This window comes from Nycticebus coucang, chromosome 14, assembly GCF_027406575.1.
Source record: "Nycticebus coucang isolate mNycCou1 chromosome 14, mNycCou1.pri, whole genome shotgun sequence".
NCBI lineage: Eukaryota > Metazoa > Chordata > Mammalia > Primates > Lorisidae > Nycticebus > Nycticebus coucang.
In genome coordinates, this window is record NC_069793.1 from 96,110,786 (window position 1) to 96,182,874 (window position 72,089).

At 38.5% G+C, this 72,089-nt stretch overlaps 1 protein-coding gene across 2 annotated transcripts; it reads left to right on the plus strand.

Annotated features, from left to right (window-relative positions):
- Window positions 1–5,587: 5,587 nt before the first annotated feature.
- SLC36A4 (solute carrier family 36 member 4) lies at window positions 5,588–57,988 on the plus strand. Of its 2 annotated transcripts, XM_053561301.1 has the most exons (12): window positions 5,672–5,779; window positions 12,620–12,743; window positions 19,166–19,289; window positions 20,740–20,830; window positions 22,015–22,103; window positions 23,137–23,232; window positions 25,369–25,453; window positions 31,413–31,640; window positions 33,502–33,600; window positions 36,397–36,566; window positions 48,059–48,228; window positions 57,452–57,988. In XM_053561301.1, the coding sequence occupies exons 3-12, from the start codon at window positions 19,168–19,170 to the stop codon at window positions 57,757–57,759; spliced, it is 1,458 nt and encodes a 485-aa protein (XP_053417276.1). In that variant the 5' UTR covers window positions 5,672–5,779; window positions 12,620–12,743; window positions 19,166–19,167; the 3' UTR covers window positions 57,760–57,988. The 2 variants fall into 2 exon arrangements, with proteins under 2 accessions (XP_053417275.1, XP_053417276.1); XM_053561300.1 differs by lacking the exon at window positions 12,620–12,743 and having other exon boundaries at window positions 5,588–5,779.
- Window positions 57,989–72,089: the final 14,101 nt, after the last annotated feature.

Genomic DNA, 72,089 nt, shown 5'->3' on the forward strand with positions numbered 1-72,089 from the left:
TGTAAACTCTCTAAACATTTCAGAAATGTGGTTCAGTCTGCTTGACATCAAGACAATTTTTCTAATAACATTGTCTTATATGCTTAATTGTACATGTTGAAATTGTTTAACAATATCACTCCAAAATTGAATGAAAAGACATAAAGTATTGTAGATCTTGAGGGTACATGTAAATTCTACTGTTGACTAGTTTTTCACCTTGGCCTTCCTTTTTCTTTTCTTTTTTTTTGGCCGGGGCTGGGTTTGAACCCACCACCTCTGGCATATGGGTGCTGACGCCCTACTCTGTTGAGCCACAGGCGCCGCCCAGCCTTCCTTTTTCTTCAGAGTGCCATAAGTAACCCTCATTAGATCAGTTAGTGAAACAGCTGATGTTTAAATTCAATACCTTCAAAAAATTCCACATCATGTGGAAAATTTACCTTTTCTCAATCCAAATGAAAAAAGACTTGTAGTTTATGATTGGTAACATAATTTTACATATAAACATCTTCTAAAGGGGATGTAGTAGTAATTGGATATGTTAGTGTTATTTTAAACTTATTTCATGTGGGCCAACAGTCCTTAAATGGAAGGTTCCCTCTCATTTTGAATGAAAAATTTCAAAGGCCTTTTCAGAAAATAATACTTTCTCAATAGTCTTGCCTGGTCACTAAAAATTTAGAATCTAAAGCTTCTATGTCTTCAATTATAGAGATGATTGGCAATTAAAAACCAAGAATTTGAAAACAACTACTTTAAAAATGATAAGCTTCAAATTATAGATGAATTTTTTTGACACGTCTTAATAAAAATTAGTAATTGGCAGAGGTCGCAATTTTTTCTTTCTGTAAATTTAGTGTTTACTTGTACCATGAATAAGAATCAAATACGATACACAACAAAAAATAAGTTATTGCCCTGAATCTATGATTCCCTTTTTCAAGAGGCAACCACTCTGAATTCTTTTGGTAGTTCCTTTTGGTATTTACTTCCTTATTTCTAAATAACACGCTTATAACACTATTAATTTTTAGTTTTAGATTCTATTTTCTCACAAGCATGAAATATTGAGCTGTTTCATATTTGTACAGAATATTTCTCCCCACTTGACACACGCTTCACAGAGAGTTGTAATACATTCTTTTATATTCATATTTTGTTTTACTATTAGGACTGCTTTTATTATCCACTGACAAGATAAAAATGCTGTACTATATGTAACATTTCTTTTATCGCTATTAGCGAATTGGAATTACTTGCCCTCCCCCCCCCCCATCACCTTGGTTTTCTTCACATCTGTGGCTTAAGTTTTCTCATACACCCTAAAGACTTTAACAACTGTCTTTGTCTAATCTTACACACTTTTCAGATTATCCATCAGTTTTGCCCTCTCTTTTGCTTCTGGAGAGATCCCTTTCTCATCCTTTTGTCCTCCTGCCCCAATTTGGACTGGTCAATCTCTAGGCCTGCTGCACAACGGACGTCCCTCCTCTTAGACTTTCCTCTTTGTTATGTTGAATTCCTAGTTTCCTGAATCCTGCATCTCTCTACTTCTAAGATTACTCCTTAATTTTGATGAAGCATTCCTCCAGGGCTTTCTAAGAAAGGGTACATGGGAAGTACACGCTAAACTTTCGTATGTATTAAAATGTGCTCATTTTTCTCTTTCATTTGATTGACATTTGGTTGGGTATGGAATTCAAAGTCGGGCTTGTTTTCCTTCAGAAGTTGGAATACAATGTTCCATTGTTCTCCAGCTTCTGATTTTACCACGGAGTAGTCAGATGTAAGTCAAATTGAATGTAACCTGCTCCCACATCTTTTATTTTCTTCATCTGAGGAAGCTTTCAGGATCTTGTTATTTTAAGTCTTCTAAAATTTTTACAAGGATGTATCTTGGCTTAGGTATATTTTCATTTGTTATATTTGGCATTCAGGGGCTTCTGTAAATCTGGAACCAAATTATTACTTTGATTTTTTTTCCTCCTCTCTCTTTTATCTCTTAACTTTCCGAATAAGGATATTAGAACTTCTGGATAGATGCTTTAATTTTCTTATTTTTACATTTTCTTTTTGCTTAAAATATTTTTTTCTACTTCTTGTTTCCTAATTATTCCCTTTTCATAGTAGTCTATTCCTTAAAAAATCTATTTGCGTATGTTATAGAGGCTTTTTTTAAAGGTTAAACTTCTGCTATCTGTTTCATTTTTCTTTCCTCCAGGCACTTAATTTTCGGGTTTTTTCAATCTATTAATCCAGACACATAAATAGTTAAATAAAATAAAATTATTAGAAATAAAAGGCTGTCAGTAACACCCCAACAAAGACCCTCTTATAAGAACAGTGCTGGTTAGAATATTTCCTAGCTTTATTAACAGAATATAGAAGTCATTACGATAGATATTAATTAAAGGTGGTGAGAAGCTTATTTCTATTTTCATCGAAACCATAAGTGGGTAAAATGGCCTCAGCATACAAAATGAGTAATATTTTACAGAAAGGGAAATCAAAGTAGAGTGAACACCGAGGATTTGGTCTGCTCAGCCTCTCCTGTTGAGAACTGTTCCCTTCTCCACCCTGTTATCCACATGGTTCCATCAGGGACCATCCCAGTGTACGACTTTGTCCACCGTTCACTTGACTAGTGCAGGGTTGGGAATCTGATCCAAGGTGATTCAGTCACAGTTCTGCCCTGGGAAATTTTACAATTGGGATTTAGAAAAAGAGGCCAGGATGTTTCTGGACACCTAATGTGTAAGATACAGAAATTGAGAGCTTTTAGTTAAAATATTTGCTGCCAGGTGAACTAAAGAAACAGAATTCTGCAACAAAAACTCACACAGTTGTACAAGCAGATGCAGAGAAAAGCAATCATCAGAGACAGAGACGGTCTCTGGGCAGCATAAGGATCCATTAGGATCCACTGTACTAAGTCCAGTCTCATCTCTGTCCAAGGAAATCTCAATATACTCATTAAATTCCTTTTTTTGGCTCAAGCTATTTTTGAGTCGGCCTTTGTACTACAATAACAAAAATCAGTACTTAAAATGCCTGGTTTATTTACTGCTTTATATGAACTAGGCAATATGCTAACGCTTTATGTATTTTATCTCACTAAATCTTCCCAACAATCTATAAGGTTGGTAATGTTGTTTTGCATATGAGGAAACTTTAGAGAGCCAACTAATGTATAATAGACAACTCTACCTAAGTGCTCTCCAGGTGTCTAAACCAGAACCAGTTCTCCATCTATATAATGGGAAAGGCTCTTCTCATTGCTGGAGATGCTCTTTTCCCTAAACACATCTGGTCAACTCCACTCCTTCTCACCATGATATGTCAGCTTAAATGTCCTCAGAGATCAGACTGTCCTGCCTCCCCAGTCTAAAGTAGGTTCCCTGGTAGTATCCTATGATTTTCCTCACCAGCGGCTATAGTTACATATTTAGTGCCTTTCACTCTTTTCTCTCATAGGCTCCTGCCTTAGACTATGAACTTCATGATAGTGAGGACCTTATCAATGTCTGCCATTAAAGTTCCTGCACCTAGCAAAGGGCACTGGGATAGGTCCCGTGAAGACAAACGCGGATAAGACACAGCCTCTCTCTCTAGTAGGGGCTCACAGTAAAGCATAAGGCCCAGACACAGGAATAAGGCTAATATGGGGAAAAGTCTGGTAGTAGAGAGATGAACAAAGTGCTGCAGTTGCAAAGAAGGCAGGATTTAAGATAGGATCCTGGAAGTTGAAATTAGGAAAAGACAGAAAAATGGTCAGGATTCAAAGTGTCAAGTTGTTTATAACATCTCTATTCTGATACAGCTTGTTGCCCTTTCTAATTTCTAAGACGTAGAGCAGAAGTTATAGTAAATATGTTCTCAAGTAGTGATGCATGAAAAACATAATTCTCTAGAATTTATGGTCACCCCACTTGGCTCATTTCTCTATCACTCTGTTAAGACACTGAGCCTGGCTGCCTGACTCAGCCAAGCCTCTCCAAAACAGTCCAGGCCTATACTACAAGTCAGACATTTTTTCCCCCTTCTGCATGTCATATCTGCTTTCCCTGAAGCTGAGACGAAGGGGACAACTTCTGATCCCTTTTAACACTCAATGGATAACAGTCCTCTTTCACACTCCCCCCGATGTTCTCATTCCCTTGAGTGGGTACGGGCAACTAACCTGAGTCTACGCTTCTGTCTCCTGCTTGTTTCCTCACCTGCTGATCTTCAACTTGGTGACCCACAGCAACACAGGTTGGGGATCATTGCTCTAGTTACCTTCCAGGATAAATCTCTTCTTCCTTCTCCTTCTTTAAAATCTTCCCTACATCTTTGCCATCTGTCAGGTATACTTCAAATAAAACCTCCCTTTGGGATTTTCACGTGTATGTGCATGAATGATTAAGGTTGATTTAAAGGAAAAAAAGGGTTTGGGGTAAAGCATCACTATCAATAAATACCAGTGAAAACCTACAAAGGATGAAATAGGAGGAAAGACGTAGATATTATGTAACTGTGTACCTTTTTAATCTCAGAATTTAAATATTTAACACTACCATGATGTAGTTACAATAGTGTCTCTGTAAATCAGAACACCTGCCCGCCCCCTCTTGAAAAAACCCAACTCTCCTAAAATGACCCCAGTGAAGTGAAAGAGACAAAAATAAAAAATGTTGTCTGGTGTCCTGACTTTAAAGAACTATGAAATTAAAAAAAAAAAAAAAGGAAACAATTTCAAAATGTATGTATTTTCCTTTCAACCCCAAAGCTTGTTTCATCAAATATTCATCAGTACTCACCTGAGAGGCCAGCTTTGCATACTCACTTAGAGCTCCAGCTTTGGCGGCAGATAGTCCATCTGTGCCATTTTCTAGCTTAACTGTCCTGGGGCAAGTTACCTCTGTGAGGCTTAGTTTCTTCTTCTTCTTCTTCTTTTTTTTTTTTTCAGGGTTCTAATCGAGGTGTTTCACCCAGGCCTCTGGCTTTGAGACTGTGCCTGCAGTTTCTTAATCTTTAAAATGGATACAAACGTTAGAAGTATCTCCTAGGCTGTCATCAGAATTAAAGATACCGTATGTACGGGGCTTAACAACATTTGACGCTACCTCAGTATAGTTACTGTTAATTTCCTTCCAGCATCGCAGTTAATGTCAAACAGCTTGAAGGACAGTGACATATCAAAGTGAAACTGTATGTGACAAAATTAAACTCTCCTCGAGTGTATCCTGTATTTTTCAAAGGGGAACAGGGAGACGGATAACCAAAGAGTCAGAACGCCCAACACGGAAAGGGGTAAATCCCATCCCACTGCTAACACGGAAAGGAAACGCCCAACGCCCAACATAACACCGCTTCGCATCCTGCAAGGAGACTTACTAAACGCTAAAGCCTCGTAAGTAGACGGACGCCGCCAATTTAAGGTCTCGGTCAATTTTAAAGACCGCCAGGGAGCTACGTGCCAGCTCGAAGCCCCCCACCCCAGTTTCCTCCCCATCGCCCCTCCTCCAGGGCCACCCGGCCTTGTGCAGCTCCAGCCGCGCGTCGCCGCAGCAGAAGGTCCTCCGGCCCCCGGCAGCGCCCGCCGAGCCGGCGCCCACTGCGCATGCTCCGTGTCGCGGCAGGGCCGGGAGGCGAGCGCTGGGCTCGGGTGCCCGGGGCCCGCGGAGGCCTCGGCCTGGGCGCGTCGCCAGCCACGCCGAGGAGGGAGCGCGAGCACCGGCGCGGCGGCGTCCTGGAGACCCCTGAGAGATGGAAGCGGCGGCGCCGGCGGCCGAGGCGGCGGGGCGCGAGGAGCTAGGTGGGTGCGGCGCGCGGCGGGGCGCGGGGCCGGCGTGGGTGCGGAGCTCCGCGGGCGGACGGGGGGCGCCCGGCTCCACTGCCGCGGGCGGACCGGGGGCGCCAGACCCCGGGCCCGGCTCCACTGCCGCGGGCGGACGGGGGGCGCCCAGACCCCGGGCCCGGCTCCACTGCCGCGGGCGGACGGGGGGCGCCCAGACCCCGGGCCCGGCTCCACTGCCGCGGGCGGACGGGGGGCGCCCAGACCCCGGGCCCGACTCCACTGTCGCGGGCGGACGGGGGGCGCCAGACCCCGGGCCCGGCTCCACTGTCGCGGGCGGACGGGGGGCGCCCAGACCCCGGGCCCGGCTCCACTGTCGCGGGCGGACGGGGGGCGCCAGACCCCGGGCCCGGCTCCACTGTCGCGGGCGGACGGGGGGGCGCCAGACCCCGGGCCCGCCCCGCCCCGCCCCGCCCCGCCGGCGCCGCCCCCGGGTTCCAGCTGCTGCTTGCTGGACAGGGAGAGACGGGGCCGGTCCGGGCGCCATTCGTGTGTGTTTGTGCGAAGGCTCTCGGGGCGGTGGGTCCGTACGGCTCTGGATTCGCCCGGGCATGAGGGAGGAGCCGCGCCTCGGGTGCTAGCTGACCAGGGGGCAGCACCCTCAGAGGGACTGGTCGTCTGACCCGACAGCCGGGGGCCTGCAGAGGGCGTCCGAGTAGACGTCTGCGGTGTGTGTGTTGGGGAGGGAGCTGAGCGTACACGTCTAGGCCAAGCCAGGGCCTGCGCTGCGGAGACTCTTCGCGGTTTTTTTTACAGTGATGCTTTAAAGAAGTTGTCCTTCTGCTTTTCAAAGGCAGCAGCCAGGTGTGGAGTCTCCAGACGAATCCTTATTTGACTCCCCCGCTGCTACGCCTGCAGTGATGACCAGCGGGTGCTGACCGGAATGCACAGGAGATAGCTGTGGCTAGTTCACTTGGAAAAGTTTGTTTTCCTGCCTTCCTCTGGTCTGGGCTGGTCTTAGCAACAGGGAATGTTTGTTTATAGTTTCTCGCTGTCCAAAAGAAAACAGAAGTCAGGATCAGGGTCGGTAAAGTGGTTGTGCTCCCTGGTGTACGCTCTGTACTTGGAAGATTTTCAATTCAATGCCGAACTATTACATATAATCTTCAAGAAAGAGACTGAGATTAAAAGAAAAAAAACTTTGTTGTAAGTAATTAGTGTCCCTGTAGTAACGTGCAGGGTACTTTGCAATTGACTTGTTCCAAGTCACAGTAACGGTAGGAACAATAAGCCTAATATTTTATCTTGTGTTGAGTGTGCGCAAACCCTGCGCTCAAAGCTTTGCATATACCGCGTCCCCTTTAATACTCACAACATCTCAGTGAGGTGGGTGCTGTTACTATTTCCATTTTATAGCTAGAGCAGTTTTAAGCTTATTAATGGGAGAATCCAGATGTGAAACCCAGGTTTGACTCTTAAATTCATTAATAACTTGTCTTAGTGAAGATGTGGGGGAATGGGTATTCCACGCATCGCTGGTAGGAGCAGGATAATGTATTGATTCTTAAAAATGTACAGAGCCTTCACCCAGCAATTCTACAACACTTCATAAGGAAATATTTATATCGAGAGATTTTCATTACAGTATTTATGATAGAAAATATACAATTAAAGGAAACTAGTTAAGTAAATTGTGGTATAGCCATAGGGTATGGTAGGGTATACTCCATTGCGTGGCAATATGTGACTACCTGTTAAAAGTGATATAAAAGGATGTTCACCATATACATTTGTGTTCACTGAAAAAAGATTTCGAATTATTTCTTTTCATTCATTAATTCAGTCAATACCCACTGAGCTTCTGGGTACTTGAGATATAGTATAAACAAAACAGATCAAGATTCATGCTCGCCTGGAACTTGTATTTAGCAAGGTAGGGCAGAGGATAAACAGTAAAGAAAGCAATCACTTCATTATATAGTGTGTTAGGTAAAAAGTAGAAAACAAGAGCAGGGTAAGGGAAGTCAGAAATGAGAATGAGGACTGGGTTGTTTATAGTGCTTTATAAAGTGGTCAGGACGGCCCTTATTGAAAAAGTGCAGTTTGAGCCAAGGCTTGGAAGAGATGAGGGAATTAGTCAAGTGGATAGCTAAGGAAAGCTCATTACAGGAAGAAAGAACAGCTAAAGTAAAGATGTAAACAGCAAGGAGGCTACGGTGGCTCCAGCAGAGTAAGCAAGGCAGTCACGAGGCCAGATTGAATGAGGGTCTTGTAGGTCACGTAGAGACTTATACTGTTGCTCTGAGAGAGTGGGAAACTAGTGCAGGGTTTGAGTAGAGGCGTTAAATGATCTGACTTAAGTTTTAAAAGGATTACGCTGGCTGCTGTGTGAACAGTAGACTGTTACCAGTCTGGTAACAGCCGTGGTAGTAGGTAGAAGGGGTTAGTCTCTAGGTCTGTTTTGAAAATAGAGCAAGCATGATTTGCTGACACACTGGATGAGGTGTGAGGGTGAAACACAGGGGCCGAGGATGACTCCAGGGGCCTGAGAGCCCAGAAGAAGGAAATTAGTATCAACTGGGATGTTGTGGTGCTTTTATAATATGCTCACAAATTCTTTCATGTTTTTGTCTTCAAGAGAAGAAACTTAATTTCCTTCGAGTGTGGGCTGGATTTAGTAATTTACTTCGAATGAATAGATTATGGTAGAAGTGCTGTCTGACTTCCGCACTAGGTCATAAAAGGCTGTGTGTCTTTTTTCTTTGCTTTCTCTGTTTGGATCACTCACTTGGAGGGAAGCAGCTGCTATGTTGCGAGCAGATTCAAGCAGGCCTAAGGAAAGGCCTGTGTTGCATGAAACTGAGGTCTCCTAACAGCTGTGAAGTGTCAAATAGCCACATACAACTAGTGCAGAAAAGAGTCAGAGTCACAGAAAGAGCACATTGGTGGTGAAGATTAGTTCAGTTCGGGACATGTTATGTTTTGGATGTCTTTTAGATACCACAGTGCAGATGTCCAGTAGGTAATTAGATTTATGTCTAGAATTAGTGAAGGGTCTGGTCTACCGATACAAACTTGAAAGTCATCAGCATATTATAGATCACATTTAAAGCCACGAGACTGAATAAGAGCATAGGGGACTGTGAGAGAGAGACAGACAGAACTCTAAAATGTTCAGGCAATTTTCAGGGAAATTTCTGAGTGATCAGGTAAATGATCTTTAATTTCAAAAATGTTTTTCTGATTTTCCACAATGATCAATATTATTTAATTTTAAAAAGAATAAAAAAATAAGTAGTTAAGATGTTAAAATACAGATTCTTCTCAGGTAGATAAGTAGCTTGAAGCCCACTCTTTTTTTTTTTTTTTTTTGCAGTTTTTGGCTGGGGCTGGGTTTGAACCCACTACCTCCAGCATATGGAGCCAGCATCCCACCCCTTTGAGCCACAGGCACTACCTGAAGCCCACTCTTTATTTTACAGGCCATGGAGCCTCTTGAAGTTTTCTTACTGGGCATGTTCTCTCTACTTTATAAATGAACAAGATAGTTACTATCACCATTTTATATCTAGGTGATAGTTTAGAGAGTCAGGTGGCAACATTTTATGTTATTACTTTCTTTCAGTTTGTCCACTGCCAAAATATAAGTGATTTATTTCACTGTTATTAAAGAAATATACATTTATTATGTTCTTCTCATTTTTTCCATTTTATAGGGAAAAAAAAGACACCGTGATCTCATCCACCGATGTCCTTGTCGACTTATTCACATTTTTGTATATTTACTATCCTATATTTCTATTTAATATTTAAAAACATTGCAATCAAACTGAATAGTTAGCTTTTTTCACTCAGTATATATTTTTCCCTGTTTCAGTCAGATTTCATAAACATAATCGAATGTCAGTGCAGTATTTTATAAAGTGGTTGTGCTGTAGTTAATTTAGTAATTTCCTGATTACTGCACAATTGTTTCCGGAGTTTCAACATTTATAATGTTTCGGTTAACATCCTTGTGTCCAAATCCTTTTCTCCTTATACTAGCTTGCCAGAGTTAGAATTGCTAGGTGAAAGGAATAAACATTTTCAAGACTTTAATATATAAGGTATTGCTAAATTAATGTGATTTAAAAAAATCCTGTGTACCACTTGAAATGTAGGTTAATTTTAGGTTAGGAAATTAAAATTGAACAAGTGTCTATGCAAAATAAGAGAGCATCCAAGTATTGCCTAATTTAAGAATATTTCATTTTGAAATATTTCATTTCATATTTCATTTCAAAATGGTACATGCCATTAGTGTATCTGTATGATGTGTGCTGTATTAAATGTTGTGTAATGTTGAATCAAGCTAGTGTTTCTTATTTATAATTTCTCCATTTGTAAATAGAATAGAAATCATTATGTTTAAGCTGCTTGATATCTATTACTTAACAGTGATTGATTTTATAAGGCATTATTAATTCTTACTTACAGTAATCACAGCATTTTTCAGACCTGCCTAATGTAGTCGTTGGGCAAAAATTACAGCAAAATGCTGGAATTAATGGATATTATTACGTGTGATGTGAATTGGATCATGTTATTTACTTTTTAATTACTTTGGGGCGAGTGTTCAGATTTTATGTGTTACTGACTTTTAAAGCTTTTATTTTTGGGGGTTTTTAAGTATTTTTCTCCTCCATTAGTCTTTATTTCCTTCTGGCTAGTATAACATGCTTTGTCCATCTTTTTATACTCAGTTTTTTTTTTTTGTTTGTTTTGTTTTTGGCCGGGGCTGGGTTTGAACCCGCCACCTCCGGCATATGGGACCGGCGCCCTACTCCTTGAGCCACAGGCGCCGCCCTCATACTCAGTTTTATAGTACAGTTTGTATCTCATAAATGCTCAGAATTATTATTATTAAATTATAATTTCTTGTCAAAGATTAGAATTTTAAAATCCTATAATTTGTTTCTAATATCCTTATGTAGGAAGGGGAAGAAAACTAGAATTCATCGATTACTTATGGTGTGCCAGGATCTGAGCTCCATGCTTCATATACAGTATTTTATTCTTTATATTATATATAATAATAATATATACAATCACTTAATATACGTTATCATTTGTGATGATGACATCGCAAAAGTTATTAGTCTCACTGTACACATGAAAAAAATAGGCTCAAAGGAATCTGGTTAAAATGTCAACTAGACGATGTCACTCCTCTGCTCAGAACAGTCCCGTGGTGCTGGGCTGTCCAGCATGAAAGCCATTTGTTAAATACGGTCATCAAACACTTGAAATGCGATTTGTCTGAACTGAAATACGCCATGAAGTAAAATATATGCTGGATTTCAAACACTTAGTATAAAAATTGGAATATGAAATGCTTCAATTCTTTTATGTTGATTATAAATTGAAATGATATTTTAAATCTATCAGGTTAAATAAAATATTAAAATTAATTCACCTGTTTCTTCCCCCCTTTTTTTTGAAGGAAGGTTACTAGACAATTTTACATTGTATTTTTGGCTTACATTATATTTCCGGTGGACCAGACTGCTCTGATGCCTTCTCATGACACTTAGAATCATCTGCCAGGCGGAGTGTACTCTGCTGTCACCTGCTTTCCTTTGCTGCACGCCTCTCTGTCACCTAACACTGTCTAGCTCATCTCTGTTTTACTTATTATCTTACTATTTTTTACCCCAGTAGAATTTGAGCTCCATGAGGGCAGTAAGTTTTTTTCCCTAGAATTTGAGCTCCCTGAGGGCAGGGAGTTTTTTTAGTAATTGTTCTCAGCATGTGATAGTGTTTACCACCTGTGGAGACCCCATTAATATTTGTGAAATCAAGTGCAGAATAGTTGCAATCTTTTTATTGCATACATTCACTCATGAGGCACAGACCTTTTGGGCTGGGTGGCTGTTGTCAGTAGATGTTGGTGAGAAGATGATGGCAGTCTCTTAATATAATTCCCTTTCTTTTTTTTTCTGGCCAGGGCTGGGTTTGAACCCGCAACCTCCGGCATGTGGGGCTGGCACCCTACCCTTTGACCACAGGCACCGCCCAATATAATTCCCTTTCTAACCTGATTTTCCGACACTCACAAACTCCTCAGCTCTTACTTATTTTGGGCAGTTCATTTTCCTATATGCACAACCACATGAATACGACGCACGATCACCTGTTCACATCAAAACACGTGGGCTGCCAAGAAACAGAAAGAGTACGCCCTGTGCTGTCTGTTGGCGAGAGTCCATACGACCTGAGGAAGCACGTCAGACAGGCTCGGACGGCAGAACACACACAACAAAAAAATGTGGGACATCTTCGGACATCAGAGCAGAATAGGAGAGTCATTCTGTCAGATGAGGTCTGACTAGGGATGGGAAAGGGTTGATAGGTTCTTAAGAAGGGCCAAACCCAGGAAGATGTGTGAGGAAGCTTGTACCTTTGTGCATCAGCTCCTGTAGTGTGCTCTGCCTGCAATGCTGAAGTGCATAAAAGCCATCTTAGTTTTTGCCAGCCTTTTTACTAGCGAATCAAAGGTGAGCCTTGGAAATCTTCTGAGCCAGGAAAAACAACTCCCATTACCACTGTCACATCTTGTTGGGACTTGCGTAGGAGGTTCCCCGAGAGACTATGGAACACTGGTTCTTTACCCCCCACCCGACCTCACTGCTTTTCATCTGATGTGACAGTGTGAAACAGTCAAGGGAAGGAGACAGTGGTGGTCTGGGTGCTGTCTTTCTTGAACCAGAATCAGAAACTTTTCCTAGGAAGGAGATTACGTTTCTGGACAATCCTGATGTGAAAGCTTGTCAGGCTTTGCAGTTTAATCTTTAGCCGTAAACATGAACCTTCTGTTTTCAGGCACATTGAACCAACTTGAGGTTTCCCAAGCAAACATTGAATTCAAGCCTGGAATGCCCCATTCAGTCATGGGACCAGTGCTGACGCTAGTACCTCTGCTAAAAAATTAAAGAGTGAAATCTGTGTAAGAAAACGATATTACCGCATTTTTTCTATACCGTGTACCTGAGTTGGGAACAAAAATATAATTTAGCATTTTATGTTTAGTATTACCTGGAGCTTCTAGTAAATGACTAGTTGACTCTATTAATAGACCTAATGTTCAGAGATCTAGGTTATTAAAAGGGTTATTACCATTTAAAGATACAACTTCTTGGGTGGTATTTCCCAGATGTTTGTAGTTAGGTATCTTTGAATTTCTTTAGATTCAGGAACTGTTTTGTATCATTCAGGCTAATATGTTCAGTCCTAAAACCTGATTGCTTCACTTATTCTTAGTTTACTTAGTTTAATAAATAACATATTTCTTAGTATGTAATATTAGCTCAGTTAATACAGCCTTCAACTGACAGGAAAGGCCCGGAAATTTCTTTTCAAGTGTAGTTTTAAAAAATACATCTAAGCACACAGAATTTAGCTAATAATTTCTAACATTGCGTACTTCTGCTTTAAAGGTAGAGTAAAAAACAATGTACAAATATGTACTTCTTAAATTTACACTGTTAAGTATTTTTCTTTTACATTACTTCAACTTCTACAAATTTACTTTTTAATCTCATGACAGGATTAGTTACATTTAAAAAGATTTTCATGGGTGTATAATGGGGTTTATATATTTATGGGACACATGGGCTATTTTGATATAAACATGCATCATACAGTGATCAAATCAGAGTAATGACCATCACCTCAAATATTTATTAATTCTTTGTGTTGAGAACATTCCAAATATGCTCCTTTAAGTTCAAATATAAATTATTGTTAACTATTGTCACCCTATTGTGCTACTGAACATTACAGCTTATTTCTACTATCTAACTACATTTTTATACCCAAATATAATTAATTTTTTATTAAGCTTTAAATGTGAGAGATGAGACAGATGGATTTAAAGCGAAGAAATAATGTGTATGAAAAGCCAGTTTCCACAGTAAGTTGTGTTTGATGTTTCCCAGTCCACATAACATTGAGAAATAGTGAATTTAGGAAGCAGAAAACAGGAGATTACACTGTGGAACAAAATAAGACAATTGCCAAACAATTTGATCATTAAGAGTAACTCAAAGCCCAACTAACTTCAAATTTAGGAGTCTGAGTGAATGTTAAAAACCCGATTCTGTAAATTATAAAGCTATATTTGTAGATCATTTTAACACTTTCAGAGTTTTAGGCTTATTTTAAAAAGCATTAAACATGAATTCTCCAATGATGCAATTAAAAATAAACTTATCCTTTAGAATTCGTAATTTTTTAAAGTTAGGAGAAAACTTACCTTCTGCTGCTTGGCTCTCTCAGGCAGTACACTTGTTTCAAGTCACAGGTTGTTCAGTTTTTGAAGAACTGGTACTGATAGGTATCTTTATTGAGAACAGTGTACTTAATATAGCACAGAACATACTGCGCAGCCCCTGGCAGAAAGGAATTAGAAAGTTCAGATAATAAAAATAAGTAAGAGAATGAAAGTTCAGATAACTGACAATTTAGATAAACTGCATGAATAAAAGCAAATGTACTCAAGGGTTAGTAAGGGCAATGGAATACATTTGGGAATGAAAATATTAACATTTCTGTTTGAAGCTGAAATTAATTCAGCTAATGATGATGATGATTATGGGTAAACAGTCCCACCCCCACCATTCATCTGTCAAAGTTCTAACCCCCAGTACTTCCAAGATGTGACCTATTTGGAAATAGGATCATTGTAGAAGTAATTAGTTACGAGGCTATGTAAGATGGGGCCCTAATACAGTATGATTGGCGTCTTTATAAAGAGGGGATATTTGGACACAGATAACATTGACATCAAGAATGGCATGTGGCATGTGCCCTTGAAGAGGCCATTTGTACACTACGGAGAAGGATCTGGAATATAGTCTTCCCTGTCAGTCCTCAGAAGGAGTCAACGCTTCCAACACTTTTTAGACTTCTAGTTCATAGAACTTTGAGACAATACACTTCTATTTTATAAGCCACCTATTTCGTATTACATTGTTACGACAGTCCTAGCAAACTAATGTGATAGTTTTACAAGATAAGGTGTCTATTTTGTATAGAGTATAACAGAAAATGTTATAGGGTCTGTTCAAAAAGAAGATGAACATAATTTATGGTAAGTAATCTTGAGAGCAAATGTGAAATAATGACCATCCCAATAGACCTAATGCTGGGAAAACACTTAATTTTCACTGTGCACGGGCCTAGGCTGTGCCAGCTTTGAGACTAGAGAACAAGAAACAAAGAAATTCTACAAAATCACTGTGAATGAGAATCACTCATTCTACAAAATCTACAAAAGATTCTACAAAATCACTGTGAATGAGAATCACTGAGAATGTGCTGAAGATTAAAGTACTAGAAAGCCACACGAGACAAAGGACAATTTGGATTATAGAGAATCCTCATTAATTTGGACTCTAGGAATTTGGAACTTATGATAATTTAGTGAATTTTACTCTACACATATTTTATTAGAGGAAGAAGAGTTAAATGATGTTATATTTTCAAGGATGTTCAATATCTTCACGTATCACTTTCCTGTTATAAAAACTGATAGGCTGAATTGGAGTTGGCACTGAGCTAATGGTGGCTGCCTAAAACCTAATCTCTTAAGACATTCTTCCCCAGACTTGCCTATTACACTACAAGCACAAGTAAACCATTTATGAAATTACTCTGTTAGCATTACCCAGCCTTCACATTATCTGTAAGTAGATTGAGAACAGAGTTGCTGTTGCTGCTGCTGCGTGGAGTGTGGGGAAGAGGGATCTTAGAATCTCTTTGGAAAAGAGGAGAGGAGAGTAAGAAACCAGATGAAGCACAGTAAAAATCTCCCTCAGAAAAAGGAAGGCTAAATTAAAGTGTCCAAAGTCCAAACAGAGGTCAGGTTTGGAAGTGAGTAATTCACAGCACTGACTACAGGAAAGGAATGTCAATGTGAGCAGGACTGGAGGGGGCCGCCTTGGCAGAACGTTGCTTCTGGAGGAGGGAGATGAATGGAGCAGGAAATTGGACGCCCCTCAGATGCCTGGCAGAGAAAGGGAAGGAGGAGGCAATGGTAGAAAATCAACGGCAGAAATGAAGGAGAGTGAGAAGACGTTCAAGTGACTCCTCACGAACTGAATTTCACTAAAGTGACAGGAGAAAATGCTGTCGAACTACCCTGTTTCCCCGAAAATAAGACCTACTTACAGGAAAGATAAGACGTCCCCTGAAAATAAGACCTAGCGCATCTTTGGGAGCACACCTTAAAATAAGACACTGTCTTATTTTTGGGGAAACAGGGTAGGATTTCTGGGCACGAAGTGCTTAAATAGGAAAAATCATGAATAGAGAATAAATTGCAAGATATCCAAGGGAGGATGTATTGAAATGAAAATTTAATGCCATCGAAGAAGGACAAGAAGATGAGGTAAAGATGTTAAAAAGGTCAGAGAGAAAGTGGTTGAAATGGAAGATAAAGAAGATCCAACATGCATATAAATGGAATTCCTAAAAAAGGAAAAAAAGCATTTGAGCCTAACAAATGTTTAGAGCTGTAATCCAAGGAACAAGTTCCAAAAGTAAGGGGAAGCCTAGATGAATATACCAACAGGGTCCAGGAAAATTGTGTCCCCTGGGGAAAATTAACTCAGACCAGTGGACCCCAACATGTATTATAACAAAGCCGTTAGACTTTAAAGATGATGAGAAAATTCTCAGGAACTGCAGGAAAAAGGGAAAGCTACTTAATGGCCAGGAAAATTACTTTGACATCAGCCTTCTTAAAAGTAAAAACAAGGCAACATTTTTAACAAACTAAAGCATATAAAGTAAGATACAAGGATTTTGTATCCAGTTCTTCAAGTATTTGAGGCTATAGGAAATTTGAGATATGCAAAAAACTCAGGGAGTACTATGCCCATGACACCTTCCTAAGACGTCTACAAAGCAGTGGTTCTCAAAGTGTGGACCCCAGACCAGCAACATCAGTGTGACCTGGGGATATGTTCAAAATGCATATTCTCAGGCCCACCCCAAACCTAGTCAGAAACTTTGGTGTGGAGTCCATTAATTTGTGTTTTAGCAAGCCATACTGGTCATTCAGATGCATACAAAAGTATGAGCGTCTTCCAGCCCAGGAAGATTAAGGAAACATTGACCACGAACTACCCTGTTTTCCCCAAAATAAGACAGTGTCTTATTTTAAGGTGTGCTCCCAAAGATGCGCTAGGCCTTATTTTCAGGGGACATCTTATTGTTCCTGTAAGTAGGTCTTATTTTCGGAGGATGTCTTATTTTCTGGGAAACAGGGTAATAGTAAATATTGATATTCATTGTGGATGTAAGTCCAAGAAATGGTTAAGGACATAATAGGAAGAACAATATGTAAAATGCCATATGTATCATCCAAGGGAGAATAAGGGACAAAGATAGGAGAGAGAAAGATTAGTAATTGATGAATAGGTGAGGTAGAAGTCAGAGAATACCATTTAAAACTGTCAAAAAATTGGGTGGCCCCCATGGCTCAAGGAGTAGGGTGCTGCCCCCATATACCGGGGGTGGTGGGTTCAAACCTGACCATGGCCAAAAACTGCAAAAAAAAAAAAATTGTCAAAAAATTAAAATGGCCTTTGTCAAAAAGATAGGCAATATCAGATGCTGGTGAGGAGGTGGAGAAAGGAAAATCCTCCTACACTGTTGGTGCAAGTATAAATTAGTTCAGCCTCTATGAAGAACAGTATGGAGATTCCTCAAAAAACTAAAAATAGAACTACCATATGATCCAGTAGTTCACTGCTGTGTATATATCCAAAAGAAAGAAAGTCAGTATATGGAAAATATTTCTACCCTCCCACGTTTATGTAGCACTATTCATAGTAGCGGAGTTACGGAATCCCCGTAAGTGTTCATCAGTGCATGAACGAGTGAAGAAAATGTGATTCACATGCACCATGGAATATTATTCAGCCACAGCAGAATGAAATCTTGTCATTAGCAGCAATAGGGATGGGACTAGAGGACACTGTGGTAAGTGAAATAAGTCAGGCACAGAGGGACAAACGTCACGGGTCCTCACCGCTGTGTGAGAGCTAAAAAACATGATCTCACGGAAAGTAGAATGATGATACTGATGGGGAGTCAGAAGGTGGAGATGGAAAGGGGTGGGTTACGGGCAGAAAATTACAGTTGGATACAAGGAACAAGATCTGGTGTTCGGTAGCACAATAGGGTAACTATAGTTAATAATGTATTGTATGGGCGGCGCCTGTGGCTCAGTGAGTAGGGCGCCGGCCCCATATACCGAGGGTGGCGGGTTCGGACCCAGCCCCGGCCAAACTGCAACAGAAAAATAGCCGGGCGTTGTGGCGGGCGCCTGTAGTCCCAGCTGCTCGGGAGGCTGAGACAGGAGAATCGCATAAGCCCAAGAGTTAGAGGTTGCTGTGAGCCGTGTGACGCCACGGCACTCTACCCAAGGGCGGTACAGTGAGACTCTGTCTCCACAAAAAAAAAAAAAAAAAAAAAAAAATAATGTATTGTATATTTTGAAATAACTAGCAGAGTAGAATTAGAATGTTCCTAACACAGACCAATGATAAATGCTTGAGGTAATGGATATCCTGAGTTATCCTGATTTGATCATCAAATATTGTATGCTTCTATCAAAACATCACATGTACTCCATAAATATGTACAACTATTATGTAGCCATATCAATTAAAATTTAATAAAAGATTAAGGGCATCATGAAATATGTAATGGCAGAGAAACCAGTAGAACAACTCAGTTAGATACAGTATGTGATCCTGGAGCGAAACAAGTAATAAAGAGGAATTATTGGTACAGTTGATGAAAGTGGAATATGGAACATAAATTACTGCATCAATGTTAACCTGAACTTCAGAGCAGTAATGTGAATATTCAAGAGCATATTCTCATTATAAGGAAATCCCCTATGCTAATGATTGGGTGAAGTGCTAAAGGGCAAATTTTGACATTAACATTTTAAATATGGGAACAGCTTTATAATTAAAGTATTTAAAAGCATGATTACTATTTATATAGTATGATTTTAAGCTGACCAGAGATGAAAATGTATTATTGATTATTTCTTCACAGATTTAGTGATCACTTACTATAAATCTCATATAAATTTGGAAAACACCAAAAACTTTTTGCCTCGAGTACTCAAGCTTTTCACTTTGCACTGCTCAATCCAAACAGAATATCCAGCAAATAAATTTAGTTGTTTCTTTCTAAATATACTTAGGATGTTAATCTGAACTAAGTTACTCAGGGTGAAAATAGTAAAGATGAGTACACGTGCTTTTTCCTAATATTTTGAGATAATTTATAGCAGCTTTATTCCATTTTTTAAAACAATAGTAAAGTATGTTTTTCTTTTTAAAGATATGGATGTGATGAGGCCCTTGATAAATGAACAGAGTTTTGATGGGACATCAGATGAAGAACACGAGCAAGAGCTTCTCCCCGTTCAGAAGCATTACCAGCTTGATGGCCAAGAGGGTATTTCGTAAGTATTGAGGTTTATAAGTCTCCTTTTCATTCAGCATATATTTTGTGATCTTCTTCCACAGGGAAGGCATTTTACTAGATACTACCAGAGGCACAAAGATGAAGTTGTAATTTCCATCTTCAAGGAATTTACAATCTATTTCTATTTGGGAAAGAAAAAACGCATTTAGGGCGGCGCCTGCGGCTCAGCGAGTAGGGCGCCGGCCCCATATGCCGAGGGTGGTGGGTTCAAACCCAGCCCCGGCCAAACTGCAACAACAACAACAAAAAAATAGCCGGGCGTTGTGGTGGGCGCCTGTAGTCCCAGCTACTCGGGAGGCTGAGGCAAGAGAATCTCGGAAGCCCAGGAGTTGGAGGTTGCTGTGAGCCACGTGACGCCACGGCCCTCTACCGAGGGCAGTACAGTGAGACTCTGTCTCTACCAAAAAAAAAAAAAAAAGAAAAAACACATTTAAACCACAGAGAAGTGTACAGTAATTACTGTGATGATACGTGTCCGTATCAGATGCTGTGGGTCTGGAAGGAAAGGGGATCTGATTGCGAGGCAGTGCAGTGACTTCCGACATGGTTAGAAGTTAAACATGGGAGGTAGTGAACACTTCTTTATGCCGAGTGCATGCTACGAAACAAATTAGAGGTAGGAGGAAAGCATCAGAATGTTCCATTAAACGTTTTCTGACATTTGTGTCATCATTAATTGATTTGAGTAAGTTCTTATTCTAATAATAATTTAATGACTAAGCAAAGTAACCTGAAGGTTAATTGATCAGAAAAGATGAGTATAAACTGAAAAAAATTTTAGGCAAGCATTTTTGTTATATAAGTTTAATTTTTTTCCCCAGTTTTGCTTATTTTTTCTTGATCAAGTGATCAAACTTTAAATGCCTCCTGGAAACTATTCTTAGGTCAGATCCGTTAGAGAATTCATAATCTCTAAAAGTTAATTCGTTATTTATCTTCCCTAATGATCTATGTAGTTTTAAAACTTTTTTTCTTTTAATTAACGTCTTGATTTGATAATCACATAGATCAAATGTTTAGTATCACGATTACATAGGCAGTGGCAAAAATTGCAGTCTTACCAGCCTAACCTTTAACGCTGTTCTGAAAATCATAGCAGCAGAGTACCTTATGAGAAGATTACCTTTTCTGGGTGGCACCTGTGGCTCAAAGAGAAAATTACCTTTTCTTTAATTATTATTTTGCTGTTTGCAAAACCATTTTCACTTAAATATGTAATTTAATCTCCACGGTAACTCTTGGTCTTTCACTTTTAAATAACAAATAGGACTTGACTAAACATGACTTCCGGCCCAGTGGAGGGGTGCGGATGTTACTTGGCGCCTTACCTAGATTTTCAGTCCCCTTCTAATACTAAAACCATGATCATGTGATTTTAGTAGCTTTTGTTCTAAAATGTTTAAATCTTACAACTTTTACTTTTTCAGGTTTGTACAAACTCTTATGCATCTTCTTAAAGGAAACATTGGAACAGGCCTTTTAGGACTTCCGTTGGCAATAAAAAATGCAGGCATAGTGGTAAGGCTTGCCTTTGTCATCTCCAGTTAAGAAACAGTTATCAGTCTAATTTACAGCAAAAATCACCACACTTTAACATCTAGCCTCATCCTGTGTAACCTGGTCAGGTAGTATCTAGATGGTCATTTAGCTGTTATATTGATACAATTATGTGAATTATGTAAATGTTTATTTGTAACAAAAGTACTCCAAACCTAAAACAGTATTTGATGTTTCCAGATATGATTATATCTTACTATTCTTTTAGATTTTCAGGGACTTAAGCAATCTACTCATAGCAACAAATATATTTATAGAGCAGATTATTTGTATTGTGAAATTATATAGTTTTGTAGACTCAATAAAAGATACAGATTTAAAGAACAATGGTTAGGAAAAAGAATAATAATATCTTTTAAAAACAAATATTTGAAGCATTATTAGAGACAATTATTATAATAACAGAGAACCTTGGTAGAGGAGAATTTATTTATGAAGTAATGGAATTATATTTATTTATTTTTTTTAATGGGGGCTGGTTTCTAAAAAATAGTTTTAACTACCACTTCTCCCTTCATTTAGCTGTTTTATCCACCCCAGTTTATAGTAACTTAAACATTTATGATCATAAAAATAAATTTTTGCAGTATTTTAGTTTTATCTGAATAATTATGGTGTCATTTTAATTCTAGTAGATAAATACTAGAAAACTTTTAGGTACCACTTTTTAAATAATTATTTTCTGATCACAGTTTCTGCCACATAAGAAGTACTCAATAAGCCGTCTGTGGAAGAAATTGATTGCCCCCCATCCCAGTTTGATCCTGTGTTTTTCAGTCATTGATTATAGATAACAATCCACAGTAACATGTAATTACACTGTAGGACACGGATAGTTGTGGACTTCCCATCTGATATTAAATATAATGCTGTATTTTATTTTATGTTGCATACCTATACTTTCTATTTATAGGTTTGTGTAGCCAAGTTGGTAAGATGGAATCATACATGTTGTCTTAAATATTGCTTGAAATTCTTTCTTTGTCAAGTTTATTAGTTTTCCTGTATGCAAATGACTAATCATTTTGCCCAATAAGTATTTATTCATTGCAAAAGAGTAATCCATCGAGTCATTGCTTATAAAATTAATACTCAATTTTTGTTAAACTTAAATATTTAAACCTTGTATGTTTTCTTCTCTGCAGCTTGGACCGATCAGCCTTGTGTTTATAGGAATAATTTCTATTCACTGTATGCACATATTGGTACGTTGCAGTCACTTTCTGTGTCAGAGGTAAATGAGGATTTGTTAAGCCTGTTTAATTTATTTTAAAGCTGTTGCTTTATTTAGAGCATCAGATTTTATTCTACTGTGCTTTGTATTTCCTTCAATCTGTCATATAGACAAGTCTAAGAGAATGAATGTGAAAAAGAGTGGCATTTCATGTGATTTAAATCTGGTTAGAATCTCTTTTTAAGAGGTAGCATTATTAGTGAAATAGAATGATTTCTCCTTTTTAGTATGCGTGGAAAAAAGGCATGTGATACAGCTTTGGAGGCAGTGGTACAACTTTTAGTTATGGCATAATGGTCTCCAATTTATTCGTAATTCAGTTTGGGGTACAGTGCTTTCAGCATTCCTTACGGACATGGTTTAGTAGATAGTCATTAAAATAATACTCTTTTTCTTTATTTTTGTGTCAGAAAATACTTCTTTTGGACAATATACCAATTTTTTAAAAAAAATAAATATTGTCTATTCCGATAGACCAATATCTAGCCTTAAATCATTTATGATCTTAAATAACAATGCATACTTTAAAGAAAAGAGCGGAGAAAAAAATGGCAAAGTAACACCTACCTCTCGGGGCTGTTTTGAAGATTAAATGAGTAGTTTATGTGAGTATGTATTATAGAGCCCTTTCTAAATATTGCTATTCTCAGAATGGAATAATTTAGACACGAGCAATGTAGTTGCTGTTTTTAGGTATTAAAATATTTGAATCTATAAAGTACAAATACTAGGTTTTATGAATTCTACAGTTATATAAACGTTAGGTAAAGATTAATATTCTGGTAGACAGGACAGATATTAAAAGTTAATGAGGTATGCTTTAGAAGTATGCAGATTTTTTTTTTAAATTTCAGGCTAATATGAGGGTACATACAATTAAGTTGCATTGTTTGCGTCTGTGAGGTCAAGTCCGAGCTTTTGAGATTTGGAAAGCTCACAATTCCCATTAATTTGTTGTTCTTTTCAAGGGATGGCTTTGGGATCCAATTAAAAATTTTTCTTTTTCCTTTGTATGTATACCATTAAATTACAGGTTTAAAAAGTCAACCTTAGGTTACAGTGACACTGTGAGTTTTGCTCTGGAAGTAAGTCCTTGGAGTTGTCTTCAGAAGCAAGCAGCTTGGGGACGGTAAGTACTTGCTGTGTTACTGATGTCTGATTGTTGAAATTATGTTAATTTTTAAGTATTTCACTCTGGCAAGATGTGTCAATAAAAGTATGATAAAGTTGGGGAATAAAAAAAACTTGAGAGTTAAACGGCAGAGTTAGTTTCAAATGTCAACTCTACCATTCTTCACTTTTATGACAGTCAAATAATTTATTATTGCGGCTTGGTTTTTTCCACTATGAAATGAGCTTATAATAATACCCATTTCACCCATTAAATAAAGTGATTATTTATAAAGAACCTGGACAACCAATGTCATGATCCTGTTCAGTAATTTTTTTAAGAAAGGAAAAAACAAGACAAAAGCAGGACAAATTATCACAGTCTTATTATTTCAAATAAAGTGGTGGAGTTTAGCTACATGCTCACAAGAGCTTCGAGGTATGCATTTATTTTAGCATCACTTTATGTTACTGTCTTATTATTTAAATACACCTTTATCCTTGGTGGCCATCAGATAAACACAGGATTAGAAAAATAAAGGAGTGTAAGTAAATTAAGTGCTAACTGTGGTGCAAATGATATATGAGGTGGGAACTAAAAGAAGAAAGAGAACGGTGTTGGTGGAGTAGCTGATAGCTGCATGTGGCCTTTCTGGGGACTTCCAGGACCTGACGCTTGTTTCTGAGCTGCTCAGCGTTCCTGATGTGCTGAGCGGAGGAAGGGAGGCGGCAGAACCTGCTGCCCTGAGGACTTGCCCACGGAACCCAGAACTCCATTGTTTCTTTTCTTCTGCTCTGGACTAGAGGCAGCTTTGTCTCTTTGTTCTGTGAAGAAGAATGACTTTCAGATAAAAGAGGCTGGAATGATTGATGGTGGGACACTGAACTCCTAGGAGGATGAAGACATATTAAGGGAATACTTAAATGTTCTTCCTCAGAGAGAGGAGACTTGAATTCACTTGGGAGTACCAGGAGAGCTCACAGAGGAGAACCTGAGGGACCGTGGAGAATGGCAGAGGCCTGGCGAGGATGAGGCTAGGCCAGGGCTGTTCAGGTTCGCGTGGGAAAAGTAGGGACTGTGGATTTTGCAGACCGCACTGTTTGGCAGGTTGACACGAGCTCAGACAGGGGACTCCAGTGGATTAATACGTGCAGGCATAGTTGGTGGTAGGTGCTCATTGTTCTCAGACCAAAATGAAGGAGTCTGGGCTGTGTGTTAGTATCATGGAGGCAAATTTGTACCTGATTACTGACATACCCAAATGATGCTAATTTGACCGAAGTCTCTTGAGATACCCCTTCCCCACTCCTGTGCACTATTTTATGTAGCTGGGATTTTCTGTTGTGCAGTCATCCCTCAGTATCCCTCCCCCCATGAATACCAGAGTCCAGGGTTGCTCAAGCATTGGCACATTACCTGTGCACATCCTCCTGCAGACTTTAAATCTTCTCCGGGTCACTGATAATCCCTAATACTATGTACAGGGCCCACATACCACTTCATTTACATGGATTCAATGTAGTACTCTGGGTGAGAAATTCAAGTTTTGCTTTCAGAGTTTTTTGGAATTTTTTTCCTGAATGTTTTCTATCTGCATTTGGTCGAATCCATAGATGGCTGTATCTCACTAAAAAATAAAAATAAGAACACGGAAAAGCCACGGAGGAGTCTCTCCTGGTTTGGCTTAGGGTCCTTCCCTGACCGACCCTCTTCCATCTCATGTTCGTATCGGTGGTTTGGGCATGTTCGTCATACTAATGAGAGTCTGGGAGGGACGGGAAATAGTGGAACATACTGAAAAGATGCTGGAGAAGTAGGAGAGTTGGCTTAATCGGCAAGAAGAAATGCTTTTATGAGATCATTTTGTAAGCGGCCATCCTTAAACTGTTGAACCTCAGGAACAGGTAATGATGGAAAAATCTTGGCCTTTTAACTTGATGGAGAAGAATCGTTCCATTCTATAGTAATTGTAGTAACATAAGGATCATAACGTGTGATCTTTATAGAAAATAAATATTTTAAATGTTTCTTATTTGAGGAAGCAAAAGAATGTGTACCATTATAAAATGTTTCAAGACAGTTAAAAAGGGACATAAAATGTATTAATATTTCACAGCTCCGATTGACACTCATTTTTAGACATCTCTTTTCCAGGACTGTGGTTGACTTTTTTCTGGTGATAACACAGCTGGGATTCTGCAGTGTTTATATTGTCTTCTTAGCTGAGAATGTTAAACAAGTGAGTATTTTTTCTCCAGTTAGTAAAATCGTTTTCTTCAGTTGCCCTGCTTATCGTGTTGTATTTCTTCTGTGAAATCAATTTTGGCTGAATAGGAAAATGTGTCCCTTTCATAAATGATATTACTTTAGATCTTGCTTTGGTCTTTTATTTTTTTAATTTGGAATTCTACTGTTATTGTTGATTTTACTGTTTTTGCCATAATATCAATAATGCTTTTTCTTTCAGATCAAAATCTGATATAATTTACTGATTCTTAGCTTCTCAAAACTCAGATTGCAAAAGCATTTACATAGATGCTTTGGGAGCATATTCTTCACATTGATTTTCTATTTAAAATATATAACTGTAAGGCTTTAACTAGTAGCCTAAAAAATGAAGTAAAAATAATAATTACAAAAATCCAGTTACTGCCATTACTTAAAAATGTACTGTGTTCCAAAATGAGCCGTTTTCTCCATATTGTGAAGGTTTGGCTTAAAAGGAAGTGGTGTGCAGCCTTGGTAGAGATTGACAGTTTATTTGGACAAACATTGAAATAAAACCTCCTTCTCTCAAAACAATGTCAAAGCACATTTCAGTATGACTATTATTATTCCTATATTACCCATAGTTGTTCTTCATCATTATTTCAGTAAATAATATTTATTAATCATCTACACATGTATGGTACAGTAAGCATTTTACATAATAATATATAGGATTGTAAGTATTTTAATGAGAAATAATGATGTGAATATTTTTCTAAAGAACCTGTGTGTATATATAAGTATATATTTTACTCTCTTTACTAAGTATAAAGTATACTTCATTTTATATTTATACCAAGAATTGGCAATATTTTTCTCTAAAGGGCCAGATAATAAGTATTTCCCACTTTGTTGGCCATAAGGTCTTTGTCATAACTATTCAACTCAGTCATAGACAACAATATGTAAACCTGCAGATTTGGCTGTATTTCAGTGAAGTTTTATTGACAAAAAATAGGTAGTAGGCCACCTTTGGTCTGCAGGCCTTTATTTGCTAACCCGTAATTTAGACTAGCGCTGTGTGCTATATCTGAGTCACTAGCTTAGATTTTTAATACTGAAGGAAATCAGCAAGCCATACCCTCTTTTATAAAATAATTCTCTTAAACGGTTATAGGTGGGCAGTAATCAGAGCTTAGATTTCCAGATCAGTGTTCTTCCCACTATCCCGTGTCTCAGCATCTAGAAAAGTTCGGTTTGTATCCGGAAAACCTAGTTTAAATGTCACCTATTCTGTGAAATTTTCCTTAACTGTTCCTTCTGTGACTGCCTTTTCATCATCTTTTGCCAGAACTTCTTAATTTTTCTCCTGAGGTCTGTAGCTTTAAAAATAACCGTGGTCATACTCTGCTAAAGTTGCTTCACAAGCTCATTTCACCACTGCACTGCAAGCCCCGTGAGGGAGGGACCCCTGGACTGGTTGTGGTCACCATTGTAAACCAGCCTCTAAATGGGGCTCTTATTAGTACCCAATATAGTTATTGGATCGGAAGGGAAATGAACTTCATTAAACTTAGGGATTGTTTGTTTTCCATCTTTTTATTTCTTAGTACTAGTACAGTACTTGGTTTATTGAGCAAGAGTTCAAATAAGATTTCCTGGAGGCTCAAGGCCCAGGTGAGACTGAAAGGGTTTCGCCTTTCTGTTTGATTTTTCCTATTGATGGTTTCTCTGCCACATTCCCTGATCCCCTTCTTTCTTCCAGTCATTTCTCCCATTTTCTTTGTCAGCTCTTCTCTTTCAGCTCCTCGTGACCGTGTGAGTTTGGTTTGTCATTTCCGTAGCTGTTTATCCCGTGTCTGTAGAAGGAACGGTGTCAGCAGATCAGCTGTGTGACAGCCCCCAGTTTAGCCAGGAGATCCTGTAGATGCTGTCTGCATCTGGGAGCCCCTGTAAATTAATGTGGTTTTCATTCTAGTCTCATATTATTTCTTTTACCATTTGGCCTACTTCTAAACTAGTTGCAATAGTTTACTTGCAAATAAGTCCTCACACAAACTTCTGGAAGACAAAGTCAGAGTCTAAACCGTGGCTCTTCCTTTAGGTGTCCCTCAGACAGGCTGTGACTGTGGAGTCGGGTGAGAGACGTTAGTGAGGACAAGTAGACATGGAGACATGGCGGAGACAGGCCCTTGGAGTTCATTAGAACCCTGTTTATACTCTTGGTTCCACAAAATAAGCAATCAGTCCTTTCATCTGCTTACTTATTACAGATGATATGCTTTTGATTTTACGAGTAATTCCGCAAATTGCCTATTCCTGGGAATCCCGACTCCATTAAAACAGCCTGTTTATTGTTAAAAACTGGTAAGACATAACCATCTTAGCGATCGTCATGCAGAGTTTGATGGAGATGAAACCTTCCTAGGAGGATTTTGCAACATGGTGGAATTTGTTTGGAATTCTACTCATTAAGTTGCTGTATCTCTTACCAGTATCTACTATGAGAGTTAGCAAAAAGCTGTCTGTAATTTGAAGAATAATGCTAACAAGGCCTTGTGATTTTTTATTTTTAAGATATGGCATATCATGTAATCTTCACATCTGCTGTGTAAATACTGTGCTCACTTTGTGAGTGAATTGGCAGTCTCACAAAACATCAGTCAGGTGCCTTACGTCACACAGAATTAGGTCGAAAGCTAGGTCTCTGCCACAGCTGCCACTCAGCAAGTTAATTGTTCACCCCTGGACAGGACAGTGCCTGATTTTAGTTGTAATTCTATGTATGGGTGTAGCTATGACGTAAAGAGCAGATAAAGAGGAGAAGGCAATCATCTACAAGCTTAGGGTTGGTGACTTTTCTCCTGTGAAGTATCGGTCGCTTCCACAGTTGAAAGTTAGGCTTATGAGCACATATCCTATGAAGACCAGGTACAAAAAGTGACTCTCCGGGTGGGAAGGAGTCTGCCTGCTTTTGATAGAAAGGTGAGAGTTCTTTCCAGATTTAAAGAGTAATATAGAAAAAGGCATGCTGACAGGCATGAGAAAAGAATTGAGATCATCACGGAAGCAGCCTGAGGTCAGAGATTGTCACCCTCCTGCAAAGGAGTTCTTTCACATTTGACAGCAGTGTACACACACTCACCGATTAAACCTCACCCATTACTACTAGTACTGTAGTGAAAACTGTGGCGTTATTACCCGCTTAATCTATAAGAAGTCGAAGGTACAGTATTTCATTAACAAAACGAATTTAGGGTTAGCTGCCACATGAATGTGGAAACCTGCTCTGTCACTGCCATGTGGCCTCACGAAGCTGTTACGCGTGATCAGCAGGGAAGGAGAACCCTAGTGCTTCTCATGATCCTGGTCCCTGGTGGTTATAGTTGCTCTTCTCCATTATTCTGAGATACTGTAAAATATTTCAGAGAAGTAAAACAGTATATATGGGGATGGAGAATGGGGAAGGAATACAGGATGATATTAAGAGGGAAAAGATGCAGTAATGCCAAATACCGTGGATTACAGTCAGAAAATCAGAGTTCAGATCTCTGCTTTCACAGTGTTGACTCACACATTGGCAAGACCTCCTCATCCCCGGTCAAGCCTCTGTTTCCTTATTTATAAAAATGGGAATAGTAACAAAATCTCTCCTTGTTTCTCGTAACTCACTGTGAGGCTCAACTGATGAAAGTTCGTGGAAGCCTTTGTAAAATGTAAAACAGTGTACAAATGCAGGGACTTAAGACTTTAATTGTAAATTTAGCTTTACTGAAGAATATAAGCTGCCTTTGGAATTCTACTCATTAAGTTGCTGAATCACTGAAAAGTTAATAAGTAGTGGGGTTTAGTAAATTTGAGCTCAAAATGGAAACAGCCGAATTCAGTAATTTTATTTTATAATATTTATTTCAGTGTTTTACATTTTGGTAAACATGTGAGATCGTAGGAAGTCCTATTAGATAGCCAATCTCTGTCTCTAGAGGGCGCCAAAGGACTCAAATGTTTACCTGAATCTTGCTCTAGGTACGTATCTGTTTTTATTTTATTTTTTAATCCTGAGAATTTTTATAACCACCTTTCTGCCAAAGAATGCTGAAATAGTATAAGATAGTTACGATAGAATTAATTTTAAATTCCCACACACCTAGTAATAATTAAGGCAGCAGTTTTTAAAATTGGCTGAGTCCCTGCTTTTCTCTCACCAACTATCATCCTGGTTAGAGCTTAGCTTTGATCATTATCTAATTATTGGAGGTGCTGCTTTGATAAGAAGTACTTGGCTCTAAATAATTTAGTTCCTATAAAATTAAGTCAACAGTGAAATATGCTTATAGAAAAACCAAGTAATGCAATATAAATTATCGAAATTGTTTTTATTTCAAATTAAAGAAAAGGATATAAAGTTCTGATGGCCAGTTAGAAGATAATTTTGAGTTATGCATTTCTTAAATGGTACGTGGTGTAACTTTAGAGTTTATTAGTCCATTAATTTAAAACTCATGTTCTAAATTGCCTACATAGCACAGAAATCTGGTAGATATAATCCCTGCAGTTGGAGATGTGTGTATTTGTAGTGACATTAAACATTGTTTACTGTGGATTATAAATATAAAGTTAAAGAAACACTTGAATTAATCATGTCAGAATTTTTTTTTTACACTTCTGTTGGCCTTTTGTTACTTGCTCCATTTAGAGAGAGAGAGATGTTGGAGTGGAGCCCTGCGGCTGCCAGGGCAGGGACCCCGTTTCTGGGTTGCAGTATTTTGGTCAGGTCGACATGCCGCTGTTACAAGCTAGAGTCTGGAGTGTTAGGCATGGATCTGAATCTTAGAACCATTCACTTACTGGCTCGATGTGATGCAGGGTTTTTTTTTTTGTTTGTTTGTTTTTTTATCCTTTCTATGCCTCCGTTTCCTCAGATATAAATTGAAATTGATACTACCCACGTTAGAGAGTAATTTTGAGGATTAAATGAGATATTATATTGAAAAACCATGTAGTTCAGTACCTGGTATGTAGAAAGTACTCAAAGTACTTAAGAATGTTTCTACCCACAGACTTAGATCGTATCAGTGTGTTTGAAGGAGTCCCCACCATGTTTGGGGACTAATAACTTGTCACTGCTATTCAAGTTATACCACATAGTGTGGTATCCTCTGCTGTATGTTTTTAAGATTGTTTCTAAAATTGTCATTTGTAAAGTTTCTAAAGTTGTTTTTAATAAGTTAAATTATGTGATTAATTGAATCAAATAGTTCTTAACATGTGGAGCCTGCACATCATTATATTTCTTTTGAAATATGAAAAGTGGGTTATAGAAATGACTGAATACGTTTTCACATAAAGTTGATTTATATTATAGAACAGTTTTGTGCTGGCAAAAATTGATCTACTGTGTAGCATCTAACCATACATGAAAGTTATAGATTCTTAATAAGTATCTATTGATAATGATTATTTGTAAATAATTGCTTTATAAAAGTTTTAAAGTTAGGCTGTGGTTTTTAAATTTTACTTTGATTACTCCACATTTCTAAGAGATAGTTAGAGCTTGTTTCCTATCTGAAGAAAATAAGCTGGAGTAGAATCCCCAGTGGCCTTTCCAGACAAATATGATCCCAAGATTGATGATCTCCAAGACGAGATCTTTGAGTCTTTGCAGAAATCATGAGTATGATATTCACAGAGCTTCAGAATAAACTGGTAAATCCATTCTCATAATCTTCTAATGGACTTTCTTTTCACAGTGTGATAGAAGTTACCATACAAAGATTATCCTGCTTTAATTATCTTTATGTTTGATATATATGTTTTTAAGCAGCCAGAGTATCTTGGAAAAAAATGTACATATTTTACTTATTGTAAAGTGCATCATAGAATATATCACAGAGTGTACAGATCATAATTTCTTTCTGTGTATCCTCTATGATTGTAAGTTGATGGAAGTTTCCCTTCCCTTCCTTATTCTCCTGGTTAATTCTGTCTAGGTTCATGAAGGATTCCTGGAGAGTAAAGAGTTTATTTCGAATAATACCAGTTCATCAAATCCATGTGAGAGAAGAAGCATTGACCTCAGGATGTATATGCTGTGCTTTCTCCCTTTTATACTTCTTTTGGTCTTCATTCGTGATTTAAAGAATCTATTTATACTTTCATTCCTTGCCAACGTTTCCATGGCTGTCAGTCTCGTGATAATATACTATTACGTTGTTAGGGTAAGTATAACATGTTTTTAAATAAATGTCCTGCATTTATTATATAAGTAAAATTTTTTGTTTTCTTTGGAAGTAAAGCTAACGCTATGTAAAAAGCCCTGCTTCACGTATGGTGTACAGTAGACAATTAGTAAGTGTTACTTACTTTTTGAGGGATATTGTTAAATTAAAAAAGTATGTGACATAGAGGTTAAAAACACAGGCTTTGAATCTTGGTAAATATGCTTCTGGGCTTTGTGGTAGTGCTTCAGAAGATAGTAACACCTACCCAAGTAAAATTATTATGAGATTTAGAATTATGTTCTTAGTACAGTCCTAACCATGAGACAAGGAACTCATCGTGTTGTTTATTCCTTTAAAATTTGAACCAATCACAAGAGGTGAGCGTATAGGTGTAATTCCATGATTTTCTCTCTGCTACTATAATAGTTGTAATTCCTTTATTGGAAGTATGTGCAGTAAGCTCAGTTGATTTCAGGGTCCATAGTCTGGGGATTCTTAACCAGTTTTCTTAAAAGAGTCTGTCGATTGGATCGAGAGAGTCTGCAAGTCCCTCACAGCTGTCAGCGGGATTCAGTGTTTTGTGTGGTATATATGTATTTTCTTTTCTGCTGAGCAGCTGTATAACTTTTATCTCAGAAAGGGGGCAGTGACCTTGCTTCCAAGGTAATTGTTGTAATGTCTCCATTACCAGTTCATCACAAACTTTCATGATGGGTCTGTGTTTCACTTCCCCCTCTCTGAATCTTAAAACTTGTAGTCTCTGTCACAGGGCATGAATGGAAAGCAATATCAGGAAGATCACATAAGGCTTCCATGACTTCTTGAACACATAAGAGTTAGCGGAGCAGGAAACGAGGTTCCCTGGGTAGAGGAAACAGCATTAGCTAATGCCCGGAGAAGTGAAATAGCCTCCTGCCTTACCATGAATGATCGTTTAGTGTTATCCAGGGACCCAAACATTTTAATACCCTTTCCACTTTGAACCTAGATTATGTTTCCAGTCCTGTATCATGGTTATATCACACAGTTCTACTATGCTTCAGATGTTCTAGACCCCTCCATTCCCCAAATTATCTAGGTACATCCACACTTCATGGCTTTGGTTATCCCTTACTTGGCTTGAATTCTCCTTCCAATCAGGTAAAGCAGAGAACAAAGGGTGTGTGTGGAGAAAGAGGCCACTGTAGAGCCAGAGATCTTACACCAGATGTGTAGTTGGTGAGTTTGTCCAGATGGATAATGAGAGATGGAAGAAGGTTATGAGTCAGGACCAAATAATCAAGGCCAGAGTTGGGGCAAATATACGTACAAATGAGGAGAGTGATGATCACTGTCCAGTCGAAGAGCAAACACTGAAACCAGAAGCAGACCTGTTCTAGGGAGCAGCAGAGCCAGGAGGCAGAAAGCACAGTTAGAAACTGCGTATCTTAGAGAACCGAAAGAGCAGTGAAGGTAGAGAGAATGAATTTCTTCTGGTACCAAGAGCAGTGGTTAATGCCTGACTGTGTGGCTCCCAGGTCAGATCTTGAGTGTGCTTATCTGTTCCCTGTTGTGGCAGGAGCCACACCTAAGGTGCACAGCCTGGGACTTGCAGGTGGACACAGGTAATCAGGAGCATTTTGCTCAGATGGAATGTGTGGGCACGAGAAGAGCAGTTGCTTTTGGCAGTGAAATCCTAACAGCTTGGCTCCGTTTAACATAGGTTGCTTGAAGTGTTCAGTGAAAGAATTTCTCAGTTTCGTAACCCACGTTTGCTGTTAGGACCCTCAAAAGTATATGATTTTGCTTTTTCATTTTGAATTCTTTAGAATAAGTAAAGATGTAGCCTGTGTATTTTTTATTTTCTTTCTTTTTCTAGAACATGCCAGATCCCCACAACCTCCCAGTTGTGGCTGGTTGGAAGAAGTACCCGCTCTTCTTCGGTACGGCTGTATTTGCTTTTGAAGGCATAGGAGTGGTAAGAATTTAGTCTTTATTATTAATCTTTAAAATATTAAGTCAACACAAAGATTTAGGTAGTCAAGCTAAATTTTAAAAAATGCATGCTTTTTTTTTTTTTTTCCCAATTTTGTTTAATCTTAGAACATGACGTTCCAGTTTGGTATGAAAGACTCGAATTTAGTTTAGTTCTTCCACCAACTAGGAGTTTAATCTTGGACATGTCACTTAGGCTCTCTAATTCTCTTCTTCTGTATCTGTAAAATGAGAAAATTAGATTTGATGATTTTTTTTCTTTCTTTTTATTTTATTATTGGGGATTCATTGAGGGTACAAGGAACCAGGTTGCACTGCTTGCTTTTGTTAGGTAAAGTCCCTCTTATAATTGTGTCCCGCCCACACCGTGGCGCCCACCCCACTCCCTGCGTCCCTCTCTCCACTCCCCTATTCCCCCACCAGATTTGATAATTTAAAACATTTTATTATGGAAAATTTCAAACATACACAGAATTTAGAGAGTAGTATAATGAACTCTGAGGTAAGCATCAGTCAGCTTCAAAAATAATCCACTCGTGGCCAGTTTTGTTTTATGTATACCCCACATACTCAAGTACATCTCAAATATCACGTTTTGTAGACTAGATTATTTGAAGGGCATTGAAATTGTTATAAAGTTACTATTACATAAGAAGAGTCAAATACAAATTCTTCCTTCAGAATATTATGTGTTGAGAAACGGTGGTGTCATAAAGCCGATACCAAGAGACCCAAGCATCCTGAGAATTGTAAGATCATAAATGTTTCCATTCAAGATGCTCCCACTTCATTGAAAACCTCGAATTTGTAGATTTGGAGAAAATAAAAGATTGCTGTCTACTTTGTTCTTATGTTTCATTGTCTGCTGGTTTGGTGTGGGAGTAGAACAATTTGTAAACTTTTCTTTGCGTATGAACCTCAGACAAAATAGATGTAAAAATAAATCTAAGAGAACATTTTATGCCATTTTAATTGGGTTTCTGCTTTTTCTGAATTCTGTTTTAGAGAATTCTCATGCATTCTTAGAAATTTTCACAGCTCCAGTTATCACTGTTGGAAATACAACTGCAGATTTTTATTTGTCTCTAGTGAGCTCTGGTTAACTATCGGGCATCCCTAGTGAAGTGCTGTTTCTCTTAAGTTCAACAACTCCAAAGTCTGACGCCTGCTTCCTTATCCAAAACAAACTTTAGTTTTTCATTCTCTTTCTCTTTTAGTTTTACTTTCAGTTGCTTAATCTTGAAACATTGGAGTAATTCTTTTTATCCTGTCCTTGGTTTCCCATTTCAATCAGTAATTGAGGCATATTGATTCTTCTATTATATTTCCCAAATCTGTTCGATAAAGAAGATTCTGTGCCACAGAGGAAGTCGAGGAAACGTTAATTTCTTTCCCTTTCTCCCTTTCTAGCTTCACTGGTCCATTCTTGACAGCTGCTTGGTATTTCAGGTCTGGGTTTTCTCCAGAGCATCCATCCAAACTGTTCTCTGCTCTCTTTTCCATTATTAACATTTTATGTCTCCATATATAATTGACTTACATGAAAAGTGGGGAAAATATTTGTGTTATCTCATAGGTTTATTGTAAAGACGGCATAAGATGCTACGTGCAAAGTTTGTAGGATACTATCTGGCATATCATATTTCTTGATACCTGGTGTATTATAAATACAATTTGGTCACTGTGAAAGACGTTAAGCAGTCATAAGAGCAAGTATTTACTGGGTGGTTATAATCTTCACTGTGAAACTTGTGAAGATTTGCTTTAACAACTTGGTTTTTCAATCATCCTTTCTTATTAAAGGTTCATCTTTAACAAATAAAAATTACTTGCTTTACTAAAATTGAAAAACAGTAGATAGATATAAGTGGGTATAGAAATAGTTTTGAACGTGTGTGTGTACATGGGTCAGTCTACACGCATATTTTTCCTGGCTCTGCCTTCTGAAAGGGCCTGCGAGCAGTGACACCCCGGCAGGAGCGAGCACACCCACCACCTAGATCTGGATTTCTAAATCCTCTTCTTCAACAAAACACCTAAAAGTTGTTTGGAGAAATGGCTGTTTTTAGGGCTGAAGTAAGGAAAGTCACGATGAATCTGAGTATCTTATAATGACAGAAAGTAAGGGAAATATTTAAAAAACAGAAGAATGGCGGCCTGTCAAAGGGACGCAAGAACCAACCTGGTAGAATTCACAGAGGCCAGAGCTGGAACAATAGGAGCCACAGAATGAGTAACCGAGTATTAGATTATAACTCAGTGTATGAAGCAAATACACATGCGTTCATACTAATACAAACAGTGTGAAGCTTGGCATTTAGTTAATAGTAGTGTACCAATGTTGGTTCTTAGCTAGAAGTGTAAAAAGATAATAGTAGGGGAAACTGGATCAGGGGTAGATGTGAGTGCTCTGTGCGTTATCTTTGCAACTTTCTATGAATCTAAAATGATTCAAAAATAAAAAGATTATTTAGGAAAATTTTTGGTAGGGTGAATGACAAGAGCTGAGTTTATAGGCATAATCCTGTGATTCTTCTAGTCCAAACTTACTATTTTATAGAAGATAAATTTTATAGTTTTTAATTTTAAGAATTAAAAAATATGTAGTGTAAAAAATATGTAGCCATAGAAATATACTTTAATGATTGTATGTGTTGTTTTAAAGGAAAAAATATTTGCATCTAGACTATAAAAAGACTTAATTTCTATGTGTGGAGATGCTGTTATTTTGAATTACTTGTATTCTTTTTTTAAAAAAAGAATTGTATTTTTTTCTTAGGTCCTTCCACTGGAAAACCAAATGAAAGAATCAAAACGCTTCCCCCAAGCCCTGAATATTGGAATGGGAATTGTCACAACTTTGTACATAACATTAGCTACTTTAGGGTATATGTGTTTCCGTGATGAAATCAAAGGGAGCATAACTTTAAATCTTCCCCAAGATGTATGGTAGGTGGATATGAGTTTTGTTAATCCTGATTTATACATTTAATAGATACAATTTACCAATGTTTAGTAATAAAGGTATGGTTTTTAGATTTATGGTTTAAGCATTTAAAACCTTTACTGTGCTTTCTTTATTTGTGTAATGCAGAATTTTTTCATTATCCTCAGAGTAGACCATATGTGAATTTAGGATCCTTGTGCAAATTTTTAGAAAACATTTAAGAATCAATAGGTTGTTCCAAATTAGAATCAAGTGTAAGAGTAAAATATGGATTCTTTTAATTGGAACTCACTTTAATTAAAAAAATATTAAGACCTCTCCTTACTGTCAAAACCCCAAACCCTCTGGTTCCTGATAAAATAATATACTCCATCATCATGGTCACCCCATTGTACTAGCAGCTTTATATTATATGTTTCCGCAGGACTTTCAGAACACAGTTGGAACACTTATAAAAAATAAAATAAAATGGCACATCTTATGTTCTCTTTATATTATGGGCTAAAAAGGTGGTAGTATAGTTCATCTTTTCAAATATTGGAAAATGCCTGGAAAATAGAATGGTGTTTTTCCCCACATAGAATAATATTTAGATAAATTTTCAAGAAGATTTTATAAATAAATTTGACAAGATTTGTAATGTCAACTATAAAATGTAGGTAAAAACATTCTCAGAAGTTGAAAATCTTACAGGAAAAGGGACTGAGGTATTATGCATTCAAGTGAAGAGATTCTGATCCCAAGAACCTAGTGAAAGAACGGTGGGTGAGGATGGGAGAGAATGCTTCTGGTGCTCACACCTCAGTGGCGCTGATTAGTCCTTCCCTGTTCCCACAGTCCCTTCCCACTTCTCCCTTTATTCCTGACTGTTATGGCTCTCCAGGGAGAATGGAACTAGTTATGACTTTTAATTTAAAAAGGACTATTGGATCATAGTTTCTATTTGGGAAAGTCTAGCTCAACACCTCCTTTCATTAGAGGAAAGCCTAGAACGAGTATCCTAAGAAATAAGAAAAATATGGAAAAAACAGGAAAGCAAGTCAAGAGAAATTTTCCCTTTAGAGAACTTCTGTTGGTTAATAGTTAGGCCTTATGTGGCCTGTGGTCTGTTGCTTTGTGGGCTCTGCAGTCACTGGACAGTTAAAATAGTTGTCATGCTGGGCGCGGTGGCTCAGGCCTGTAATCCCAGCACTGTGGGAGGATGGCTTGAGCTCAGGAGTTGGAGACTTGCTTGAGCAAGAGTGAGACCCCGACTCATAAAAAAATGAAAAACCCAGCCGGGTGCCACAGTGACAGCCTGTAATCCCAGAAGCTTCTGGAGGCTGAGGCAGCGGGATGTCCACAGCCTGAGTCTGAGGTTGCAGTGAGCTGTGATGCCCTTGACTCTGCTCAGGGCATAGGGTGGGACTCTGTCTCAACAACAACAACAAAAAAAAATGAAAGAAATAAAAATAAAAAATAAGGAAATAAAAAAAATAGTCATGATGGAGAGATAATAGGAAGAGAGTTGCTTATGTTTTTACAGTTATAGTTTTTTATAAAATGATGAGTTTGGACTAGAATACTCCTAGAATTATGCCTAAGACTTTTAATATACACGAGTCTCTCTTCCTCCCTTCTTTCCTGGGCATCACTTGAGAGGCCTTAGTGTGCAGCGTACACTATTGGCTGAGAACCAATGGTTACCAGCTAGGAAAAGCTGCGAAGGGCTTTGGTGCCATGTTAAATTAAAGTCTCAGCCTTCTTAGGGTTATTTTTGCAAGAAAAGATTGAGTTAGAAAGAGGCCCTAGGATAAAGCAAGTATGGATTAGGGAAGCTCCAATTATTCATTATTACCTTCAGTCTTTCTGAGGTATAGCTTTAAAATCTAGTTAGGAGTAATACCCTTCACGTGTTGCATTTAGCATATGGTAAAGATGATAATGAAATTAACTCACAACTCTGTGCACAGATCCAACGTCTAGGTTCATGGTGCCTCCCTGTAATCTAGCTTTACTGTGAGGAAACAGTAAACATTTGTTAAATACTAGTCTAGTTTAAAAGCATTTCCCTGATTAGTTTTAGTCAAATGATGTTTTAACAGTATTTTTCCAAGTTTTCCACTAAAGTAACCCAAAGAACAGAGGAAGTAATAAAGTGTTTCTCTCAAGCATAGCATTAGTTCATGCTCTATTAAAAATGTGCATCTTTTGCCTTCTGGTTCATATCTATGTTGACTTTTATATAAAAACAATTCCCACACTTCAAAAAATCCTTTGAGTGAAATTTATGCTTCAGAAAGATCCACCATGTTTAGCTTCTAAGAAAGCCGTCCTCAAACTTTTTCAACAGGGGGCCAGTTCACTGTCCCTCAGACCGTTGGAGGGCCAGACTATAGTTTAAAACAAACTATGAACAAATTCCTATGCACACTGCACATATCTTATTTTGAAGTAAAAAACAAAACGGGAACAAATATAATTCACACCGCTTCATGTGGCCCATGGGCCGCAGTTTGAGGGCGCCTGTTCTAAGCTCTGAGAATGCCTCACAGATTGCCAGAAGGAAATATGTACTCACACTAAACACAGTGAGCAGCAGCCTGGTGACTTCTGTTGTCTTACATGTGTGATTTTGTATGAAACATGCATTGGGTAGGAAAACTTTAGTTAAAAAATAGGAACAGACAAAGGGTGAGGTAGGCATTTTAGAATTTATTAAGATAATTGTACAGGTATCTTATTTTTTTTAAAGAAAGAAACACTACCTAAGAATATGGGGAAAGGGGAAAGAGAGGGGAGGTGTTGGGGGAGGTGGGCGGAGGGACGGTGATTGGTGGGATTACACCTGCGGTGCATCTTACAAGGGTACGTGTGAAACTTAGTAAATGTAGAATGTAAATGTCTTAACACAATAACTAAGAAAATGCCAGGAAGGCTATGTTAACCAGTGTGATGAAAATATGTCAAATGGTCTATAAATCCAGTGTATGGTGCCCCATGATCGCATTAATGTACACAGCTATGATTTAATAATAAATAAATTAAAAAAAAAGAAACAGAAAACAACCCCAAGTTTGAACCCATGTTTGTAGGACACAGGGGCTCGGACCTTGAGTATTATGGGAAATAAAGTTGACGGGTTGTGGCAGGCAATTAGGCTGCGTCTTAATTGATCCTACTGGCTGTCAAGGGGTTGTGCTCTGAGGAGGGTGTTAACCTAGTGAATGCACTTAGGCAAAAATGGATTTACCAAGAGGCATAAGAAATAAATGTAAGGAAACTGAAAAAAAGGAGTTGATATATCCTGGACTGTTCCCTCTGTCCTCTCCCTTATAAGTTCTTAATAATCTAATATCAAAGTTGCCCATCACTAGAGATCTGGCCCAGACTGCCTCCGTCTTTCCTTATCAGAATGATTGTTGTTATTATTAAGTTCAAAGTGAAGGGCGTCTACTGGAGTCATCTGTTGTTCCTCTTTTCTGTCCCAAGTACTATTCTAAGCTCTGGAGATACAGCAGCAAACAGATAGAAATCCCTTCCTCGTAATGCTTTAATTCTAGTGAACATGCTACAAAAGTTTGTTGGTTCAAGGCATTTAATCTAGTCACGAATCTGAATAACCATAGTTGTCTTATTTTTAAGCTTTGAATGAGGCCGGGCTCTTGGTAAGGATGTGAGTTAGTCCTCAATTAAGATGATGACTTGACAGGGCTAAACTGTCAAGATTCTCAACCTGAGTGTCATAAAGAGACCAAAAGGGAAAAAGTGGGTTTTCACGTTATTTCCAAGGTGGCTTCTGTATTCAACTTTGAGAGAAAGAGAATTAGTCAACAGCTTATTTCCCAAGTTGGTTTTTAAAAAATTTTAAGAAATCCATATCTGAAAATTTAGGTCAAGTATTGACTTGTTAGCCAATGTGGGGAAAATAATAAAAGCATTACACATTTTAAAATCCTGTTTTTAAAAATAATATTTTCACTAGAACTTTATTTTGTTTTCCCCCATAATGTGATTCTAAAGATTGATTGAAAAACGATTATTGAAAAATACATTTCTGCCTTTACTAATATAGTAAATTTCTTTGCTATCAGTATCTATCAGTGCAATAGATTTTCTTTTCAGACATGAAGCGTTTTATTCTTTGAAGTATTGTTAATATTTCTCATGTTTGATGGATGTAGTTTCTAAGAATTACCTATCCATACCCGTTGATTACTTAAATATTAATTTAATTAATATTTAATTGTTAGCCCATGTAACTTTAGTTTTATCTCAATAAAAATGTAATTGTACTTACATGCAAAATGTATTTTTATATGTTAAAAACACAAATGAAAAGATAATTAGAAAAGAATGTCCTTTTTAAAAACTAATAAACTAATAAGAATATTTATTTAATTCTCTACTCTCACATATCAGAGTATATGAAACAAGCATCTTCCAGTTATTTCACATATTTTCAGTAACTTGACCATATGTTTAACTTTTAAGCCTCAAGGTGAGAAATTACATTCTTAGCTCATTTTGAAATTAAGATTTTATTGTTTGTAGGCTTAAGGAGTTCCTTCTTTCCTAATTATGCTATACATTTTTAAATCCTTTCTTACTGTGCTTTTTTATTTCCTCTTACTTTGTGATGAATAGTGTTCTAGCAGGAGACTTACTGAATTTCTTTTTGCTTGGCAAGTTTAGACGACTGTTTATAATCCTTCTACTTTAAGTCTTACGACATCAGGAATAAGCTTAAAGCCTAAAAAATGTTGAAAGTTTTTCTTACTGAAAGTAGAATGTTTTATATCCTTTTAAAATGATTGCATTTTTTTCCTAAAAAGAAAATGCTTTTCTCTGTGCTTAGGACTCTGAGGTGGGAAGGGAGAAGATTGTGGCTGTTTGATGACATTTCTACTGAAAGGGGACAGGTGTTTATCACTGTGACACATTTAATCTGCTGTCTCCTTCATAGTTTGTTTCTTTTTTTTTTTTTTTTTATTGTTGGGGATTCATTGAGGGTACAATAAGCCAGGTTACACTGATTGCAGTTGTTAGGTAAAGTCCCTCTTGCAATCATGTCTTGCCCCCATAAAGTGTGACACACACCAAGGCCCCACCCACCTCCCTCCTTCCCTCTTTCTGTTCCCCCCCATAACCATAATTGTCATTAATTGTCCTCATATCAAAATTGAGTACATAGGATTCATGCTTCTCCATTCTTGTGATGCTTTACTAAGAATAATGTCTTCCACGTCCATCCAGGTTAATACGAAGGATGTAAAGTCTCCATTTTTTTTAATGGCTGAATAGTATTCCATGGTAGACATATACCACAGCTTGTTAATCCATTCCTGGATTGGTGGGCATTTAGGCTGTTTCCATATTTTGGCGATTGTAAATTGAGCTGCAATAAACAGTCTACTACAAGTGTCCTTATGATAAAAGGATTTTTTTCCTTCTGGGTAGATGCCCAGTAATGGGATTGCAGGATCAAATGGGAGGTCTAGCTTGAGTGCTTTGAGGTTTCTCCATACTCCCTTCCAGAAAGGTTGTACTAGTTTGCAGTCCCACCAGCAGTGTAAAAGTGTTCCCGTCTCTCCACATCCACGCCAGCATCTGCAGTTTTGAGATTTTGTGATGTGGGCCATTCTCACTGGGGTTAGATGATATCTCAGGGTTGTTTTGATTTGCATTTCTCTAATATATAGAGATGATGAACATTTTTTCATGTGTTTGTTAGCCATTCGTCTGTCGTCTTTAGAGAAAGTTCTATTCATGTCTCTTGCCCATTGATATAAGGGATTGTTGGCTTTTTTCATGTGGATTAATTTGAGTTCTCTATAGATCCTAGTTATTAAGCTTTTGTCTGATTGAAAATATGCAAATATCCTTTCCCATTGTGTAGGTTGTCTCTTTGCTTTGGTTATTGTCTCCTTAGCTGTACAGAAGCTTTTCAGTTTAATGAAGTCCCATTTGTTTATTTTTGTTGTAGTTGCAATTGCCATGGCAGTCTTCTTCATGAAGTCTTTCCCCAGGCCAATATCTTCCAGTGTTTTTCCTATGCTTTCTTGGAGGATTTTTATTGTTTCATGCCTTAAATTTAAGTCCTTTATCCATCTTGAATCAATTTTTGTGAGTGGGGAAAGGTGTGGGTCCAGTTTCAGTCTTTTACATGTAGACATCCAGTTCTCCCAACACCATTTATTGAATAGGGAGTCTTTCCCCCAAGGTATGTTCTTGTTTGGTTTATCAAAGATTAGGTGGTTGTAAGATGTTAGTTTCATTTCTTGGTTTTCAATTCGATTCCAAGTGTCTATGTCTCTGTTTTGTGCCAGTACCATGCTGTCTTGAGCACTATGGCTTTGTAGTACAGACTAAAATCTGGTATGCTGATGCTCCCAGCTTTATTTTTGTTACAGAGAACTGCCTTAGCTATACGGGTTTTTTTCCGGTTCCATACAAAACGCAGAATCATTTTTTCCAAATCTTGAAACTACGATGTTGGTATTTTGATAGGAATGGCATTGAATAGGTAGATTGCTTTGGGAAGTATAGACATTTTAACAATGTTGATTATTCCCATCCATGAGCATGGTATGTTCTTCCATTTGTTAATATCCTCTGCTATTTCCTTTCTGAGGAGTTCATAGTTTTCTTTATAGAGGTCCTTCACCTCCTTCGTTAGGTATATTCCTAGGTATTTCATTTTCTTTGAGACTATGGTGAAGGGAGTTGTGTCCTTAATTAGCTTTTCATCTTGACTGTTATTGGTGTACACAAAGGCTACTGACTTGTGGACATTGATTTTATATCCTGAAACATTACTGTATTTTTTGATGACTTCTAGGAGTCTTGTGGTTGAGTCTTTGGGGTTCTCTAAGTATAAGATCATGTCGTCAGCAAAAAGGGAGAGTTTGACCTCCTCTGCTCCCATTTGGATTCCCTTTATTTCCTTTGTCTTGCCTAATTGTATTGGATAGAACTTCCAGCACTACGTTGAATAGTAAAGGTGACAGAGTACAACCTTGTCTGGTTCCAGTTCTAAGAGGAAAAGCTTTCAGTTTTACTCCATTCAGTAAAATATTGGCTGTGGGTTTGTCATAGATAGCTTCAATCAGTTTTAGAAATGTGCCACCTATGCCTATACTCTTCAGTGTTCTAATTAGAAAAGGATGCTGGATTTTATCAAATGCTTTTTCTGCATCTATTGAGAGGATCATGTGATCTTTATTTTTGCCTCTGTTAATATGGTGGATAACGTTTATAGACTTGCGTATGTTAAACCAGCCTTGCATCTCTGGGATGAAGCCTACTTGATGATGATGAATGACTTTTTTGATGATAAGCTGTAATCTATTGGCTAGGATTTTGTTGAGAATTTTCGCGTCTATGTTCATGAGTGAGATTGGTCTGAAATTCTCCTTTTTGTTTGGGTCTTTTCCTGGTTTTGGTATCAGGGTGATGTTGGCTTCATAGAATGTGTTGGGGAAGATTCCTTCTTCCTCAATTTTTTGGAATAATTTCTGCAGTACAGGAATAAGCTCTTCCTTGAAGGTTTGATAGAATTCTGGTGTGAAGCCATCTGGACCAGGGCATTTTTTGGTTGGAAGATTTTTTATTGTTTCTTTGATCTCAGTGCTTGAAATTGGTCTGTTCAGGAGCTCTATTTCTTCCTGGCTGAGTCTAGGGAGAGGGTGTGATTCCAAATATTGATCCATTTCCTTCACATTGTCAAATTTCTGGGCATAGAGTTTCTGGTAGTATTCAGAGATGATCTCTTGTATCTCTGTGGGATCAGTTGTTATTTCCCCTTTATCATTTCTGATTGAGGTTACTAGAGATTTTACTTTTCTATTCCTCGTTAGTCTGGTCAATGGTTTATCTATTTTATTTATTTTTTCAAAAAACCAACTCCTTGTTTCATTAATTTTCTGAATGATTCTTTTGTTTTCAATTTCATTGATCTCTGATTTGATTTTGGATATTTCTTTTCTTCTACTGAGTTTAGGCTTAGATTGTTCTTCTTTTTCCAATTCCATAAGATCTCTTGTGAGATTGTTGATGTGCTCTCTTTCTGTTTTTCGAATGTAGGCATCTAAAGCGATGAATTTTCCTCTCAAAACTGCTTTCGCAGTATCCCACAGGTTTTGGTAGCTTGTGTCTTCATTGTTGTTATGCTCAAGGAAGTTAATGATTTCCTGTTTTATTTCTTCCTGCACCCATCTGTTATTCAACAGAAGATTGTTTAGTTTCCATGCCTTTGGGTGGAGTCGAGTATTTTTGTTAGAGTTGAGTTCCACCTTTAGTGCCTTATGGTCTGAGAAGATAGAAGGTAAAATTTCAATTCTTTTGATTCTGTTGATAATTGTTTTGTGTCCCAGGATATGATCAATTTTGGAGAATGTTCCATGGGGTGATGAGAAGAATGTATATTCTTTATCTTTGGGATGGAGTGTTCTATATGCGTCTATCAAGCACAGTTGTTCTAGGGTCTCATTTAAATCTCTTATATCCTTGTTTAATTTCTGTTTAGAGGATCTGTCCAGCTGTGTAAGAGGAGTGTTAAGGTCCCCTGTTATTATGGTATTATCAGATATCATATTGCTCAGACTGAGTAAGGTCTGTTTCAAGAATCTGGGAGCATTTAAATTGGGTGCATAGATACTTAGAATTGAAATGTCTTCTTGTTGTATTTTTCCCTTGACCAATATAAAGTGACCATCTTTGTCTTTTTTGACTTTAGTTGCTTTAAATCCACATGTATCTGAAAATAAGATTGCAACTCCTCTTTTCTTCTGAATTCCATTTGCCTGAAAAATTGTCTTCCAACCCTTGACTCGGAGCTTTAATTTGTCTTTTGAAGCCAGGTGTGTTTCTTGTAGACAGCAAATGGATGTCTTGTGTTTTTTAATCCAGTCAACCAATCTATGTCTCTTCAGTGGGGAATTCAAGCTATTGACATTTATTGAGATAATTGATAAGTGTGATAGTATTCTATTTGTCTTATTTGGTGAGAGTCCATTGCTTAGTTTTATCTTTTGCATCAGTGTGGAGGTTAGGTTCTGTCCTTTAATTTCTGAGTTCTTACTTTGCTGCTGATCCATTGTGGTGGTCAGTGTGCAGAACAGGTTGAAGTATTTCCTGTAGAGCTGGTCTTGTTGTGGTGAATTTCCGCAAAGTTTGTATATCCGTAAATGATTTGATTTCTCCGTCAATTTTGAGGCTTAGCTTAGCAGGGTACAGAATTCTGGGCTGGAAATTGTTCTGTTTAAGTAGATTAAAGTTAGATGACCATTGTCTTCTTGCTTGGAAAGTTTCATTGGAGAAGTCTGCGGTCACTCTGATGGATTTGCCCCTGTAGGTCAACTGGCTCTTACTCCTGGCAGCCTGCAGAATCTTTTCTTTTGTCTTGACTTTGGACAGGTTCATCACAATGTGTCTTGGAGAAGCTCGGTTAGAGTTGAGGCGACCTGGGGTCCGATAGCCCTCTGAAAGCAGTGTGTCAGAATCTTTGGTGATATTTGGGAAATTTTCTTTTATAATATTTTCTAGTATGGCTTCCATTCCTCTGGGGCATTCTTCTTCACCTTCTGGAATTCCTATAACTCGTATGTTGGAACGCTTCATAAAGTCCCATAATTCTGACAGTGAACGTTCTGCTTTCTCTCTCTTCTTTTCTGCCTCTTTTACTATCTGAGTTATCTCAAGAACTTTGTCTTCTACCTCTGAAATTCTTTCTTCTGCGTGGTCTAACCTGTTGCTGATACTTTCCATTGCATCTTTAAGTTCCCTGATTGACTGTTTCATTTCCTTCAGCTCTGCTATATCCTTTTTATATTCTTCATATCGTTCATCTCTGATTTGATTCTGTTTTTGGATTTCCTTTTGGTTATTTTCCACTTTATTAGCAGTTTCCTTCATTGTTTCCATCATTTCTTTCATTGTTTTCAACATGTGTATTCTAAATTCCCTTTCTGTCATTCCTAACATTTCTGTATAGGTGGAATCCTCTGCAGTAGCTACTTCATGGTCCCTTGGTGGGGTTGTTCTGGACTGGTTCTTCATGTTGCCTGGAGTTTTCTGCTGATTCTTCCTGATGAGTGATTTCTTTTATCTGTTTCCTTGCCCTAATTTTCCTTTCACTTCCTCTTGCTCTTTAAGTTCTCGTGCCTGTGGAAGTTGCGGGTGGGTTTAGACGGATTGAAGACACGTGACCACTTGCCAGTTTTCCACTGTTTTAGTCCTCCTCTTGGGGTCCAGAAGTCTCTCGCTGATTCCCTGTATCCTCTCAGGGGTGATGGTAGGCAGATCCCACCAGCCAGAGATGCCTGGAGTCCTATCTCCCCAGGATAGTTTGTTTCTTAAAAAATACAAGAGTGATTGAGTTTTTATTCTGATTGTTATATTTAAATTAAAAAACAACAACAACACATTATCTGCAACCCAAGGGAATAAGTTCTCTATAACGTTCCTTCTTCAGTTTCTTACAACTTCACAGTTTCTCTCCATGTCATTATCAACATTTAAAAAGTCTTCTGCAGGCATAAGAAATTTGCTGAAGTCTTTATTAAGACATGCATGATAAGTTTTGACAGCAGGTTGTCTACAAGATATTAATCTAAAGATATTTATAAAGGTGAAAATTGAGCTTCTTTAAAGCCCTGGGCATTAAAGCGGTAAGTTTACTCAGAAGAGAAAACCACCACCTAACCCACAACTACTTTAATATGAAGTAGCATGTGTAATTTACAGAACTTTGAACTTGAAACCATTCAGATGCCCTCCTTTCAGACTTCAGACCCATGACATTTCTGCAACTAATGACATACCCTACTAAAATTTTCAACCAGAGAGAACTGTCGCAAGGGTGTTCAACTGATGGCCCCTGACCTACCACGATTATGTGAGAATTGCCTTGTTTATCTGTCGTGTTTGATATTGTAAAAATTATACACAGACTTTTTTTTTGATTCTTCAATTTTCATTTGTGTGTGTGTGTGTGTGTGTGTGCATTTAATGTATGGCTCAAGACAACTCTTCTTCCTCCACTGTGGAACAGAGAAGAAAAAAGGTTGGACACCCCTGATTGAATTGAATCGATGAGTTTCTTTTCTCCATAAAGATCGGTGAGGGTGTGACTCAAGATTTTAAAGACATACAGTAGCTCACATTTTTAAAAGAAAGTTGAGAAAACATTACCTCTACCTAGGCTGAACCTAACCTTTCAAACATTAGCTTAGCCCAGAATGAAGTCTTTCCAGAATACTTTTCAAGCATTGGCATGCTGTGTTCAAGCCATCCGGACTCATCAAATAAATTGTCCATAGATCACCTAGAAATAGAGTCAGTGAAGATCAGGTGGGATTTTTTTTGGCAAACAAGCATTTTTAGTTAGTAAGGTTCTGGCTTAAGTTTGTGTTCTAGATTTCTTATTTATCTTAACATTAAAAGTAAAAAGAAAGAACGTTACATCCTTAACATTCATTAGGAATGACTAAATTTTGAAATCTTTTTTCAACAGGTTATATCAATCAGTGAAAATTCTGTATTCCTTTGGGATTTTTGTGACCTATTCGATTCAGTTCTATGTTCCTGCAGAGATTATTATCCCTGTAATGACATCTAAATTTCATGCTAAGTGGAAGCAAATTGGTGAATTTGGAGTGAGGTCCTTCTTGGTCAGTATTACTTGTAAGTACCACTGTATATTTATATCCTAATAATTCTTTGGTGCTGAATTTCTTTTTTAAAACAATAGTCACTTAAAGAATGTTTTTCAGTATTTTAAAAACAGTTACGTTTACCCATCTGGGATACTTTCTGGGTTAAAATTCTGTTTTTCTACTACCATGTAGTTAAAAAACACAAGACCCTATCATACTTACTTAATCTTATTACTTTGAAAATGATATTAGTGGTGATTAAAATCAGATATACAAGAGACCCCTGACACTGTCGATAAAACATTTCATTTTGGTTCTAGTTTCTCTTATATTTTTATTTCTACTAACTTTTGTATATTTAGCAGTTTAATTCTCTTTGACCACTTCCAAGAGTGGGTTTTATTTTATTTGTGTTGGTCTTTAATAATTTCAGTGGCTTATTTTCTTTTAAAGTATCATTTGAAGGAGTGCGTATAATCTCTTACTAAGGTTTCACATCATAAAATGCTTTCTCAAGGTAGCATTAATAACAGGCACTTTATGGAGATGGAGCTGAGCTGGTGTAGAGGGAAGAGTGTGTGTTTGGAGTCACACAGACCTGGGGATTTACGCTCACGCTCACCACTTTCCTCAACTGTGAAATGAAAATAAATCATCCTTATGGCATGTTTGTGGGATTTAAAAATAATGATAACAGAGTAGCTGGGAGTTATGACCATCGTTGTCACCATTATTATAATGACAATATGAGGATGACTGTATCACTGAACTAACCTGGTGTGGCCCAGACTGATGCCAGGGACCAGATTACTAGTGACTTGGGGAACAAGCAGCTTTGGAGATTCTGTGTGTAAAGTATTAATAACCATCTCATACCCTTCAAGGTTGGAGAATGGTAGAACGGGAAATTTTGGCCAACTCTGTCAATTGCATTGAGTAGCTTGGAATAGAGCTTGTGCCTAGTTTTAAAGAATATGTGTATTACATTTTGTTTGAAAAGAGAAACGAAAGTCTGGAAAAAGTAGATAAAACTTATTTTTGAAGTAATTATTTAAATGAATTGTATCACTGATAAGGGAAATCACTGAGGAGTGAAATCCATAACTTTAATTTTTTAACATTTCAGAATATTAAGTGAGCACTAATGTTTTTGGTTACATGGATTGTTTTGGTGGTGTTTGAGTCGTGGTTGTGAATAAGCTTCTTGTCCAGATGGTGTTCACTGTCCCTGTTAGGTAGGATTTCACCTCCCCTCCTCCCTGTCCGTCCCCTCCTCCCCGTCCGTCCCCTCCTTCCCTCCTCCCCTCCTCCCTGTCCGTCCCCTCCTCCCCTCCTCCCTGTCCGTCCCCTCCTCCCCTCCTCTCCTCCTCCCTGTCCGTCCCCTCCTCCCCTCCTCTCCTCCTCCCTGTCTGTCCCCTCCTCCCTGTCCATCCCCTCCTCCCCTACTCTCCTCCTCCCTGTCCGTCCCCTCCTCCCCGTCCGTCCCCTCCTCCCCTCCTCCCTGTCCGTCCCCTCCTCCCCTACTCTCCTCCTCCCTGTCCGTCCCCTCCTCCCCTCCTCTCCTCCTCCCTGTCCGTCCCCTCCTTCCCTCCTCCCCGTCCATCCCCTCCTTCCTGTCCGTCCCTTCCTTCCTGTCCATCCCCTCCTTCCTGTCTGTCCCCTCTTCTCCTCCTCCCCATGCATCCCCTCCTTCCCTCCTCCCCGTTTGTCCCTCCTTCGCTCCTCCCCTCCTCCCTGTCCGTCCCCTCCTCCCCTCCTCCCTGTGCCCTCCTCCCCTCCTCCCAGTCCGTCCCCTCCTCCCCTCCTCTCCTCCTCCCTGTCCATCCCCTCCTCCCCTCCTCCCTGTCCGTCCCCTCCTTCCTGTCCATCCCCTCCTTCCTGTCTATCCCGTCTTTCCCTCTTCCCCTCCTTCCTGTCTATCCCCTCTTTCCCTCTTCCCCTCCTTCCTGTCCGTCCCCTTCTTCCCTCTTCCCCTCCTCCCCATCCGTCCCCTCCTTCCCTCCTTCCATCCTCCCTGTCCCCTCCTCCCCATCCGTCCCCTCCTTCCTGTCCATCCCCTCCTTCCTGTCTATCCCCTCTTTCCCTCTTCCCCTCCTTCCTGTCCGTCCCCTTCTTCCCTCTTCCCCTCCTCCCCATCCGTCCCCTCCTCCCATCCTCCCTGTCCCCTCCTCTCCTCCTCCTGTCCTCCCTGTCCCCTCCTCCCGTCCTCCCTGTCCCCTCCTCCCCTCCTCCCTGTCCCCTCCTCCCGTCCTCCCTGTCCCCTCCTCCCCTCCTCCTTGCTTGATTTCCGCTGAGTTTCACTTCCCTGTGTCATGTGTGCTCATCAGTTAGTTCCAGTTTAATATCAAGTACATGCAGTGTTTGTTTTTCCATTCTTTGGATACTTCACTCAAGGTGTTTATTGCCAGTTTCATCCAAATTATTGCAAAAGGCATTAATTCATCTTTTTTATGGCTGAGTAGTGCTCCATAGTATGTGTTTACTACATTTTATTTATCATGGACACTTGGGTTGATTTTACATCTTTGCATTTGTGAATTTTACTATAATGAACATTCAAGGACAGGCGTCTTTTGGATAAAATAATTTCCTTTTCTTTGGGTAGTTGCCTAGTAGTGGGGTTGATGGATTGAACCATAGGTCTGCTTTTATGAATAGTTCTTCGAGGAATCTCCATACTGTTTTCCATAGATGCTGTATTAATTGTCAGTCCCAACAACAGTATATAAGTGTTTCTTTTTCTCTGCATCCATGGATATTCCTGTTGTCTTTAGACTTTTTAATAAGAGCTGTTCTAATAGGGGTAAGATGATATATCACTGTGGTTTTAATTTGTATTTCTCCAGTGATCAGTGATGTTGAACATTTTTTCATATGTTGGTTGGCCGTTTGTCTATCTTGTGTTAAGAAGCTTCTGTTCATGTATTTTGCCCACCTCAATGGGGTTGTTTTGTGTTTTCCTTGCTAATTTGTTTGAGTTCTTTGCAGATTCTAGATAATAGCCCTTTATCAGCTGTGTACTTTGGGAATATTTTCTTCCATTCTGTAGGTTGTCTATTTGCTCTGTTAATTATTTCTTAAGCTGTGCAGTTTTTTAATTTAATCAGGTCTCATCTGTTTATTTTTACTGTTGCTATTGTTGCCTTTGGGGTTTAGTCAGAAACTTTGCCTAGGCTGATATCTAGAAAAGGTTTTTCTCTGTTTTCGTTGAGAATTCTTACGGTTTCATGCCTTATATTTAAATCTTTTATCCATCTTGAGTTGATGTTTGGGAGTGGTGAGCGATATGGATCCTGTTTTGTTCTGCATGTGGCTGTCCAGTTTCCCCAGCACCCTTTATTGAATGGGGCTTCTTTCCCTGTGTATATTGTTCTCTGCTTTGTCAAAGGTCAGTTGGTTGGACAAAGATGGTTTTATATGTGGGTTCTCTGTTCTGTTCCATTGGTCTATATCTCAATTATTGTACTAATACCGTGCTGTTTTGGTACTAAAGGCTTATAGTACAGTTTGAAGTCTGGTAATGTGATGCCTCCAGATTTGTTCTTTTTTGCTTAAGTTTGTTTTGGCTATTTGGGTTCTTTTCTGGTTCCAAATGAAGCATAGAATTTTTTTTCGAGGTTTATGCACAATGGCTTTGGTAACTTGATGTGGATTACATCAAATTTGTAAAGCACTTTGGGTAGTATGGGTATTTTCTCATTTCTACCTATCCATGAGCATGGTATGCTTTTCCATTTTTTTGTTTTGTTTTGTTTTGTTTTGAGACAGTGTCATGGCGTGACAGCTCACAACAACTTCAGACTCTTAAGCTTAAGCGATTCTCTTGTCCCAGCCTCCCAGGTAGCTGGCATTACAGGTGTCCACCACAATGCCTGCCTAATTTTTTGTTGGAGTTGTCATTGTTGTTCAGCAGGCCTGGCCCAGGCTGGGCTCAAACCCTCCAGCCTCGGTGCATGTGGGCGCCGAGCCTTTTCCATTTGTTTGTTATCTTCTTTGATTTCTTTCCTCAGAGTTTCATAGTTCTCCTTGTAGAGATCTCTCACCTCCTTGGTTAAGTATATTCAGAGGTATTTGGTTTTCTTTGTAACGGTTGTGAATAGTACTCAGTCTTTGACTGGACTCTTGGCTTGACTGTTATTGGTGTATAGGAACGGTACTGATTTGGGGTTTTTGGGGTTTCCTTGGTATAAGATCACATCATCAGTAAAAAGCAAATAGTCTGATCTCATCTTTCCTGATTGGGTACCTTTTCTTTCTTTCTGTTGCCTGATTGCTCTGGCCAGCACTACGTGGATAGAAGGGGTGACAGTGGGCACCCTGGTCTTGTTCTGGTTCTTAGGGGACATGCTTTCCACTTTTCCTCATCCAGTTTGATGCTGGCTGTGGGTCTGTCATCTATGACTTTCACAATTTTGAGGTATATTCCTTCTATGCCTTGCTGTTGAGAGTTTTTGTCATAAAAGGGTGCTAGATTTTGTCAGATGCTTTTTTTCATCTAATCAGATCACCATGGTCTTTGTTTTTGCTTCTGTTCATGTGGTGAATCACATGTACTGATTCATATGTCGAACCATTCTTGCATCCCTGGGATGAACTGCACTTGGTCCTTGGGGGATTTTTTTGATGGGCTGTTGAATTCAGTTTGCTAGTATTTTATTTAGGATTTTTGCATCTATATTTATAAGTGATTTGGTCTGTAATTTTCTTATTTTGTTATGTCCTTTTTTGGCTTTGGTATCCAGGCCATATTGGCTTCGTGGAATGAGTGAGGAAGAATTCCTTCCTTCTTGATGTTATGGAATAATTTCTACGGTATGGGTACCAGCTCTTGTACATCTGATAGATTTTGACTGTGAATCTATCTGGTTCAGGACTTTTTTTTTCTTTTTTGGAAGTTTTTTTTTTTTTATTACTACTTTAATCTTACTGCTTCTTATTGGTCTGTTCAGTTCTGTTTCTTTCTGATTGAGTCTTGGGAGGTTATACGTTTCCAGGAATTTGTCCATTTCCTCTAGGTTTTTAAATTTATGTTTGTAGAGGTTTTTGTATTATTTGTAGATGGTACTTTGTATTTATGTAGTATCACTTGTCATGTCTCCTTTTTAATTTCTGATTGAGCTTATTTGGGTCCTTTCTCTTCTATTCCTGGTTAATCAATAAGAGGTCTATCAGTTTTGTTTACCTTTTCAAAGAACCAACTTTTTGTTTTGTTGATCTTTTGTATTTTGATGTTGTTGTGCTTTTGTTTACTTCTTCCCTGGCCTTAGTTATTTCTTTTCTTCTGCTGTCTCTGGGTCTGGTTTACTCTTCCTTTTCTAGGTCCTGGAGGTGTGTAATTAGATCATTAGTTTGTAATCTTTCTTTCTGATACAGGCATTTAAGGCTTTGAATTTCCCCCTTAGGACTTCTTTTGCTGAATTCTGTATATTTGGATACCTCGCATCACGTTTGTCATTCAGTTCCAGGAATCTTCTGATTTCCATCTTAATTTCATCATTAATCCAATAATCATTCAGCAGCTGGTTAATTTCCATGACATTATGCATAGTTGAGTGTTTCTCTTGGAGTTGATTTCTGGTTTTATTCCACTGTGGTTGAGAGGCTACATGGCATGATTTCTGTGTTTCTCAATTTGTTGAGACATGTTTTATGGCCTCAGATATGGTCAGTCTTGGATAACGTTCCATGTACCAATAAGAAGAATGTATGTTCAGTTGTTTGGGGTAGAATATTATGTAAATGTCTGTTAGGCCCATTTATTCTAGAGTCCCGTTTGAGTCCATTGTTTTCTTATTTTCTGGTTGGATGTTCTGCCTATTTCTTTTCAGTGGGGTGTTGAAGACCCTGGCAATTATGATGCTGCCATTTCTCTCTTAACTTGGATCTAGTAGAATTTGCTTCACAAATTGGGGCTTTCCTGTGTTAGGTGCATAAATACTAGGTTTGTCATGTATTTCTGCTTAATTACTCTTTTTATAATTATGGTGACCATGTTTTTCTTTGTTTACTCTGGTTGATTTGAAGTCAGTTTTTTTCTGATATGAAAATGGCTATACCTGCTTTCTTTTGGTTTCCATTTGTATGGAGTGTTTTTTCCATCCCTTCACTTTGAGTCTGTAGGTTGGATCTTCCTGTAGCCTGCAGATATGTGGCTTGTATTTTTTTCATCCATTCAGCCAGCCTGTGTCTCTTGGGCATGCAAACTGGTTTAAATTTATATGTGGGATGCTGTTCTGTTCATCATGTTGGGTATGGTGTATTGCTTTGTTTATCCTCTCATGCTGTCGTTTTAAATGAGTTATGAGCTTTAGCTTTTGGGTGGTTTTACACTGGTAGGTGTCTACTGTGCTGATCCGTGCGTAATGCAGTTCTGAGTATTTCCTGTAGGGCAGGTCTTGTCCTGATTGATTGCCTCAGTGTTTGTGTGTCTAAAAAGTCTTATTTTTCTTTTCTATATGACACTTAGTTTTGCAGGATACAAAATTCTAGGCTTGCAGTTATTCTGTTTAAGAAGACTAAAGATGCGGCCCTAATGCCTTCTGGTTTGTTAGGTCTCCATGAGAAGTCTGCAAGTAGCCTGATGGGTTTTCCATTGTAAGTTACTTGATATTTTCACCTAATGGCTCTCAGGAGTTCCTTCTTTATCAAGTCTGATAACTGTATGTCTTGGTGATTGCCTCTTTCTAATGAATCTCCCAGATGTTTGTTGAGCTTCTTGCACCTAGATGTCTAAATCTCTAGCAAGACCAGGGAGATTATCCTCAGTTATTCCCTCAGATACATTTTCCAGCCCCAGTATGTTTTCTTCTTCAACCTCAGAGATGCTTATGATTCTTATATTTGGCTGTTTTACATAATCCCATATTTCTCATAGGATTTGTTTGTTCCTCTCGATTCTTTGTTCTTTATTTTTGATTGACCAGTTTAATTTGAAAAAGTCATCTTCAAGCTCTGAAATTGTTTCCTCTGCCCAAACTAGTCTATTCTTGAAGCTTTCCATTGTATTTTATATTTCCTTAAGTGAATTTTTCATTTCCAATTCAATTTTTTTTATTATGTCTATCTCTTTAGAAAATTTTTTATTTATTTCCAAAGTTGCTTTTCTGGTTTCTTTGAGTTGGTTCCCTGTTTCTTTTGAATTTCATTGAGCTTCCTTACAATCCATATTTGGAATTCTTTATCTCTTATTTAAATATTTTCATTTTGGTTGGGATCCATTGCTAGAGAGCTGGTGTGGCCATTTGGGGATATATTTTTCTTACTTCCAGAGTTCTTATGCTGATTCCTTCTCATCTGGAGTGGCTGTTGCTTCTCATTTTTGGATTTTCTTTTGTTTATATGGGCTGCCTCCACTCATAAGGGTGAGTTTTTAACATAATTTGGGTAAGAAGGTTTGGCTTTGTTTGTAGGTGCTTCGATGAGGTGTAGGTTGGATGGGTACCTTGGCTATGGATATCTTTAGTGTGGTGTTTTCATGAGTTGCTAGTTGTTTGTAGGCTGTAGCAGTGATGAGCTATGTGTGTGGCTGATTCCCTGTCTCACTTGGATGAGAAAGTGTAGAGGACGCCAAGAGCCAGAGGACCTGTGAGCAAGATGATTTGCAGCTGGGGGACAGACCCTCAGGTGATTCGGCCGCAGGTGCTTCTTGTGGAGAAAGCGCCCGAGCCCAGGGGGATCCTTAGTCATGTAGTCATTGTCTAACACTCCCCTCACCTGTCTTGTGCTTTGTGCTGTCTCAATAAAAGGCTAGTGCAGAGGTTGCTCTGGGCTACCCTTCAATCAAGGTTAGCCCACCTCCTGCAAGCTTGTACTTCTAATCCACATCACGCCTGGTTCCTTCCTGCAGGGATCGAGACCGGGGCCTTAGGGGCCACTAGGGGCTGCAACAAGAGAGGATATAAGTCTTTGAGATCCTTTTTCCGTTTCTAGCCCTGTGATCTTCTTAACTGTGTGAATTGTATTGGCATGCCTATTTAATCTCTGAGACAGCTAGTGGTGCTTGTGGGTGAGAATCAACCACACCCCTGTATGATTGAGTCAGTAAATGTAAAGAGTTGTGCAAATTGACTTCCCTGCCAGTAGGTGCCAATTGCTGGGAAGAACCAGTTGGATTGTTGTTTTTAGAACTATGACTGGCTCTTGCTCCTCAGGAGAAGCACTTGAATGCCCCAGGAGGGAGGTGGGGCCCTGGAACTTTGAAGTGACTCCTTATGCTCCACCACAGGAGAGGCAGGTAGGAGTTAGGCGATCCTGCTTTTAGGCTCCACAGAGTGGGTGAGGTAAGTGTCTTGCCAGGAGTTGATGGGCAGTCGCCAGGTTGCTGGGCAAAACTGCCAGGGAGGGGATGCAGGGCCCCACACAGAAGTCAGCTTGGTGGGAAGGAGCTCTTTAAGAATCCCAAGCTGCCTATCAGGAGCAGGTTTCCTCTTCTCCCTCATCCCTTGTCCTGTGGTCTTTTTGTGACACATGCTGGTAGGCAGGAGCTCAAACTAGCAGAACTCCCTGGCAGTGGCACTGTGGGCTGGGAATTGACCTGTCCAGGCTCCCGCCATGGGCTGACAGAGCAGCTTTCCTATGTGGGGGGGGTGGTCTCCGCCAGTGCACTATGGCTGGGACCTCTATGAAACTCTTTTCATTTCTGCCTATATGGGCTTGCTTGCCTTCCTCGTTCACAAACATCCCCTCCATGCCCCTGAGCAATGCGACTGAGTCCTGGGGGTACAGGATTTGGCCTATGTGCCTGTCCCTGGGTCTCTGAAAGTCAGTCCCTGACTGTGCAGGCAGGAGTGTGCTGGTCCCGAGTGGCCTAAGGTCTGCTCAAGCTGGTGTGATGTCCTTCCACGTCAGGTGTGCTCTGCTTTGATGGAGGAGGCATGTGAGCAGCACCTGGGAGGGCCTGAGAACTGGGACCCTTCAGTCCACTGCAGGCCTTTGAGAGGAAAGGTTTGAGCCCCATTCTCTGTGGAAGCCCTGGTATGGTGTTAACACCAGGAAAGGAGTAGTAGCCACTCCTGAGACCCTGGCTTAATTGTCTCTCTTGGCAACAGCAGGCAGGGGAGGTGCAGGGTGAGGAAAAAGTCTTAATGGAGCAAATCTAGCACTTCTCTGTCCCTCTCTCCAAAGGCAGCCCACCCGGAATCTCCAAGCTCTGGGGTCACATAGATCCGCTGAGACCCTCCAGCCCCTGTGGCTCCCACAGTCTGGGTCAGAGTATTCATTTTAAATAAGAAAAATATCTTTTCATTTTCTAGGTGCCGGAGCGATTCTTATTCCTCGTTTAGACATCGTGATTTCCTTTGTGGGAGCTGTGAGCAGCAGCACTTTGGCCCTGATTCTGCCACCTTTGGTTGAAATTCTTACATTTTCTAAGGAACATTACAATATATGGATGGTCTTGAAAAATATTTCCATAGCATTCACTGGAGTTGTTGGTTTCTTGTTAGGTACATATGTAACTATTGAAGAGATTCTTTATCCTTCTCCCAGAGTCCCAGCTGGAACGCCACAAAGTCCGTCTCTAAATTTGAGTGCAACCTGCTTAGCATCTGGTTTGAAATAGAAGCATAATTATGAGTCTTCTACTTTCGTCTCAATTCTGAAAATGCTTAAAGTAAGAACTAGTAAAATGCATTATCAAATGCTTAAAAATAGTACCACACTCTATTTTCTTTTGCCACAATATTAATATTTTGGCAGTAATTGCAATTCTTTACCAGTAGTGGTAAACTATAACAGATCCTTGGTTTTAAGTGGTAGCAATAATTTCAGAAAATTAAGTTTTACAAATTTATAAGAATCAAATCTAAAATGTAAAAAAGAATAAAAATACTTATTATTTATCTTAAGTAGACATGCTTTAAGCAAGATCTCTCTTTTATCCCCATGCTTACTCTTTTGCCACTCGGTTGACAACAGGATTTAAACAATAAGAGAATTAAATGAGTTCATGTGTAACCGAAGTCTTTCCCCCAGACCACCTCAGTGCATGCCAAAGTACACTTTTGTATAATGTATGAAAACTCAATTATGTTTTTATTAGCCAGATCCTAATGATTAGCCCCTGAAAGTATAGAAGATTCTCATTAACTATAACACAGGCTTCAGAAAATTTCAAAAACCAGAATTATTTTTACACAATACTATAATGGTAGTTGATCTTCATAATAATAATTGGGAGGCACTGTGCCAGATTCAGTAAAACTTGAAAAATGGACTTTAACAATTATCCAATACAACTCCCTTGTTTTTTTGCTGGAAGAAATGGAGGCCCAGAAAGGTTAAGTAACTTGGTCAGGACCCATTCAACCTTGAGTTCAAGAGAACCTGATCTTCTGACTCCCAGGCCAGGATTTTTTATTTCTCACATAATGTCCAAGAAAAAGAATAAATTATGTTCAGTTTGATATTAATGTTTTGTCTCTTTAATTATATCTGAATACTTTGCAAGATCTTTGATAGCATATGCAATCTGAGCAGAAACTTGGGGAAGCCTACATGGTGGCCAAACTGCAAACCTCAGCAAGGTAAGGAAGCAGTGTTCTTTTTAAACCGACTGGAGACCACGTGCTGGCAGAAACTGCTGGCTGGTAGAAGGGGCCCAGCTATGGTGTCTGTGGTTGGAGCTCTTTTTATTGTTTCTTACCTGTCCTGAGTTTTGTAGGTACCATATTCCTTAATGGCATAAAATAAATACCTTACAAAACATAGGATTTATGGATTCTTTCTAGGCCGGTGACTTTCCTTATCACAGCCTTTTATTGATCTGAATTGGTGGGAATAAAGAACTATAAAAGGATTCGTGCTTAGTAAAGTTGAGATAGTAGTAAAGTGTCTGCTAAATATTGAGACACTCCTGCCTTCTTCCAGAGAAATACCTTCTATTATTCCTTATTCTCCAAGCCTAGTTATTAACCAAAATAAAGAATCTCAGTCTGACAGGGAAGATGAAAATTATCAAGGTTAAAACATTAAGAATGTAATTATCTTCTGTTTTTTTTTTTTTTAATTTGTACTTTTAAACATGAACTTTCTCATCAGGCCAGTGTTCCTCTTATTTATAATACAACAAGCTGTCATCAAAATCACTGTCGTTTAAATATTCTCTGTTTCTATATGTAAATGTTAACTTAGTTCAAGTATTTTTTGCTTACATTGTTAGCCGGTCATCAAGTACAATCCTAAAGATATATCAGAAGCTTTATTTTGATATAAATTCATAAGAATCAAAACTTTTTTAAACATTTGCACTAAGTATCACTGACAATGTTGGTGATACTTTTCTATCAGTCCGTTAGACTGAGCTTCAGTCATACGAAGAGGATGCAGAGGAAGTAGGAAAAGTATCCTTCACTGAAACTAATGTTATATAATCTTGAATCTAAGAATAAATTAGATACTTAAAAAATGTGTAACTTGGCATAAAATGAGTTAAAATCATTACTTAATAGAAAACAGAATTAGGATTTTGTCAGCTATCCTCAGAAGATAATATATCTAGTCTCCATGTGATTTTAGTTTTCTACTTTCATTTATTTTTTATTTTCCTCATGGAATTCATCAAAGGCAATGAAATTTAAATAGTTGGTCATAGCAATAAATAAGTTTTAAAACGCAACACAAGCACCTATTGAGCCTCTTATCAACCAGTCTCTCTTATGTGATAAGATTGCCAAACCTACATTCAGGACCAAACTGCAAAACTACCAGTATTTTAAATACGAAAAGTTGAAATGAAGAAAAGAGAAACTAAAAATGGAGAAAGTACTTTTAATTCTTAACAAGAAACACTGTTTAGATGAAAAGTGTAAAAATGTACTTTAAGAATATTTGATGATAGATTTTATTTGCAAAATAATTAGTGGGTGATATTTGTTCTCTGAAAATTTAGTTTTAATGTGTCATAGAATTTTCTAAACATTTTCGGAGAAGATACTTTGATTGTATCAGCTGCTGCTTTTATTTTGAGCACCTCCGGGAGAAATGAGAGTGATTCACCTGTCAAGTTTTGTATCATCATCACATTACGGCTACAGTGATTTCAGCATATTGCTTGCCACCACAGTGAAGAACTCTTTTCTTAAAGACAGTCAGTTCCCTGAAAGCCTTTCTACTACTGGGGGTGGGAAGAAGAAAGCTGTATTTACCTCTGATGAGTTATGTTCTGAGTCCATTATTGTTTTCCTTCTCCCAAGAGTTTCAGCACTACCTGAGTTAACTGGTCAAAACTCTGGTTCTCGGACTTTAAAAAAAATTTTTTTAATCAGAGGATCGTCTTTTCCACAGGGCTAGATTTCTTCCCTATTAAAGAAACACAAAGTAGGGCTTTTTCTTGTGACCAGTTTAGATGGTGTTACCAAATAAAAACCAGTAGGGTATTACACATGAAATGCCATATTGCACTTACATATTTATAGTTTTATGACAATGTGCTTGTGAATTTCCTAACGGTGTCTAATCTTAGTAGTTTCATAATATGTATAGCTACATAAAACTCTTTAACTGCAGAGTACTATAAAATTTTATTTGAAATATTAATTAGAGTTATAAGTGCCATTTGTAGCTGTGGGAAAGCACAGGTGATACTGTGGCTGACCTGTGATCTCTTCACCACAGATTTCAGTATATCATCTGAATATGCTCATTTGCTGATAGAATATACCCAAATTAAGTGTTGATACATTATAGAGTTAATGAAATTAGTAAAATTATTTAAATAATACCAAAGGTTCAGTATTATCTGTTGAGAATAAAATAATCTGGTAAAAATATAAACCATTGACAATGTAAAAAGGTGAGTCTATTTTGATTTTTTTGGCCGTCTAGTCCTATTGTAAGAAAATTTGAGAAACTTTGATCTAAACATACAGCAGGATACTTTCTAACATTATATCACTGGCTAAAGTTGAATTGGCCATATTGTAGTTAATCTTATTTATGTCATTAGTACTTGCTGGGCTAAAGACCATTCTGAAACTGGTTTGTTTTTAAATAGCAGATAAGAAAACATGGTTAAGAAATGGCTGGAAATGCTATGGATTGCCTTATAATAAGAGAAATTGAAATTGTAAAACACTTTAATTCTTAGAATTTCATATTAAAACTATCTAGTTCCAACCTGCACATGTGCATACCCATACACAGACACCCCATAATCCATGGGAACCAGGTACTAATACTCATTTACCATTTAAATTGGGCCTCAAAAAATGTTGTCATCAAGGTTACGTTAAAAAATATTCCTTTAGGGTTTTCTTGATAACAAATAGGAAAATACGTATTTATACCTTGAAAAAATTAGGATGTAGATTTTTATGTTTTTCAAAATACTTCTGTTAGTTTGAAAACTGAATATCATTGCACTAGAGTCAATTCTTATATTTCTTTATAACAGAATATGAAAAAATCTGAAAGTATTGTAACTTTCATAAATTTTCAATAAAATATTTTGCTTGCAAGTGCCTTTTTAAATAAATTTGTCTTTTACAAGGTTAAATGACATTGACAAATGTCATAAGTTGAAAATGGCACACTGTGATATTCTATCATAACATTTTAATCAGTACTCAGGGTTAATTCTTTGACAGTTGGAAGTTGATATTATGTACCTCAAAGATCTAAGAGCGGGAGTTGATTTAAAAGGAAAAGACACCCTAAAAACCATGACCTGAACTTCCCATAGAGGGAACACAAGATGAGCTGTCTGCAAATGCTGCATCCGCGATTTAATTTACCATTTTCTTAAGGTCAAGAATATGTTATCAGTCATTTTGTTTGCATTCCAAAAATTGGAATAAGACTTTTGGAAAGCATTATGCCAACCCCATATCAAAGACCACAAAGATATTCATACCTTTATGGTAGTTAGTAATTCTAGACTAATGGACTCAACATAAGGACCTGTCATCGTTTATATCACAGAAGAGACTTGGCCTAAAGGTGCATCTACAATGTTGTTTTAATGCTGAAAAAATGGAAACAATGTCCAGTAAAAAGGGGATTATAACCTGGAATAAAATGAAGATTATATAACTATACAAAAGGTACACTGCGGCCTAACTGGGAAAGAAAAGTTACACAAAATTGACTTTAATTGATGCTCATCAAATGGGCAAACCAGCAGCTCCCTAACTGATGCTGCACAGCACACACATAGAAAGTGTGCAATGACTGTATCCCCAGCACTGCTGGAAAACCTACAACTTAAGATATTTTTTAAAGTTAAAAGTAATTTTGAAGTTACTATATATAATATGTAAATACATATAATATATATCAGTTTGGACAATTAAGCTTGTGAATTGCTAAATATCACTATGTCACCTTTGAGGTATTCCCTGGGGGAAGTTATGCGCTGATACCAATGCCTATTCCACTCTTCAAAGCAATTTTGGAACTCTTCTTTGCAATGCCCATCAGAGCCGTCATCATAAGGCTCACAAAAAACATAACAATAAGAAGCACCATCCACCACCTCACGTCATAAGCACAGCTGTGAGACACTGGTATACCAAGGTTATGAAAACGTACTGAGTTGTCTGTACAGTGCTGCCAGGGTAAGTGCACAGTGGCAAGTTCGCAAACATAATTGTCAGTCCTTATGATGATGGCTCTGATGGTCATTCCAGAAAAAGAGTTCCAAAATTGCTTTGAAGGGTGGACTAGGCTCCGGTGTCACAGTGCATAGCTTCCTGTGAGGAGTACCTTGGAGGTGATGTTAATGATGCTCAGCAGTGAGGTATGGAGAACTTTTTCTAGGATTAGGGATGATTAACACTTTTCAGGTGTTTTTTTGGCCATTTGTCCGTCATCTTCAAAGAAATTTCTGGTCAAGTCTCTTGCCTGCTTATCAATGGGGTTATTTGCTTTTTTCTAGTTGATTACTTTGAGTTCTCTGCAGAATCTAGTCATCAGCCCTTTGTCAGGTTCAAAGCATGCAAATATCTTCTCCCGCTCTGAAGGCTGTTTGCTTTCACTGTGGTACCCTTGGCTGTGCAAAGGCTTCTTAGCCTGATTATGTCCCATGTATTTATTTTTGGTGTTCCTGAAATTGCAAGTGGGTCTTCTTCATAAAATCTTTTCCCAGGCCAATTTTGTCAAGTGGTTTCCCCAAACTCTCTTCTAGAATTTTTATTGTTTCATGTGTTAAATTTAGACCTTTTATCCAGAAAGAGTCAATTTTTGTCAATGGTAAGAGGTCTGGATTCAATTTCAATCTTCTGCATGTGGCTAATTAGTTCTCCCAGCACCATTTTTTCAATAGGGATCCTTTTCCCCAGTGCGTGCTTTGGTTTGATTTATCAAAGATCAGATGGCCGTATGTGGCTGGGTTGATCTCTAGGTTCTCTATTTTATTCCATTGATCTATGTCTATATTTCAGTAAAAGTACCATGCTGTGCACAACTGCATCTTGATGAGTGAAGCTGACAGAAAAAAAATTATCCTAATGGTGGATTAGTCATGACAGTAGATCCCTACTGTCTCAGCAGCTGAACATAATAAACGTTCATATCTTGCCCATCTCACAGTTTGCTGTACATGAACCATTCTTCTCCACCTGGGGAAACTGATCCTGGGCCTTTGCATCTGTGTCACTGACACACTCAATGCAAGGCCTCCAGGGAAAAGCACGGGCAATCTCGCATGGGTTTGGGGCCAAGCCTTGAAGAGAAGAACATCACTTCCTCCTACATGCTCTCACCTAGAGCCTAGTCACACGGCCCTGTGTTACTAATTCCAAGAGAGACTGGGAAATAGAGTCTGGGTACCCAGGAGGAGGAAATGGGATTGGTAAATAACTAGCAAGTCTCAGGTGGAGATGGTAATAAAAAATATTATTTTATATTGAAAAACAATCATGCTATTGGTTAAGATCCAAAAACCATGTGAATTTTCAAAAGAAAGCACAGTCCTTCAAGGAAATTTTAAGGACTCCAATTTGGGTTATGCTATAGACAACGGAGAGACGACGTTTGCCCTCCACCATCCTAAGAGGTGTCTGGTTTGAGAAGTTAGTCACTATGGCCTCAGACAGAGCTATGCACACATTTCATCTCGGTGATCACCAGCAGAGCCAGGATCGGGTACACAAGTGGCACACTTAAAAGTTCTTTCACTTCCGCCGACCATTTGCTTCATGAAGACAATTGGCTCGTATGGCCGACTGAAACAGGAGTCGCTGATATCATTAGCACTGGGGTCTGAGCCAAGCAGCCTCAGCTCGGAAACCTAAAAAGAGACAATAATTGAGGACTAATTTTTATAATAAAAATGATGAAAGAAAACCCTGACCTTCGTGGCAACATGGATAGAATTGAAAGACATCATGGAAGTGAAATAACTGTATGTTCTCATTTATATGTGGAAGCTAAAAAGAGTTGTTCTTTAGAAGTAAAAAATAGGGCAGAGGATATTAGAGGTTAGAAAGAGTAGGAGGAAGGGAAGAGATTTGTTATGTAGAATACAAAATCAGCTAGCTAGAAGGAATAATTTCTGGTGTTCTGTAAGATGACTATAGTTAACAGTGACACATCGGAGGATATTGAGTTGTTCTCAACACAAAAGAAAAGATAACATGTTTGAGATGGTAGCTACACTAATTACCCAGATCCAATAACTATACGTTATATGTATCAAAACATCCCTATGTACCTCACGAGTATGTCCATTATAATTTGGCAGTTCAAAGGAATCTTAAAAGGTGAAGGAAATCCAGCACTTTTAGCTTTTAACATTCAAAAAAGAGAAACACTGGCAATAGAGAGGAATATGAAATGATATTTCCCCTGGTTCTCAATTCTCAAATTTGCAGGCACTTTTTCTCTTCAACCCTTGTCAGAATTAAACAAACATTATACAAAGAGTGCAGCCACCGAAATAAATGCAAATGTCCCTTCTGAGGACAGACAGGTGTCAATAAAACATTTGGTGAATGAGGAACAGATGCAAAGAACAATACTGGGGTACGGCCAGCTTCTGAATGAAGCCCTCCATCGAGATGATCATCATGCAGTAAAAAGATCAAGTCACCAACCAAGCTTGTTGTCTTTGCACTTAACTTAAGGAGCCTTCATTTCCTGGAATTGCAATAGCATTAAATATTTAATTATGTAAAGAAATAGTGATGATAAGGTCCATGCTTTTAAGTAACAGGCATTATTTAATATAATATTAGAATAAAAACCTCCGGACATAGTAGGTAAAAATAAAAGCAAGCAAACGTTTCTAATAGGATGGAATCACAGGCCAAGCCCTGGTCTTTCATGCTCGCTCCCACTGACTGCCGCGTTGGCTTAGTTCCCCATTCACAACTTACAAATCGCCATACTTGAGAGATGATTGCATGACCCTTTTGGTTCCCTTATTTCTGGAGGGTTCCTCTCTCAGTCTCTGGTTTCTCAGCTGGAGAGAGGGGACTATCCTAATGTGACAGCCCTTCTCTCTGGGGGCACCAAGTGGCCCCAGCAGAAGGCTTTGGCAGCCCTCAAGCTTCTCCCACCAGCATCTCCCCTCCGAGGTGCTGCCTCCCTTGGTAGCCTAAGCAGAATGTCGTCTAACCTGCTTCCTTGCTTCTCTATTAGTTTCTACTAATGGAGCTCCAATGCAGAGAATAAAAGAAGAGAGAATCATTCCAGTTACTGCTGAGAGCCATCGCACCCACGGGAGCGGAGAGTTGCTGCCCAAGCATCATGGTCTCTAAAGGTCTTTCGTGAGGTTTGGCAGGACCCAAGGACACTTCTGTGAAAGCTAGCAAAACTCAACGTAATTAAGAAGAAAAATTGTGTAAAGTTTATGAAGACATTCAATATTTTCCTCCTTCTTTTGGATTTAAAGAAACATTTTAAAAAACAAATAAAACTTCCACTATCAACTTCAAATTTGACTTTTGGGAGCAATGAGAATGGTAAATTATTCCTTAGATAATTCATAAGGACCATTATCTATTATATGATATCTTACTGCTCTCTTTTAATGGAGTGGAGCTGCTGCAGATAATAAACTATAAAAACAGTTATGAGGCACTTATTATGTGCGAGGCAGTACCTTGTTGAAGTCTCCCAACCATATGAAGGAGGCAGTAAAACTATCCCCATTTACAAAAGAGGAAACTGAGGCACAAGCAGGTTAGGTAATGTGCCCAAGGAGACCGGCTAGGGAGTGGTGGAGCCAGGATGGAAATCCACATCCAACCAACCACGTCAAAAATCCACGTCACCCCCATGCTCTTAACCAACTGATTGCTTCTCTATGCAAAGAGATGACACAGAACAGTTCAGGACCAAATTAATGATCATCGTATGGCATTATTTAACTTTAACGATAATAGCTCTTGGCATTTTTCAAAAGTCAGACAACGAGGTAGTAACTTCTTCAGGTGATTATGTGAATACTTCCAGGATGTTCTAGTCTCCTTAAAAATGTCAGGAGACAGAAGAAAGGAGACAAGTTCAAATTGGAGCAGGTCAGATGTAAAAAAGAATTTCCCAGGAGTGTAGTAAGTATGGAAATGTTTTACCCAGAGATGGAGTACGTGATCTTGAGATGGATGCAAAAGGTTTAAAGATTTCAGCCCAGAGCAAGATGAATTGATTAAATTACTTCTGAAAATCTTTAAGGATTTTCATTATTAAGGAAATTCTGAACCAAAATTCAGATCCTTGAAAAAGATGTCTAAAATCTCTTTCATTATAATAAAGAGAAGAGCAAAAAAATCCCAAATCTCTCTGAATGTAAAAATTATTTAGACAATTTCGAGTTTGAAAATATAACATTGTTAATTAAGATCTTCAAAGAAGGGTAAAAAGTTACCTAATAATGAGAATTTAAATATGAATTCAATATGGCTGCCACATTTTGTGTATAATGTGTATGTGTGTGTGTGTGTGTGTGTGTGTGTACATACATCATTAAAGTCCCTCTAATGTATCTACAGTAGAACCTCATAGTTGACCACCTCCCTACATTCACCATGACCTTAAATTGACCTAATTTTCATAGATGGGACATGCACCAAATGTATACCTCAGTAAAATAGGCCAGGTTCCTTATTTTGACCATTTCTGTGTGTTAACCATTGTGTTACACTCCCTTGGATGGTCGAGTGACAGAGGTTCTGCTGTATAGGGAGGGTGTCAAAAAATGTGAGCACGTTTTAAGAAAGAAAAAAACTATTAAAATTATAATATTCAAATTACTCAAGAAAAAAATGTAATTTTAGTATTACAATTTTGATTCAGTTTTTTCATTTCTTAAAATGTGTATACCTTTTTTGGCACCCTCTGTACATTAATAAAATGGTAAAATTCAAAAATATAAATTTAATGATTCATTGAGTCTCATGTTCAGAGACATAAAAGAAAATAAAATGATATTCCATTTTGCATTATGCATACAAAAAACTTACAGCAGTATCATAAACAACATAATATAGTTTCTGAAGTACCAATCCAGTGGATTTAATACAATTCAACTTCACAGACTTCAGGGAAGCATCTGCTAAGTGTTATTGCTGATGTTAAGCCCTGGGCTTTCATCTCATGATGGTGGGTTCAGCACACATTTGCCTCTCCTCTTTCGTGAGACCTCTTTGAAAGAGCAGCAGAAATATCAAAGGGAATAAATACATTATGGCAAACAGAATTGCAGGAGAATCCACCAGCAAATAAAAATTCTAAAGTATAATAAGCCATTGAAAGTATGTAAATATATGAAACAGAGCAGGAGGAAGGTACAGCTTACAGAAAGTGGGCTTTGAAGGGCTGCTCTGGGAATGGGAGCCAATCTGTTCAGTAGGACTGAGCCCCATGCCTACAGGTAGAAGCTGGGAGTGAGAGAAGAAGAACAAAGATAGGAGACCAATCATAGGTCTCTCTGTGGAAAAGCCATGACCATTCACTCCATGCCCCAATTCTAAAAGGTGAGCTATATTCAAAAAAGTAACAGATTCTTCGAAACAAAACAAAACAAAACAAAAACCAGAAGCAGAGAGAACATGTCCTGACTTAATGCTATGATGCAAACACCAAATAATTAAAACCAAAGACATCACAAGGAAAGAATGCTAAAGACTAATATCCCTTATGAATATAGACACAGAAATATTAAAAAAACTACTAAAAAATTGAATCCCACAACATATAAAATCAATTATATACCATGGCCAAGTGATACCCTGTTTCCTCGAAAATTAGACAGTGTCTTATTTTAAGGTGTTCTCCCAAAGATGCGCTAGGTCTTATTTTCAGGGGACGTCTTATCTTTCCTGTAAGTAGGTCTTATTTTTGGAGGATGTCTTATTTTCGGGAAAACAGGGTAGTTATCCCAGGAAAACAATGCTGTTTTAACTTCCAAAAATTGATTAATGTAATATATCATATCAATAGAATTTTTAAAAACCCATATGGTTATCTCCATAGATTTAGAAAAAAGCCCTTGACAACATTAAACACTGTTTAATCATAAAAACTCTCAACAAACTTGGAGTATATGGACCAATTTGATGAACCACATCTGCAAGAAACCTATAGGATTCTATAGCCAACATCATGTGTAATGGCTAGAGATTGAATGCTTTTCTTGTAAGATCCGGAACAAGACAAGGATGCCCATTCTCACCCCTTCTTTTTAACATTGTACTGGAGGCAACTGAACAAGTGCTATAGGCTGAATGTCTGTCTGTGTCCCCTCTCTCCCAAATTCAAATGGCAAAGCCTTAATCTCCAATGTGGCAATATTTTCAGGTGGGGCTTTTGAAAGGAAATTAAATCACGAGGGGTTAGCTGTAATGTACAGGTCTAGATGGGAATAGAAGTTCAGCTCCCATTCTAGAGTGCCTCAGGAAAAGGATTAGTGCCATTACAGGGGGTAAAGAAACCAGATCTCTTTCTTTTCACCGTACAACAGAAGATGGCCATCTGTAAAACGGGAAGAGGATCCTCACCAAGAACCTGGCCATCCTTGTGCCTTGATGGACCTCCCATCCTCCAAAATTATGAGAAATAAATGTCTGTTACTGAAGCCAATCTAATCTGTAGTGTTCTACTAGAGAAGCCCTATCTTTATCTGCAAATAAAATAACCTAGAATATAGAAAATCCTAAGGAATCTACTAAAGTACTATTTGAACTAATAAATAGTTGCAGGATACAAGAGCAATACTCAAAAACCAAATATATTTCTACATTTGCTAAGAATAATTCAAAATAGAAATTATAGCATTATTAACAATAACCAAAAAGTGGAAACAACCCCAATGTCCACTGAGAGATGAATGGATAAATAAAATGTGGTGTGTACATACAATAGAATATTATTTAGCCTAAAAAGGAAAGAAATTTGGTACATGCTATAACATGAATGACCCTTGAAGACATTATGCTGAATGAAATAATTCAGACACACAATTACAAATATTCTATGATTCTGCTTATATGAGGTACCTAGAGTAGTCCAATTCATAGTAACAGAAGATAGAATGATGGTTACCAGGGGCCAGGAAAAGGAAAGAATGAAAAGTTATTGTTTAATGAGTGTAAGATTTCAGGTCAGGATGGTGGGGCTGGAATGGGAGCTGAACTTCTATTCACATCTAGACCTATACAGCTAAACAAGATGATTTTCTGCAAAAAAAAAAGTAAATAGGATCCAGGGTCTCACAAGATAATACTAAAGTTTCTAGGATACAATAAAAAAAAAAATCAAGATCCATCTTGACTTAAAGTACAAAGACAATCAACAGATGCCAACACTGAGATGGGACAGTTATTAGCACTATCTAACAAGAATTTTAATGCAGCCACCATAAAACAAAGCAATTGTTACCCAGCTTGCAATAACAACAGAAAGTCTCGGTAAAGAAATAGAAGATATGTGGAGAACACAATGGAAATTTTAGAAGTGAAAAATGTAATAACCAACATAAAAAACTCATGGGATATATTTAATAGCAGACTAAGCCCAACACAGGAATGGGCTAGGTGCAGTGGCTCATGCCTGTAATTATAGCATTTGGGAAGCTGAGATGGAAGGATTGTTTGAGGCCAGGAGTTCAAGACTAGACTGGGCAACATGGCAAGACCCCATCTCTCTACTAAAAAAATAAAATTAAATTAACCAGGCATGGCTGTGTGTACCTTTAGTCCTAGCTACTTAGGAGGCTGTGGTAGCAGGAACCCAGGCAATTCTGGCTAGAGGCTAGAATTCAAGGCTATAGTGAGCTATGATCACAACCGCTGCACTCCAGCCTGGGCAATTGAGTGAGGCCCTGTCTCTAAAAAATAAATAAATAAAATAACTACAACAGAGGAAAGAATCAGTAAACTTGAAGACAAGACTACAGAAATGACTCAATCTGAACAAAAGGAAACATTAGACTAAAAAGAAATGAACCTTGGGGGCCTGCAGAACTATTTCAATAGATCTAATGTATGTTTTATCAGACAGCCAGAAGGAGAGAAAGAAAATAGTGAGCTTTTTGAAGAAATAATAGTTCAATGTTTTTTGAATAAGACATCCCCTTTTGAAAGATCGAAAAATTGCCATACTTTTTATTTGTATCCACAAGAAAAAATACCCTTAGCAAAAGCCTAAATAAATGTGATCATGCTTTTGATAAATTGTGTTGTTACAATTATCATGGAATTGGTGGACATGGGTCAGTGCATGAAACATTCCCCCAGCCTTTCACACAAGGCTTGTTGCACACCGTGGTTTGCAGATCCTATAACATAACTCCCTGACTTCTGTTCAATGTTCATATATTGAACAAATATTTACTGTTCCTTTGCTCTGGCCCACATTTTGGGAAGTGCTATTTTATAGAGAGATTTCTGCACTGAAGGCTATTGTCTGTCAACCCATTTAGTGTGGTCTGCTCTTCCAGTAAATGTCTCCTCTTGGTGCTGGCTGAAGTAAGCTCATCAAGATGTAGCTTGCTATGGGGCTTTTCTTGGGTTTGCTTCATAAAGTGCTACAAATTTTCTTTTAATTTTTTTTTGTAGAGACAGAGTCTTACTTTATCACCCTCAGTGGAGTGCCATGGCATCACACAGCTCACAGCAACCTCCAACTCCTGGGCTTAAGCGATTCTCTTGCCTCAGCCTCCCGAGTAGCTGGGACTACAGGCGCCTGCCACAACACCCGGCTATTTTTTGGTTTGCAGTTCAGCCGGGGCCGGGTTTGAACCCGCCACCCTCGGTATATGGGGCCGGCGCCCTACCGACTGAGCCACAGGCGCCGCCCCAAATTTTCTATGTTATGAATATAGTTTAGTGTAAAGCCATTAAATATTTCATAGCCAAATTTATATACAGTTAGTTTTTTACAAAGTGTTGGGAACCAGCCCCAACACATGATGGGTTCCCTTCCCTTGGCTTGGTGGGGGGGGGGGGCATAAGGCCATCAGAAATTATAGGAAAAAATTAAGAAACTAGACACAAAGAGAAAGTTTGAAGAGCAGCAAGGGATTCAGGAGATAGCACACCTTTCCTCGTGAGGCTTCCAGTCTGCCACCTCTAATCTCAGGCTGGCTTTGCATTTAGTTCACATATCATTGTTACAAATTGAAGGCAAGGCAAACAATGCTGTCATGGTTCTTGCTGTGATTACACTTCTTTAAACTATTTCTTTAACTATGCAAATTGTACGAATTTACTTGTTACTTTTATTGTTTTAAGGTATTTATGATTTTAATACACACAGAGTCTAGATAGTCAAACAGCCCAGGAGCAGGACGTCAGAGAAATACCCCAGTCAGACCATGCTCACAAATCACAGGTGTGATTTTTTTTTTTTTTTTTTTAAATATTCCTAAAGCCTTATGTCCAAACAGACTCCTCTGGCCAAACTAAGGTGACAGGAGAAAAGAAATACTTCACCTCCTTACCTGGTTCAGAG

Bases quoted from the DNA above. Each gene is read 5' to 3' on its own strand.
- SLC36A4 (XM_053561300.1), top strand. From the start codon at position 5,731: ATGGAAGCGGCGGCGCCGGCGGCCGAGGCGGCGGGGCGCGAGGAGCTA. The intron at 5,780-19,165 runs GTGGGTGCGGCG...TTCTTTTTAAAG, and splicing joins GGCGGGGCGCGAGGAGCTAG to ATATGGATGTGATGAGGCCC. The intron at 19,290-20,739 runs GTAAGTATTGAG...TTACTTTTTCAG, and splicing joins GATGGCCAAGAGGGTATTTC to GTTTGTACAAACTCTTATGC.